Source organism: Hevea brasiliensis, chromosome 2 (assembly GCF_030052815.1).
Source record: "Hevea brasiliensis isolate MT/VB/25A 57/8 chromosome 2, ASM3005281v1, whole genome shotgun sequence".
NCBI lineage: Eukaryota > Viridiplantae > Streptophyta > Magnoliopsida > Malpighiales > Euphorbiaceae > Hevea > Hevea brasiliensis.
In genome coordinates this window covers 10,080,916-10,153,004 of record NC_079494.1, presented here as the reverse complement: position 1 = coordinate 10,153,004, position 72,089 = coordinate 10,080,916, and the positions used below count along the sequence as shown (strand labels likewise).

Below are 72,089 nucleotides of genomic sequence, written 5' to 3'. Positions count from 1 at the left end.
CGCAAATGTGTTTGTATGTAAGCTTCAGGCTTCAATACCTTGTTTGGATGTGTTGATGTGTTGTCCTATTTTAATTTGAAATAAAAATTTTGTGTTAAATATATGACTTAAGCCAATTTTCTTCTCTTAAACTAATTTTTAGAGTAGAGTTAAACCCGATCAAATTTATCTGCAAAGTTAATTTAGATCATCTAAAATTAAATTGGTGAATTTCAATTTACTTTTAATTCAAATAAAAAAAAGTAAAAAATATAATTTCAATTTAATTTAAATTTAATTCTAAATTTATATTAGATATTCTCAATCCAAACGGGACATTAGTCAATTGCACATATTTTATCGGAAAGGAAAAAAAAAATATGCATTGCTTGGTTTGGACATTAACTTTGTGCCTTTCATTTTAAGTATGATTAATATATATATATATATATATTCTTATTTTCTTCTTTAACTAAGAAAAGCAGCTCTCTCGCTCTTATAGTTTTCTATTTTAAGTTTAAGCCTACTCAAGTTTTTAATATTGAAATGTTTTCTGTGAGACTATTTAATTATTTTGTTAATATACATTTCATATAAGCTCAAATTATGTAAAAATAACAATTTTAAAATCAAATGTTTATAATGAAATTCAAACAATTTTAAAAAAGATGGTACATAATTAAAAAAAATAAACGTATAAATTTTAATACAAATATTTAATTTAAATATTATAAAATATAAATTTGAGCTTATAATAACTGTAACCTTATGTTTACTTTAAAAAAATAGCTTGGTTGACAAGCAGTTTAAATATAAATGTACCATATACTAAACATATCAAATATGAGGTTGTGCTTTCTAATTTTTAAATTAAATAATTATGAAAACTGATTATACTGAACGTAATTTTATTTTTAAATACAATATAATAAAAAATAATTGAAATTAAAAAATAATATTATATTGATATCCGAAGAAAATTAAAAACTTAAAAATTAAAATACAACGATTTAAAAATTAAAGATTACTTTTAATTAAAATTGTCAATAAATGTAAAGAAAGATTAAGTGCTGGAATCTTATATGATTGGACTGCTGAAGTCTTTAAATTGTCGTTGATTCATTGATTGGTTTGACTAGTTGGTTGTTGTTGTTGGCTGATATTGGTAACTCTTCATGCATGTGCCTGAATTATTTGAAAATTGGAAGTATCTGAAAGCTATCGCTAAAGCACGTTTAACGTTACGAGGGAAGTTATTGCTTACTACTCTAACTCCTCTGAACTCCCCACTTCACAGATAACTTCTTCATATCCTTCTTTTAACTGCTGTCCTAAACATCCATATCTGTTAACTCATCTTGATATTTATCTTCAGCCATCTCTATCTATTAATCTATCTCAGGCATTTAACAGATTAAACCAATGAAATAAAATTAATTAATTAAATTAATCTTATAAAAAATTTATTTAATTAATCTTAAGCTAAAAAATAAGTAATAAATAAAATTAATTATTTTAGTGCAGATACCTTAATTTTATATTTCTAATATATTGTTAATTATATTATAAGTTTAAATTTTATTAAGATAATTACGGTAAACAATATTGAAGTGAAATTTAGAATTTAAGAATTAAAGCATATCTATCTATATAATGTATAAATGTGTGAGGGAGGAGGGAGGGACATTAGTTTTGCCCAAAATATCCTTCATTATTTATAGTATTTATAATTATATTTTTTTATTATTTAATTTAATTTTAGAGTTTATATAAATTTAAAATTTTTAGGACTTATAAATTCAATTTTAATTAGAACTACTTACTCTCTCTCTCTCTCTCTCTCTCTCTCTCTCTCTCTCTCTCTCTCTCTCTCTCTCTCTCTCTATATATATATATATATATATAGAGGATATGGGAAATTAAAATAATAAATTTAAATTTTTTAAGTGGATATTAAAATAATAAGTTCAAATTTGATTAATGGATATTAAACGCTTATTGAAATAACTATTAAATTTGAATATAGTGCTGGTCAAGTTACATATTAATTCATTTTAATCTAGACTTATATAAGTGATTAAGCTGCTTTACATATTATCACTCACTCCTCTATCTCAAAAAAAAAAAAAAAAAGTCACTCCTCAACATGGGCCCAACAGCAAATGATTGTCACTTGACAATCAATTAATATTTAACACAATACAAGTCTAATTATAAAGTTTTATAGATGGTTGAAATCTGCAACTTAAATCGAGCTCTAATACCACATTAAATTTGAAGATAATTTTGGAAGAATTATAGATTAATTCATTTTAATTTAGCTTATATAAGTGATTGAATTGTTTTAATAGCAAAATGACTAGCCAAATTAATGGATATTAAACGCTTATTGAAATAACTATTAAATTTGAATATAGTGCTGGTCAAGTTACATATTAATTCATTTTAATCTAGACTTATATAAGTGATTAAGCTGCTTTACATATCAGCACTCACTCCTCTATCTCAAAAAAAAAAAAAAGCCACTCCTCAACATGGGCCCAACAGCAAATGATTGTCACTTGACAATCAATTAATATTTAACACAATACAAGTCTAATCATAAAGTTTTATAGATGGTTGAAATCTGCAACTTAAATCGAACTCTGATACCACATTAAATTTGAAGATAATTTTGAAAGAATTATAGATTAATTCATTTGAATTTAGCTTATATAAGTGATTGAATTGTTTTAATAGCAAAATGACTAGCCAAATTATTGTTATAATGCATCAACTAATATTCATCATTTAATTTTTCTATTTTCCTTGATATGCAAATTTATGCCCTTTTTTGTAAAACCCCTAATTTTAAATTTATTATTTTGTGGGAAAATATTAATATTTTATTTTATTTAAATTTTAAAAAATTATTTAAAATTTTTTGGATTTTAGAAATCGGGTTCGATTTTTTCGAAAATATAAAATTTTGATGATTTTTTGTAACACCCCCATTTGTATAACCTGGTATATTTCACTGTTCCGGTGACCGGAGTCGGTCCGGACAATTAAGGAGCCTAAGATAACTAGAGAAGCCATAAACACAAATAATTAGTAATGTCCAATTAGTTAAGTATAAACAAGAAAAACAGAACAGAATAAGTTAAACGAGCCGAGAGTCACAGTGATGGGTGACCTTCTCGGGAACGACTACGAAGTCATTTTAAACTCAAATTTCGAACCGTAAAATGTGACGCTGTGGTCCTTAGGACCATTACGAACACAGTGGAAAAGAGAAAATCACGAAAAAGAATTGTTAAGTCAGTCAAATAATTAGGTCAGGGAGCCGGAAGAAATATGAAATTAATTGCAAACCGGGATAAACCGGCGAGGGGCAATTTAGTCAATTGACCCCGAGAGCTGACTCCTGACCTAACTGTCAAATAAAATCGAAGAAAAAAAAATTCGGAATCGAGAATTAAATTAAAGAACTAATAGAAAAAATATATAAAAAAAAAGAAGAAAATGAAAAATGGAAAAGTCAAAAGGTGATGACATCATGCATGACCTCATGCATGATGCCATAAAGAATTAATTAATTTATTTATTTATTTATATTTTTGGTCTTCCATAAGACTTAAAAATTTATAAAAAAAGAAATAAAATCATTTCTTCTTCTTCAAAAAACATCTTCATCTCTCTCTCACTTTTCTCTTCCAAGGTTCCTCTATAAACAAGCTTTTAAAGCTTGAAAAACTTAGTTCTTCCCCACAAATTTCAACCCTAAACCCTAAAAAGCTTCTAAGTTACCCTAGAAAAGAAGATTAAAAAAGAATAGGAGGGAAGAAAGTGGAAGAATTGAAGCTTTGGGAATACTTCCTTAAAGGTTAGTCAAGAATCCTCTCAATTCTTCTTATATTCATGAAGCACTTGAAATGAACTAGTATTGATGAAAATAAAATAAAAATAACATATTTAGGAATATAGTGAAATTCAGCCAGCTTAGAGGTAACTTGAAATTGATGGATTTTGATACAATTAAAAAGGTAGGCAAGCTTGATTGAAGGTGTAGTTGAGGTTTATATAGTTTAATTGCATGAAATGAGCTAAACATGGAAGTTAGGGTTTTGGACCTAGGGTTTGGGAGATAAAATTTGGAGAAATGGTGAAATGGTGTTTTAGACCTAATGTGAAGTGAGAAATGGTCATTTGTGACCTAATTAAGTGTGTTAGAAGTGTTTGAATCAAAGCCAAATTCGGATTGGGTATGCAGCATGACGAAAAGTCAACTTTGAGGCACCAAAAATAAAATTTTACAAGTCCAATTGGTATGGGACTAATTGGGACTGAAAATAGGCACTTAATGACACAATTTTCATTTAGGAAGTATGCCCAAAAAGTGACTAAAACCTAGTGAACAAATTGACCAAAGTTGGAAAATTGCAGGCTGCCCTGCACAAACTGACCAAGTGAATAGTGTTTGTTCATTTAGTCATAACTCGAGCTAGGCAGGTCAAATGTCCTGAAATTTTATCAGTGGTTAGATGAGATATAGACCTAAAACTTTCATGAGGAACACAAAATCAAATTATGCCATTAACCCAATCAAATTACTGAACAAAGTTGAGTCACTGAATCTGCAGAAGTGCAGATTTGCCATATGAATAGTAAAGTTTCAATGACTATAACTCTCTCTAGAAAACTCCGATTCAGGTGATTCTTGAACCGATGGAAACCTAAGACATAGTACAACATTTCATATGAAGAAAATTAGACCAAATTATGAACTTAACTTGATCAAATTGCTGAACGAAGTTGGAGTAATAAATCTACAGAACTAAATTTTACAGCATGAACAGTAAGTGTATTTTGGCTATAACTTGAGCTACAAAACTCTAATTGGGGTGATTCAAAAAGGAGAATAAACTTAAGACAATAGGGAACATTTTCTATGAAGAAAGTTTTGCCAAATTCCAACAGTAAAAGGACCAATGAAACAGTGCAACTTAGGACTCCAAAACTGAAAATTGGTAATTTTGCCTAAAAGACTTAAGTTTTGAGAAAATGACCAAAACCAACAAATTTAGTGATCAAAATGTGGTTTGTGGGTGAAGTTGGAGTTCCCATACCTATTAAGCTTTAGAAAGTCAACAATTTGACTTGAATAGTATAGTGAATAGTAACCCGAAACACAAAATTTCAAGAACGTCAAGTTAAGCGCGTTAAAGCTAGGTAAAAGTGAAGCTAAATTTATTTTGGATTTATTTTAAGTTCTAGTATTGAAACATTGTAAAATTGTGTGTTTCAGTTGGAAAGAATACCAGGAAAGAACCCGAGGAACCGAATCGAGGCCAAGAGGCGACTTGCTTGAGGTTTGTGCACAATGTGTAATTTTTGTAAATTATTTGCTGCATATTATTTTGAATGATTTGAAAAAGTGAATTGAGACATTTTTTATGATGCTTTAATCGAAATTGTTGAAAGTTATTGTGTATATTTGAAATAACAATGTTTAGCAAACTGTTAAGATAAGTTTTGAAACCACAGTATCATGACCATATATTTGAACACCTCACTAGCACGACTAGTGGGGGTAATTTATTTCGAATTTTGATTCCTTCTCTGGAGAAGTATTGAGGTGTGCCAGTAGAAGAGGATGTGAATGGATATCCATATATTTGAGCTAGCTAGCCTTGTGATGTGATTTCTCTTTAGCCTCTGGCTATTGAGATTCTATTTGTTTCGAATGGCATGAACTAACTGTGAGTTTTATGAAATGTGATTTGATACTTCAAAATGAAATTGTTTGGGATTAAAATCTCATAATGCATGATTTGTACTTAATTCTCATGTTCAGCCAAATTTTTGAATAAATGTGATTTAAGTTTTACATAAAGATTAATTTAGTATGTTGTGCACCACTGAGTCCTAGTACTCAACGATAGCTTCTATTGCTATCGTAGATACAGAGACTAGAAGAGCAGCAGACTGAGTTGCTAAGGATTAAAGATCATTCAGCTTGAAGTTATTGGGTATAATTTATACCCTAATTGTAAATATTTCTTTTGATGTATGTATTGCATATAAATATATGGACATGTAAAAGGGTCTTGAGCAGCTTGTACAAAATTCGTATGAAGTCTATAATAAAGTTTAGTTTGTAATTCTTTTGAAGTAAATTTTGTAAGGATGTATATAAATTGTTTTATCTCTAATGAAATATGAGTAAAATGTATTGCTAGTATTTTGAGGGTTATTAAATTTTGAACTTGAGAAATTGATTGAAATGATTGTGGAGTTGTTGAAATGGATTGAGTTTGATTGTGAAATTGAAGTAGTTGTTAAGAAAAATTTTTAAAAGTGCTTTTTATAGGTATTTGAAGAACTGGTTTCTCAAAATACAGATAGAACTCTGTCAAAATTTTTATAAAATTTGCAGAAAACTAAAATGAACCAAAATATTAACTAGTTTTAATTTTAACTAAATGTTTTAAATACCTATTAGAAAATGCTCACCACTTGTCAAAAGTAAGAAAATTGTTTAAAATTCCTTGTAGGGTACTTAATGAGTTATCGGTAGGTGAAGTTTGGTAGTTCATTAGGTATTCTACGGGATCATGTTATGCCTTACTGAGGGGTAAGGTGTGACATGTTTTAGTGGTATCAGAGCAAAATTTTTAAAGTATATTTTAACTTGAGAATTTGTGTCTTTCTTGTTAAGTACAACTGCTCAATGTCCATAATTGTTACATACAGTGCATTACATCATGAATATGAATTAACGGAGGGAAATCTCCTTGTGTTACTTGTTCAGGAGATACCCTAACTTCATATTGAAATGGAAGAAGGGGATCGCTTAGTTGAGCAGTCTGTTGAAGCTGAGGCACAAGGGGAAGCCCCAGCTTTACTGAATGTCAGTGGATCAGTAGCACCAGCCCCGCAAATGCTGTAGTTTCCTGCACAGTTCGCACAGCAGATGGCTACGATATTTTAACAAATGGCTGGGGGTATGCCTGCTTAAGCTCCACCCCAGACACCTGTGGCACAACCACTGCCTCCAGCCAGACAGTATGATAAATTACTGAAGTATGGGGCTGCAGAATTTAAGGGTACAGTGGACCCTTTAGAGGCAGAGCAATGGCTTGAAAGAATGGACAGAGTATTTAAGAAGCTGCAATGCCAAGATGAACTAAAGTTTGAGTATTCCGTGTCGCTACTGCAAGGGGATGCGTATGATTGGTGGAAGACCATCCCCCACAGCTTAGCTGAACCACCAGTGCTGACCTGGGATGACTTCATCAGAGAATTCAGATAGAAATACATCCCAGATGCATATGTTGATCAGAAACTGTAAGAATTTTTAAGTTTGAAACAAGGGAACCGATCAGTGGCGGAGTATGAGAGGGAGTTCTCCCGCTTAAGTCACTATGCTGGGAGTCTCCTTACTACCAGCAAGGCAAGATGCATGAGATTTGAGAGTGGTTTGAAGCCCAGTATAAGGATGCAATTTGTGGGATTCAGACACAGCAATTTTTCAGAACTTATGTCTCAAGCACTTGAGCTGGAGAGAATTGAATCAGAAGCAACCCCAGTGAAAGAAAAATTAGAGAAAGCTGAGAAATCAAAAAAAGATAAGGGGGAAAAGTCAGTAGAGCCGAGTTCTGGTGGTACCTCTGGAAAGAAAAAGAAGTTTAGTGGACCCAGTAGGGGTCAAGGTGGAAGATTTGGTAGGGGCAGATTTTCCGGACAGAGACCCCCTAGGTCTGGTTAGCAGTCGAGCAGGGGTTCACATTCTGCTTGCCCCTGTGAGACTTGTGGCAAGATTCATGGGGGGGAATGCTATTGGGCCACTAGAGCCTGCTTTAACTGCGGAGGCAAGGGTCATTTAGCAAGAAACTGCACTAGTGCTTCGTCTTCGAGATATGGTCCAGCTCCTACTACTGCCGAGAGATCTATTCAGAGTCCTGCTCCCAGAGGTTCACAGTCAGTTGGCAGAGGAAGAGGCAGAGGTAGAGGCACTGATTCAGGCAGTTAGGGTACAGTTGGTCAATCAGCACAAGGAAGTGCTTCAGCCAGAGTCTACACGATGAGACAGCGAGAAGAGGCTGAAACTTCTGATGTGGTAGCTGGTACATTCTCTATCTCCGATCAAGAAGTATTTGTATTGTTTGATCCAGGTTCAACCCATTCATATGTTAGTGCTAGCATAGTCTGTTCACTTGCTGTTCTATGTATGCAAATGGGTTTTGAAGTGCTAGTAACTAGTCCGTTAGGACAAGAGGTTCGGGTCAACAGAATCTATAGAGACTATCCTTTGGTGATCCATGGACATGTTTTCCTGTCAGACTTGATTGAAATTGTAATACCCTCCCTGTATCAATTCCGTACATTCTACTGTTCCGGTGACCAGTGTCGGTCCGGACAGCTAGAACTTCCGGAAAAATATTTAAACTAAAGTGAGGAACCATAATTAACTCAAATATTAATAAGAAAAATTTAGAAATAATTTTAGAAATAAAATACAACCAAGTCAAATGAGCCAGTAACCAAGCGATGGGTAAACCAGAGGGAAGTTACGGTTCTCGCAACTAGGAGCCCTAGACCCAGGGAAAAATTCATAAAATAATTTTTGGGACTCCAGAGAAGGGTCATTGAGGTTTCTATGGCATTAGAATGCCAAGAAAATATTTAGAAAAATTTTTCAATCGTACAGACAATTTTGACCCATTAAGCTAAACGGAGGGCATTTTGGTCATTTCGCCTTCAGAGACGATTTTTGGCCGACTTGTCCAGTTGAGTAAATAATTATTATGACATAAAATATGAATTAATGTTGATGAAAAATTAATCTAAAGTTAGTAGAAAAGAAAAGGAAAGAAAAATCAAAATAATGCAAATTATGACATCATGATGATGTCATTTAAAGGTTCCCACCAATCATAATTAAAAAACCATTTAAATTAACTAATAAAAGAGACAATTGGGACTAAATAAATTAAAAACCTATCAGCCTTCTTCTTCCCCAAAACCAGCCGAAATTTATACCCTATGCCAAACCTCCATTAACACTCCATTCAAGCTCCATTTCTCACTTTGTTCCACCATAAAATCCCTTCCTCTCTTCATTAAAACTTGTCCACTCATCTTGGGAAAGTGTTTGGCAGCCTAGAAAAGGAAGGAAAGTGAAGTTTGAGCTTGGAAAATTCTGCCCTACAAGAGGTTAGTGCCTATTTATAATTATATCACTTTTATTCCATGTTAGATAATTAAAATGAGTAAGAATTTGTGAATCAAATGAATGAAATTTATGTATATGTACTCTATGAATTTCGGCTGCCCTAAGGAAGGAATAGGATTGAGTGTTTTTTATGGACTTGGAGTGATCTAGAAATCATGTTTAAAGTATATAAACATAAGGATATTGAATTAGTTAGTTAACTAGGGTAGTTTGTACAAAACCATGAATTTGAGCTAGGGTTTAGGAGTGAAAATTTGACTTTGCTTATGAAATTGTTAAAGAACATTCTAATGGTCAATTAGTGACCATTTGGGTTAAGTTGACCATAATTTGAAGTGAACTAGAGTGTTACAAACTGAAATGGTAGGCTGCCTAGTGAGGGCAGCAGAGGAGGCTGTGAGTCCAGCCCACTTGGACTGCCATATCTTTGGCTGTGTAGGTTCAATTGGTGTTTGGCCAATTGGACATAAAACTAGACTTATAATGGCACAATTTTGCTGAAGAAACCATCCCCAAAAGACCAAAGCAAGTGGACCAAAAGTTGGCCCCAATCCGGATACCCTGCAAGCAAATTCTGCAGAATGACCAAATGAACAGTAACTGACTGTTCATTTGGCCATAACTCACTGTAGAATGGTCCATTTGACCTGAAATTTTTACAGCAACAAGATAAGACATAGAAAAACAACTTTCATGAAGAAACCTATCCCAAATTATGGCCAGAACCTATCCAACAAGGCACTCTCAGTCACTGTTCAGTTTACTATAGATATGGTCAATTCTGCAGTTTTGCAATCCGGCCAGCTGTGGTTTTTGGACTATATCTAGAGCTAAAAAACTCCAAATGGAGTGATTCAAAAAAAGAAATTCAACTAGACAAAATAAGGAACAACTTTCATGTTTACCATTTCCTCAAATTTCCACTGTAACAGTCCCTAATGGAACAGTAAACTTATGGTACAAAAACTGAAAATTCTGCCCCTTAGTGCTAAGCTTGGAAATGGATTTGGTGATTAATTCCCACAAGTTTTAAATGCAAAATCTGGTACATTGGGGGTGTTAAAACCAATGCACCTATTTTCTATCCAAAAGTCAACATTTTTGTTGACTAATGAAGTGAATAGTAACACCAAAACTTGAAATTCAAAAATTGTGAAACTTAAAAGTGCAAAATGCCCTAGTAGGCCTAATGTGATTGGTTTGGATAGGTTGGCATGCCAATAGGGTTTTGATAGCAGTACTGCGTATGATGTATGGCTTCATTGCCATTCTGTGATGTGATAGCCTATGGCTATATTGATTATGATGTTTTATTTGGCTTTATGCCTTATTGCTTTTATGGCTTACTAGCCATTCTGTTTGCACACCGGGAGACACATTGTGACCGATGGTGTGACGGCCCGAGGTACCTGGTACCCAGTGCTAGTTTACCCGTTTATCCAGTCCGGTCAATTTGTATAGGTTACTTGGGCATGAAAAAGTACAACTGTAATTGAATTGATTATTAAAGAAAATAAAAAAAAAATTAAAGATCAGGAATGATTACAATAAAATACAAAGAAGCTCAAGATCATGAAGAATTGATATCATAAAACATAATTAGCCCTCGACTAAACAATAAGTTAGTAATTATTCATTTTTTTTTTTTATGAACACAATAGCTAGGAAATTATTATTTTTATTTGCATATTATATTTTCTTGTATTATTGGCACCACTAAGCTTTATGCTTAGCGCGTCGCTTTTGCAACGCGTAGGTACTGAAGATTTGGACAGAGGGCCCAGTAGAGCACAGAATGGGTAAGGCCGTTCACAGTTCTGCATAGTGTCCGTGTCACCTCACCATCTTCAGTGCATTGGTAGGACACTAGGTTTCATTTGGTATTTTGTAACCAATTTCTATTTTCTCATATGTATTTGAACTTATGTAATGTATTTTGATGTTCATGTAAATAATGAAAATTGTGTTTGTGAATGGAAAATGTGAATATCTATCTGTGAATTGTACTTGATTATCACATGAGAAATGAAATTGAAAAATGTTGAGATTTTGATATTGGATTTTGAGAGTGATGGGATATGAATATTGGAAGTGTTTTTCACAGGTTCCGAAGAACGGTTTTCTCCATTTATAGCCGGTACTCTGCCGGATTTTCTATAAAATTTTCGGAACCCTTAATAAATAATAATTTTCGATAAATGCCTTAAATAAATTATATTTCATAAATTATATTCAAAACTATGACAAAAATTGATTAAGGTAAAATAGAGTGTGCCGATACACCGTGTGACATTGCTTACTCGGATATACAGTACATGGGTAAGGGGTGTCACAGAAATGCCCTTAAGAGATTATGATATTATCTTGGGCATCGATTGGTTAGCCAGGCATCACACCATGATTGACTGTAGACTGAAGACAGTCACTTTTGGTCTCCCTCTGTACGGTGATGTGGTAATACATGGGGAGAGGCATTTACTGCCATCAAACATCATTTCGGCTGCAGTAGCTAGAAGAATGATCAGAAAGGGGTGTGAAACATACTTGGCACATGTGATAGACACCCAAGTGGGGAGTCCAGCACTGAGGGACATCCCTACTGTATGTGACTTTCCGGATGTGTTTCCTGATGAATTGCCAAGATTACCTCCAGAAAGAGAGGTGCAGTTTGAAATTGATGTTATGCCTGGTGTGGACCCAATCTCCATAACACCATAGAATGGCAACTGCAGAATTGAAAGAGTTGAAAGTGCAATTGCAAGAATTGTTTGATAAGGGCTTTATCCGCCCTAGTGTATCACCTTGGGGAGCGCCAGTGTTTTTTGTAAAGAAGAAGGATGGCACTCTCCGCTTGTGTATTGATTATCGGCAGTTGAATAAGGTGACAATAAAGAATAGATATCCATTGCCCCGCATTGATGACTTGTTTGATCAGTTGAGGGGTGCAGCTGTGTTCTCCAAAATTGACCTGAGATTAGGTTATTATCAGCTGAAAGTACAAGAGCAAAGTATTCCTAAAACTGCCTTCAGAACCCGCTATGGCCATTATGAGTTCTTGGTCATGCCATTTGGGTTGACTAATGCTTCGGCTGCTTTTATGGATATGATGAACACTATCTTCAGACCATACCTCGACCAGTTTGTTGTGGTATTCATAGATGATATATTGGTTTATTCGAGGAATGCAGAAGAGCATGATAGACATCTGCGGATTTTATTGCAAACTTTGAGGGAGAAATAGCTATATGCCAAATTATCGAAGTGTGAATTTTGGCTGAAGGAAATATCTTTCTTGGGACATGTAGTATCAGAAGAGGGCATTAAGGTAGATCCAAGTAAGATTGAAGTTGTCCTTAATTGGAGGCCACCCAGAAATGTTACAGAGATTCGCAGTTTTCTGGGTTTAGCTGGATACTACCGTAGATTTGTGAAGGGATTCTCCATGTTGGCATCTCCATTGACCAAGCTGCTTAGAAAAGATGTGAAATTTCAGTGGACGGATAAATGCCAATAGAGTTTTGATAAATTGAAGAGATGTTTGACTGAAGCTCCAGTCCTTACTTTACCTACACTGGGTAAAGAATATACAGTTTATAGTGATGCTTCTCACAATGGGTTAGGCTGTGTATTGATGTATGATCGAAATGTCATTGCCTATACATCACGCCAGCTAAAACCGCATGAGAGGAATTATCTGACACATGACTTAGAGCTTGCAGCCATTATGTTTGCTTTTAAGATCTAGAGACATTATTTGTATGGGGAGAAGTGCTACATCTATATAGATCATAAAAGTTTGAAGTATTTGGGCACCCAGAAAGAGCTGAATTTGAGACAGAGGAGATGGTTAGAGTTGATAAAAGACTATGATTGTCTGATAGACTATCAGCCAGGGAAAGCTAATGTTGTGGCTGACGCCTTAAGTTGTAAGACTATGGCAAGTCTATGGGTTACTCCTTTGTCTATGGTACGTGAGTTAAGATCATTGCATGCCAGCTTAGAGATTAATGATGATGGGCAGACAGCAGTTGCATGGCATGTACAGCCAGTATTGATTGATCAGATTAGAATGGTCGCCGTAATGATGAAAGGTATCGGTCGTTGGAAGAAGTCCGGTAGGGCAAAAAACCAGAATTCTCAATTAGAGATGATGGTTTACTGCTACACCAGGGCAGAATGTGTGTTCCTAATAATGTTGATTTAAGGCAGATCATTTTGAAAGAAGCACATGAGTCTCCTTTTGCCATGCACCCTGGTGGTACAAAAATGTATAGAGGGCTAAAGGAGCATTACTGGTGGATGGGTATGAAAAGAGATGTGGCGGAGTATGTTTCCAAATGCCTAACTTGTCAGCAAGTAAAGGCGGAACATCAAGTACCCGCTGGGTTGTTACATGCACTACCAATACCAGAATAGAAATGGGAGAGAATAACGATGGATTTTGTAATGGGACTTCCGAGGACACAGAAGAGTCATGATGCAGTATAGGTCATTGTTGACAGATTAACCAAGTCTGCTCATTTCTGCCAGTTCGGATGGACTACAGTTTAGAAAGATTGGCTAGGTTGTACATCGATGAGATTGTGAGACTGCATGGGGTGCCAGTATCCATCGTATCAGACAGAGACCCTAGGTTCACTTCTAGATTCTGGGGTAATCTTCAGAGAGCCCTAGGAACTAGATTGAACTTCAGTACTACATTCCACCCACAGACAGATGGCCAGTCTGAGAGGGTAATCCAGATCTTAGAGGACATGCTACGGGTTTGTGTGATTGAATTTGAGGGCAGTTGGGACACACACTTGCCTTTGATTGAGTTTGCTTACAACAACAGCTATCAATCAAGCATTGGGATGCCTCCATATGAAGCTTTGTATGGCAGAAAATGTAGAACCCCGTTGTGTTGGGATGACGTGGGTGAAAGAAAGATGATTGGACCCGAAATTGTTCAGCAGATTGAAGAGAAAATCAGGGTGATCAGAGATCGACTTAAGACTGTATCAGACCGTCAGAAGTCCTACATTGATTTGAAAAGAAGAGATATTGAGTATGTGGTGGGTGAGAAAGTTTTCCTCAAAGTTTCTCCTTGAAAGAGAATTATGAGATTAGGCAGAAAGGGGAAACTGAGTCCTCGCTTCATCGGGCCATATGAGGTTCTGGAAATAGTGGGTCCTTTCGCATATCGTTTGGCACTACCTCTAGAGTTGAAGAAGATATATAATGTCTTCCATGTGTCTATGTTGAGGAGGTATCGATCAGACCCATCTCATGTACTACTAGTGGAAGAAATTGAAGTGAATCCAGACCTCACATATGAGGAAGAACCCATAGTGATTCTGGCTTATAAGGTGAAACAACTACGGAACAAGCAGATACTGTTAGTAAAAGTGTTGTGAAACCATCATTCGGGCCAGGAGGCTACTTGGGAACGAGAGGAGGACATGAGGAGACAGCACCCACAACTGTTCAGAGATTAATACCAGGTAAAATTTCGAGACAAAATTTATTTTAAGGGAGAGAGAATTGTAACACCTCCATTTGTATAGCCTGGTATATTTCACTGTTCCAGTGACCGGAGTCGATTCGGATAATTAAGGAGATTACAACCCCACTTAAGACAACTAGAGAAGCCATAAAAACAAATAATTAGTAATGTCTAATTAGTTAAGTATAAATAAGAAAAACAGAACAGAAGAAGTTAAACGAGCCGAGAGTCACAGCGATAAGTGACCTTCTCGGGAACGACTGCGAAGTCGTTTTAAACTCAAATTTCGAACCATAAAATGTGACGCTGCGGTCTTTAGGACCATTACGAACACAGTGGAAAAGAGAAAATCACAAAAAAGAACTGTTAAGTCAGTCAAATAATTAGGTCAGGGAGCCGGAAGAAATATGAAATTAATTGCAAACCAGGATGAACCGGTGAGGGGCAATTTGGTCAATTGACCCCGAGAGCTGACTCCTGACCTAACTGTCAAATAAAATCAGAGAAAAAAAATTTCGGAATCGAGAATTAAATTAAAGAACTAATTGAAAAAATAGAAAAAAAAGAAGAAAATGGAAAATGAAAAAGTCAAAAGGTGATGACATCATGCATGACCTCATGCATGATGCCATAAAGAATATAATTTATTTATTTATTTATTTACATTTTTGGTCTTCCATAAGACTTAAAAATTCATAAAAAAAGAAATAAAATCATTTCTTCTTCTTCAAAAAACGTCCTCATCTCTCTCTCACTTTTCTCTCCTAAGGTTCCTCCATTAATAAGCTTTTAAAGCTTGAAAAACTTAGTTCTTCCCCACAAATTTCAACCCTAAACCCTAAAACGTTTCTAAGTTACCCTAGAAAAGAAGATTAAAGAAGAATAGGAGGGAAGAAAGTTAAGGAACGAAAGCGTGAAAAACACAAGTTTATACCATTGAATTCAAAAATTTTTACCTAGGGTCACATGCATCATGCAAGATTTATTTTTATCTATTTGATTTCAATGATAAACAACATATTAAAACTCTTTTAATATGTTTTTGGATCTGTATTTGCCATTTAAGATTTTAAAATTAATCAGATTAATTTTAGAACCCTAGATTAAATTAAGAACGATTACACTAACCTCTTGATGCATTGCAGCGTGTCTGCGCCTTTGAGATTTGTCTTCAGGACACCAGATGTTGTCCCTCTAGTTTGTCCACACCAAGAACACCTATGGCAGCCCTTGAACAGCTTCTAAAGCTTTTTCTATTAATTAGAAATTCAAGTTCTGCCTTTTAAGAGATTAGAGATGTAAACAGGACACTAGAAACAATTTCTAGTGTTCTTAATTCAAGAGATTGATGGCTAATCTCTTTGAATTGATGAGAGATGAAGAAAAATAGATGGAGAGCCTCAAAATGGCGTGACAAAGGAGAGGAGTGGCTGCTGGTTATTTTTCTTTTCATAACAACACTTATATAGCTAGGTTAACACATTAAACCCTTGCCATATGTCACCCTTTGATTAGCTCTAGGTTTAAGTGACCCAATCACATTGTGCCAAGTGTCAAACCTATATTTAATCTTGATTTTAATCATCTTACATGATTAAAAACATTTGGCAAGCTTATGTGTAATCCTATGTATCACCATCTCATGGTGCCACGTGTCACACTGTGAAATGACCAAAATACCCCTGTGTCTTAATTTTGAGTTCTTAACCCAAAATAATTATTTTTCTTCTTCTAATTTATATCAAATATAAATTTATTAATTAATCTCTATTAATTAATTTCTCATTAATTAAATTCATATTTAAACACTTTAAATATAAATTTAACTTATACTATACATCCAATAATCTAGATTTGGTTTCAAGTCATGCTAGGGACTTTGCAATTTAATTGCAAACCAAACCTATTTAATTAATCAATTAAACTCTTTAATTAATTGATTAAATCATATTTAAATAGGTGATAACTTGTGTATGTGTGTGACTTACTAGGCTCATCACTAATTGGCAATGAGACATGATATCAACTCTTAATATCATCAGAAATCTTTCTTACCATAAATGATTTCTCTAAATCATTTTATGAACCTCATAGACCATGGTTAACACCTAGCATAGCATGCCATAGCCACCCAATTAGTAATAAGGTTTACCTTAAATGAACCTATAATCATATGTTACCATGCACTAGAATCTCTCTGTTACAAAATCCCAACTCAAGCTGGAGTCATGGTTTATGTCAAACTCCATTTACTATGAATATTATGTTCTCTTTTAATTCCAGTTCTTGATTAAAAAGATTTTCTCATCGAAACTCTTTCAATAAATCTATCTGTCTGCCAGGAACTTGAAACATCAAGAACAATAAAATGAACATAGGATTTTATCTCTATTTACTTAGAGGAACAGATTCCATCTTGATCAACACCTACCTCCATATATAACTAGTAGGAGCCAACAGATAACCATATACCCATACACAGTGCAAGTATGAAAGCAGTATCAAACTCAAACTACCTATATACAAGATAACTGTGCTATCTCAGGTCTAAAGATTATATGCACTGATATGATTTATGATAAAACATTGACAAGAGTAAGCTCCATGTGCTTGTCATAAGTGTCACTGGTTCAGCCTACTTATCATTTATAAGTGCCTATCATGTTTGTTATATGGCATGAGACTCACCATTCCATCTTATTTATATCTCATATAAATAACTTGGGAACAAATATGAATACAATCTTTCTGGATAAGTCATGTCCTTATTATGAAGTATCCTCGATTGTGAACCTATTTATGATACTTTGTGCTAGAAATATTGTCACTCATATTTTTAACAACTTAAGAATAATATTTCTAACAAAATATCAATGGACCTTTTCTATTACACATAAATATATTATGTAAACGAAAAAGTGGAATTGCCTTTTATTAATAAAAATATATACAAGATACATACTAAATGATATGCTCTAGGGCATACTACTAACAGAGAGTGGAAGAATTGAAGCTTTGGGAATACTTCCTTAAAGGTTAGTCAAGAATCCTCTCAATTCTCCTTATATTCATGAATTTGCACTTGAAGTGAACTAGTATTGATGAAAATAAAATAAAAACAACATATTTAGGAATATAATGAAATTCAGCCAGCTTAGAGGTAACTTGAAATTGATGGATTTTGATACAATTAAAAAGGTAGGCAAGCTTGATTGAAGGTGTAGTTGAGGTTTATATAGTTTAATTGCATGAAATGAGCTAAACATGGAAGTTAGGGTTTTGGACCTAGGGTTTGGGAGATAAAATTTGGAGAAATGGTGTTTTTGACCTAATGTGAAGTGAGAAATGGTCATTTGTGACCTAATTAAGTGTGTTAGAAGTGTTTGAATCAAAGCCAAATTCGGATTGGGTATGCAACATGACCAAAAGTCAACTTTGAGGGACCAAAAATGAAATTTTACAAGTCCAATTGGTATGAGACTAATTGGGACTGAAAATAGGCACTAAATGACACAATTTTCATTTAGGAAGCATGCCCAAAAAGTGACTAAAACCTAGTGAACAAATTGACCAAAGTTGGAAAATTACAGGTTGCCCTGCACAAACTGACCAAATGAACAGTGTTTGTTCATTTAGTCATAACTCGAGCTAGACAGGTCAAAATGACCTGAAATTTTACCAGTGGTTAGATGAGATATAGACCTAAAACTTTCATGAGGGACACAAAACCAAATTATGCCATTAACCCAATCAAATTACTGAACAAATTTGAGTCACTGAATCTGCAGAACTGCAGATTTGCCATATGAATAGTAAAGTTTCAATGGCTATAACTCTCTCTAGAAAACTTCGATTTAGGTGATTTTTGAACCGATGGAAACCTAAGACATAGTACAACATTTCATATGAAGAAAATTAGACCAAATTATGGACTTAACTTGATCAAATTACTGAACGAAGTTGGAGCAATAAATCTGTAGAACTAAATTCTGCAGCATGAACAATAACTGTATTTTGGCTATAACTTGAGCTACAAAACTCCAACTGGGGTGATTCAAAAAGCAGAATAAACTTAAGATAATAGGGAACATTTTCTATGAAGAAAGTTTTTCCAAATTCCAACAATAAAAGGACTAATGAAATAGTGCAACTTAGGACTCCAAAATTGAAAATTGGCAATTTTGCCTAAAAGACCTAAGTTTTGAGAAAATGACCAAAACCAACAAATTTAGTGATCAAAATGTGGTATGTGGGTGAAGTTGGAGTTCCCATACCTATTAAGCCTTAGAAAGTCAACAATTTGACTTGAATAGTGTAGTGAATAGTAACCCGAAACACAAAATTTCAAGAACATCGAGTTAAGCGCGTTAGAGCTAGGTAAAAGTGAAGCTAAATTTATTTTAGATTTATTTTAAGTTCTAGTACTAAACATTATAAAATTGTGTGTTTTAGTTGGAAAGAATACCGGGAAAGAACCCGAGGAACCGAGTCGAAGCCAAGAGGCGACTCGCTTGAGGTTTGTGCACAACGTGTAATTTTTGTAAATTATTTGCTGCATATTGTTTTAAATGATTTGAAAAAGTGAATTGAGACATTATTTATGATTCTTTAATCAAAATTGTTAAAAGTTATTGTGTATATTTGAAATGACAATGTTTAGCAAACTGTTAAGATAAGTTTTGAAACCATAGTATCATGACCATATATTTGAACACCTCACTAGCACGACTAGTGGGGATAATTAGTTTCGAATTTTGATTCCTTCTCTGGAGAAGTGTTGAGGTGTGCCAGTAGAAGAGGATGTGAATGGATATCCATATATTTGAGCTAGCTAGCCTTGTGATGTGATTTCTCCTTAGCCTCTGGCTATTGAGATTTTATTTGTTTCGAATGGCATGAACTAACTGTGAGTTTTATGAAATATGATTTGATACTTCAAAACAAAATTGTTTGGGATTAAAATCTCATAATGGATGATTTGTACTTAATTCTCATGTTCAGCTAAATTTTTGAATAAATGTGATTTAAGTTTTGCATAAAGATTAATTTAGTATATTGTGCACCATTGAGTCCTAGTACTCAGCGATAGCTTCTATTGCTTTCGCAGATATAGAGACTAGAAGAGCAGCAGACTGAGCTGCTAAGGATTAAAGATCATTCAGCTTGAAGTTTCGGGTATAATTTATACCCTAATTATAAATATTTCTTTTGATGTATGTATTACATATAAATGTATGGACATGTAAAAGGGTCTTGAGCAGCTTGTACAAAATTCGTATGAAGTCTGTAATAAAGTTTAGTTTGTAATTCTTTTGATGTAAATTTTGTAAGGATGTATATAAATTATTTTGTCTCTAATGAAATATGAGTGAAATATATTGCTAGTATTTTGAGGATTATTAAATTTTGAACTTGAGAAATTGATTGAAATGATTGTGAAGTTGTTGAAATGGATTGAGTTTGATTGTGAAATTGAAGTAGTTGTTGAGAAAAATTTTTAGAAGTGCTTTTTACAGGTATTTGAAGAACTGGTTTCTCAAAATACAGACAGAACTCTGTCAAAATTTTTATAAAATTTGCGGAAAACTAAAATGGACCAAAAATATTAACTAGTTTTAATTTTAACTAAATGTTTTAAATACCTATTAGAAAATGCTCACCACTTGTCAAATGTAAGAAAATTGTTTAAAATCCCTTGTAGGGTACTTAATGAGTTATCGGTAGGTAAAGTTCGGTAGTTCATTAGGTATTCGACGGGATCATGTTATGCCTTACTGAAGGGTAAGGTGTGACATTTTTAAAAATTAATTTAAAGACTATGTGGAAAAACTAAAAATATATTTGGACTCTATAAATTTTTTTGAGTTTTCTAAAATTTTTTCGAAATTTTTGGGCCTCGTTTTCGGTCTCAAGGCAAAGTAAAAATTCAAAATTTTATATCTTGAATCGGACCGACCGAATCGAATCAGACTGGATCGGACCGACCTTCTTCTTCTTTTTCTTCCCTTCCCTGCGCGTTCCTGTCTCTTTGTGTCTCTCTCGCTTTCTCTCTCCTCCCTCCTCCCCACGCTGCGCCGCCGCCACCGAGCGCTGCCCACCTCGCCGGCGCGCCGCCCCAGTGCCTCCCCATGGCCCGCTGACGTCCCAAGCATCCGGAATATGCGTACGAAAACCCACCTGCGTGCGCGCGCCGTTTCGGCTTCCCGGCTAAAATCTGGCCGATCCAGCCATCGTTTGGGCCAGGTCTTATGTCTAAACTCATCTACACCTCGAGAGCTTTCTGTAGACACCAAGAACACCAAAATCCATCGAGCAGTTTGTCCAATTTTTGTCCGGGAAGTTTTAGCCAATTTCGACTTTTGGGCTAGATTTCTCGCAAACCATGAACCCCACGAGAAAACTGAGAGTACCAGAGCGCTCCACTCGTCGAAAGCTTCCCGGCAATATAAATTTCGAAATTTTTCGATACCGTTTTTCAGTGGGTCCCATGAAACTTCGTAGTGTTTTTCTGAGTACTAAATGAGCTTAGAAAATTTCGTAAAAATTATGTACTAACCCCTGTGTTGTGGGCTTAATGTAGATACCTTCAATTCGGGGAAATTCGATGGTTGCCCAGGTCTGTGAATTTCCGGCCAGACAGACAGGCTACCGAAAAAGTCTTGGAATTGGGTCGAGATTTTAGCTACCCCACATCCCCACCGTTGTCAAATGTCCCGAGCGCGTCCCTAGAGTCAGAATCAACATAGGTAAATCCAAACCTTACTTTTTCTTAATTGTTTAGTGCTTGAATTGGATTAGAAATCCGTAAAATATTCATGATAGCTCAGAAAATTATGATCCCTTTTGCATTAGCTTAGTAATATTGCTAAAGACCGCGGGCCAAAGTTTTAGAATTTTTAGAGCTCATTTGGGTAGGTTTTGCAAAAGGGTCAATTATAAGGACTAAACTATAATTTTACATGTTGTAATTGATGATTGTTTGGATGGGCCCAGGAGGGGCTGTGTAATGTGATTGAGTTGTGGGTATATAGTTTGTGGATATAAAAGTGCATTTTAAGTCCTTTTGCAGGTTGGGTAGGTCTTAGGTATAGGAGAGACTCTGCTGGATTTTCGGCACGACTTAGGACATCTTTGATTTTTTCTTAGCTTGTATTGAGTCAAATGTACTAAATAATTGTAATAAAATTGTTAGGTGAGTCGGGACAGCCTTCCTCCTCCGCCCAGCCGTCACAGTGACTTCGGTTGAGTATGTGAGTAAAATATTAATTTTAATTATAATTTTGATATTATTATATGTTCCAGCATGCCCATGCATCACTTATATGTATGTATCTATGTAGTTAAACACTAGGCACGTTTTACAATGCATTTATAAATGTTGAAGTGCCATGGATGTTGTTTGTGGTAATTTGGAGCAGTGTGTGTGCGTTGGCATGTGTGTGGTATAGATTGGATATGGACAGGATGGGTAGACACGGCTTGAGATCTTCGATGGGACCCTGTCCTTCGGGGTAGACATGGCTTGAGTTCTTCGCTGGGACCCTGCATTGGTTTATTAAGCGAAAGTTCGGCTTGAGATCTTCGCTGGCAGAGGTTGGATTAAGAGGGCTGTATAGGAGATCAACTCCCATACATGTATTGTTTGACAGTGTTGGGTGTGTGAGTGCTCCAAATTGCCTTTTTGATGTGATTTATATGAAATTTATGATGGTGTTGCATTTCACTTCACAGGGTGCATTAGTTTTAGATAGCTATAGAGATTATAGTTAAAATTGATATTTTACTCTCTGAGTCAAATGCTCACTCCTGTTCATTATTTTTTCAGGCTACAGGAGGATTATTGTTGTGGTTAACCTACTTTTCTTCTTCGTAGGCTGTTTATTAATGTCTGTAATATTTGTATAATTCTGTTAACTCCTAGAATTTTCATATGTGCTAGAAATATTTATTTAATTTGGGTCTGTAATATAATTTGCCATGTTGGACCTGTAAACTTATTATATGCATATATGTTGGACTGGATGAGGGAGCTGACCTCCCATTTGACGTTATGTTATTATGAGTATGTGGAGGGTGAACTGAGCTCCCCAATTGATTATATATTATGTTTATAGGTCGGGTGAGTAAAAAACTCCCCGTTAAAAGGTCCATTTTATGGCTGGACTCTGTCAGGTTGAATTTTTGAAATTGGGCCCAAATGGGCCTTAGAGTTGGGTTAAGAATAGTTAGGCTTACTACAGGCCTCGGGGCTTTAGGCTGGCCCAGGTCCTAGTGCCGGTCCAGCCCATAGGTTGGGTCGTGACAAATGTGGTATCAAAGCTTAGGCTCCAGATTCATAGGGAAAAATTGTCTGAAGTGTTAGGAAGAGTCTAATAGGAGTTACATGCGAAAAATAGGGTCTGCATTCGTCTTGCATTGTCATCTTTGCTTACAGTTTCTACCTTACATAATTATGCGTAAATATGAGTCTATAGAGTTGTGTAACATGCCATTTTGAAATTTTGTAGGCTAATGCTATTGAATTTCAGGAAAATGTGTAGAGTAGGAGAGCTGCCACTGCACCAGAATCAGATGTGCCTGACGAGGTGTCGGCAAAGATGAGGCACCTGCCCCGAGGAGGCGGGGTAAGAGGCCTAGAGCTGCTCAAGTAGAAGAGCAGCTGCCACCAGTTCAGGATCAGTCTTTTATGGCACAGGGTCCCATGAACCCAATGGCAGCTACTCTAGCTGGTTTGTAGAGAACCATCGATATGATGGCACAGTATATGGTCCACCATCCCCAACAGCAGCAGTCCACCGCACCAAGAGAGGAACCTTATAAACAAATAATTAATTTCAAGAAGTTGGTGCCTAGTACATATGATGTGTCAGATAATGCCTATCGATTTTTGAATTCCTGCAAACAGGCAGGGATGGAGTTGCAGTTGACTGACAGGAGGCTCATAGAGTGTGTGCAGCATGTCATGGGGCCTATACCTATACAATGGATGAATGACTATATATTACCTCGGATGGAAGGTTTGTTATGGACCTAGTTTGTGAAACTATTTATCAATCGATTTGTACCAAAAAGTTTCAGAGATCAAAAGCAGTGGGCCTTTAAGGCCTTAAGGCAGAATGGCAGGTCTGTAGATGAATATGCTACAAAATTTCTGGAATTGAGCATATATGCCCCTACAGCAGTGGCTACAGAAAGTATGAAGGTGAAAAGGTTCCTAAAGGGGCTGGACAGGAGGTATGCAAACCTGACCATGATGTCTGATCAGTCTTTTGATGTGGTAGTTGATTAAGCCCGACAGATTGATATTAGCTACACTGGAGATGACAGTGGAAGGGCAAAGAAAAATAGAGCAGAGGGTTCTTCAGGTGTTCCCCACATGGGTACTACGGATAGCGAAGGCCAAAGTCATTACAGAGGAAGAAGTAGGAACAAGAAGAGTGGTTTTAGATACAAATCTCGAGGATTCAGACCAGGGTATGGATCCAGCAGTGGTCATAGTTTGGGGTACAGCAGTTCTGGGTCTGGTTCAGGATCCTCCTTTGCACCTCGTGCACAGTGTGGAAGAGGACATTCAGGACCCTGTATGATGGGTTCAGGAGTATGCTTCAAGTGTGGCCAACCAGGTCACTTTGCTAGGGAATGCCCCGTGTTCAGTGAGCCACAGATGGGGTCACAAGGTTCTGTTGCAAATGTTCCTCGACAGTTGTATCACAGTGCTTCGGCATGGCGGTGATCGATTCGATGGCCAACAGGGCCGAGGACAAGGAGGACATGGATTTGGAGACAGATCAGGAGGTAAAAGTCAGTATCAGGGTTCTACAACGCAGGGTATGGGTCAAGCTCAAGTTTTCACCCTGACCCACCAGGATGCTCAGGCTTCCAATGCAGTTGTGGCAGGTATTCTTCTAGTCTGTTCCTATGAGGCTCGTGTTTTGATAGATCTGGGTGCTACGCACTCATTTGTCTCCCCAGTGTTTGCCATGAGATTGGGTAGGAACCCTACAACTTTAGAATGCCCTTTGTCTGTAGCTACCCCGCTTAGTGACAACATAGATATAGATATGGTTTTTCCGAGTAGTCCAGTAATAGTGGATGGAAGAATCCTCCCAGCAGACTTGGTTCCTCTACCAGTAATGGATTTCGATGTAGTTTTGGGAATGGATTGGTTAGCAACTCATTATGCCACTTTAGACTGCAAAAATAAAAAGGTGTATTTCCACATACCTGGTATGGAAGAGTTTAGCTTTGATGGTGACAAGAGCGTGGCTCCATATAATTTGGTGTCACCAATTAGTGCTAGAAAAATATTGAGGCATGGATGTCAAGGGTATTTGGCATTAGTGAGAGATATATCTGTAAAAGGTATTAACATGGAAAATGTTCCTGTTGTTAGAGAATTCATGGATGTCTTCCCTAAGGAGCTTCCAGGGTTGCCACTAGAAAGGGAAATAGAGTTCTGTATTGATGTTGTTCCGGGTACAAACCCCATATCAATGCCGCTTTACAGGATGACACCAGCAGAATTGACAGAGCTGAAGGAGCAGCTACAGGAGCTTTTGGACAAGGGTTTCATATGTCCGAGCACTTTACCCTGGGGCACTCCTGTTCTATTCGTGAGAAAGAAAGATGAATCCTTGAGGTTGTGTATTGATTATAGACAGCTGAACAAGGTGACTGTGAAGAACAAGTATCCACTTCCTCGGATCGATGATTTGTTTGATCAGCTCCAAGGGGCTAGATTCTTTTCCAAAATAGACCTACGATCAGGCTACCATCAGTTGAGAATCAAGAATGAGGATGTGTCCAAGACAGCATTTAGGATAAGATATGGTCATTATGAGTTCTTGGTGATGTCTTTTGGACTCACTAATGCACCAGCAGCCTTCATGGACTTGATAAACAGGGTATTCAAGCCATTCCTAGACTTTTTTGTCATCGTATTCATAGATGATATTTTGGTATACTCTCGGACCGAGGAAGAACACGTGTAGCATTTGAGGATAGTGTTGCAGACTTTGAGGGAGCACCAGCTATATGCCAAATTTTCAAAATGTGAATTTTAGCTAGAAAGCATCTCATTCTTGGGACACGTGGTTTCTAGTGAAGGCATTCAAGTGGGTCCCAAGAAAATTGAGGCTGTAACTAACTGGCTTAGGCCTATAACAGTCACTGAGGTGCGAAGTTTTTTGGGCCTAGCTGGCTACTATAGGCATTTTGTGCAGGATTTTTCCAGGATAGTAGCTCCCCTAACTAAGTTAACTCGGAAGAATGTTCCATTCATTTGGATAGATGACTGTGAAGAAAGTTTTCAGAAGCTTAAGGAGTGTCTAACTCCTGCCCCTGTGTTGACACTACCGACGAGTGGTGAAGGATATACCGTGTACTGTGATGCCTCCAGAATTAGCTTAGGGTGTGTTTTGATGCAGAATGGAAAAGTAGTGGCTTATGCTTCAAGGCAGCTGAAGAGGCATGAGCAGAACTACCCCACCCATGATTTGGAAATGGCGGCTATAGTCTTTGCACTAAAAATTTGGAGACACTACCTGGATGGTGAAGTGTGCGAGATATACACCGACCATAAGAGTTTGAAGTACATCTTCCAACAGAGGGATTTAAACTTGAGATAGAGGAGATGGATGGAGCTTCTGAAGGACTATGATTATACCATTCAGTACCATCCTGGGAAGGCCAATGTAGTAGCAGAGGTGTTGAGCAGAAAATCTTCTGGCATCTTAGCGCACATATCAGTAGAGAAGAGACCGTTGATTCAGAAAGTATATGAGTTGATGGATCAAGGTTTGATCTTAGATCTTTAAGATGAGGGGGTATTGTTGGCTCATTTTTCAGTGAGACTAGACTTGCGAGACAGAGTCAGAGTTTCCCAGCATAAAGACCAACAACTGATGAAGATCATAGAAATAGTACAGCAGTGTGAAGGTGGTGAGTTTAGATTTGCTAGTGATGGCACCCTTATGCAAGGTTCCAGGATATGTGTGCCCAATGTAGACAATCTTAGAAATGAAATCATACGAGAGGCACACTATACACTGTACAATGTCCACCCAGGCTCCACCAAGATGTACCATGATGTGAAGGATAGCTATTAGTGGAATGACATGAAGAGAGACATAGCAGACTTTGTGTCCAAGTGCTTGACTTATCAGAAGGTGAAGTTTGAATACCAGAGGCCGTCAGGGAAGCTGTAAGAGCTCCCTATCCCAGAATGGAGGTGGGAAATAATTACTATAGATTTTATGACTGGGTTGCCTCGTACCACGTGGGAATATGATTCGATATGGGTAATTGTAGACCGTCTGACTAAATCAGCTCATTTCTTGCCTGTGAAGACCACATATTCTGTTGCACAGTACGCTCGGCTCTATATTCTAGAAATAGTTAGATTGCATAGAGTTTCTGCTTCCATAATATCTGATAGAGGGCCCCAGTTTACTTCTCGATTTTGGAGAAAGTTGCAGGAGGCACTTGGCACGCAGTTGAACTTTAGTACCGCTTTCCACCCTCAGACAGACAGACAGTCCGAAAGGATAATCCAAACACTGAAAGACATGCTTTGCACGAGTGTTTTGGATTTTGGAGGTCAATGGGATGATCAGCTATCTTTGGTAGAGTTTGCCTACAACAACAGTTATTACTCCAGTATAGGGATGGCACCCTATGAGGCACTATATGGCAGAAAGTGTAGTTCTCCTCTGTGTTAGACAGAAATGGGAGAAGCGAAGGTGCATGATGTAGACCTAGTGTAGTACACTTCAGAGATAGTTCCTTTAATCAGGGGACGATTGAAAACAGCTTTCAGTAGGCAGAAGAGTTATGCAGACCCCAGACAGAGGGATGTAGAGTTTGCAGTAGGCGACTATGTATTCCTGAAGTTTTCTCCGATGAAGGAAGTCATGAGATTTGGAAAGAAGGGCAAGTTGGCACCTCGGTATATTGGACCTTTTGAGGTTACTAATAGAGTTAGAGCAGTTGCCTACAGGTTGGAGTTACCTCCTAACCTTTCTCATGTTCATCCTGTATTTCACATCTCCATGCTCAGGAAATACATACCTGATCCTTCTCATGTGCTACAGCCGGATGTAGTAGAATTGAAAGAAAACCTGATGTTTGAAGAGCAACTTGTAGCCATAGTGGATTACCAAGTGAGGCAGCTAAGATCAAAATAGATCCCTACAGTTAAGGTTTTGTGGAGGAGTCAGTCAATGGAAAAGTGCACCTGGGAATCAGAGTGGACATGCGTAGTAAATACCCTTATATATTCAATGTGTAATTCTGTACCTTATTCTGCCTTGTGTAAAATTCGAGGACGAATTTTTTGTATGGGGGGAAGAATGTAATACCCCTAATTTTTAAATTTATTATTTTGTGGGAAAATATTAATATTTTATTTTATTTAAATTTTAGAAAATTATTTGAAATTTTTCGAATTTTAGAAATCAGGTTCGATTTTCTGAAAATATAAAACTTTAATGATTTTTAAAAATTAATTTAAAGACTACGTGACAAAAATAAAAATATATTTAGACTCTACAAATTTTTTTGAGTTTTCTAGAATTTTTTCAGAATTTTTGGGCCTCGTTTTCGGTCCCAAGGCAGAGTAAAAATTCAAAATTTTGTATCTTGAATCGGACTGACCGAATCAAACCGATTGAATCTAACCAGACCGGATCAGACCGATTGAATCTAACCGGACTGGTTCGAATTGGCCTTCTTCTTCTTTTCTTCCCTTCCCCGCGCATTCCCGTCTCTTTCTCTCTCTCCCGTTTTCTCTCTCCTCCTTCCTCCCCGCGCCGCACCGTCGCCACTTAGCCCTCCCCACCTTGCCGGCGTGCCACCCCAGTGCCTTCCCTCGGCCGGCCGACGTCCCAGGCTGTCGGAACACGCGCGAAAACCCACCTATGTGCGCGGGCTGTTTTGGCTTCCTAGCCAAAATCCAGCCGATCCGGCAACCGTTTGGGCCGGGTCTTGTGTCTAAACTTATCTACATCTCGAGAGCTTTCCATAGACACCAAGAACACCAAAATCCATTGAGCGATTTGCTCAATTTTTGTCCGGGAAGTTTTAGTCCATTTCGATTTTTGGGCTAGATTTCTTGCAAACCGTGAACTCCACGAGAAAACCGAGAGTACCAGCGCGCTCCACTCGTTGAGAGCTTCGCGGCAATATAAATTTCAAAATTTTTTGACACCGTTTTTTCAGTGGGTCCCACGAAACTTCGAAGTATTTTTTCTGAGTACTAAATGAGCTTAGAAAATTCTGTAAAATTATGTACTAACCCTTGTGTTGTGGGCTTCGTGTAAGTACCTTCAATTCACAAAAATTCGACGGTTGCCCAGGTCTGTGAATTTCCGGCCAGACAGACAGGCTATCGAAAAAGTCTTGGAATTGGGTCGAGATTTTGGCTAGCCTACCATTGTCAGACGTCCCAAGCGCGTCCCCGAAGTCGGAATTGGCATAGGTAAATCCGAACCTTACTTTTTCTTAATTGTTTAGTGCTTGAATTGGATTAGAAATCCGTAAAATATTCATGGTAGCTTAGAAAATTATGATCCCTTTTACATTAGCTTAGTAATATTGCTAAAGACCGCGAGACAAAGTTTTAGAATTTTTAGAGCTCATTTGGGTAGTTTTTGCAAAAGGGTCAATTATAAGGACTAAACTGTAATTTTACATGTTATGATTGATGACTGTTTGAATGGGCCCAAGAGGGGCTGTGTGATGTGATTGAGTTGTGGGTGTATATTTTGTGGATATAGAAGTGCGTTTTAAGTCCTTTTATAGGTTAGGTAGGTCCTAGGTATAGGGGAGACTCTGCCAGATTTTCGGCACGACTTAGGACATCTTTGGTCTTTTCTTAGCTTGTATTGAGTCAAATATACTAAATAATTGTAATAAAATTATCAAGTGAGTCGGGACAGCCTTCCTCCTCCGCCCAGCTGCCACAGTGACTTCGATTGAGTCTGTGAGTAAAATATTAATTTTAATTGTAATTTCGATATTATTATATATTCTAGCATGCCCATGCATCACTTATATGTATGTATCTATGTAGTTAAACACTAGGCACGTTTTACATTGCATTTATAAATGTTGAAGTGCCATGGATGTTGTTTGTGGTAATTTGGAGTAGTGTGTGTGCGTTGGCGTGCGTGTGGTATAATGTTGGATATGGACAGGACGGGTAGAAATGGCTTGAGTTCTTTGCTGGGACCCCATATTGGTTTATTAAGCGAAAGTCTGGCTTGAGATCTTCGCTGGCAGAGGTTGGATTAAGAGGGTTGTATAGGGGATCAGCTTCCATATATGTATTGTTTGACAGTGTTGGGTGTGTGAGTGCTCAAAATTGCCTTTTTGATGTGATTTGTATGAAATTTATGACGGTGTTGCATTTCACTTCACATGGTGTATTAGTTTTAGATAGTTATAGAGATTATGGTTAAAATTGATATTTTACTCTCTGAGTCGAACGCTCACTCCTATTCATTATTTTTCTAAGCTACAGGAGGATTATTGTTGTGGTTAACCTGCTTTTCTTCTTCGCAGGTCGTCTATTAATGTCTGTAATATTTGTATAATTCTGTTAACTCCTAGAATTTTCGCATGTGTTAGAAATATTTATTTGATTTCGGTCTGTAATATAATTTGTCATATTGGACCTATAAACTTATTATATGCATGTATGTTGGACTGGATGAGGGAGCTGAACTCCCATTTGACGTTATGTTATTATGAGTATGTGGAGGGTGAGCTGAGCTCCCAAATTGATTATATATTGTGTTTACAGGTCGGGTGAGTCAAAAACTCCCCAATAAAAGGTCTATTTTATGGCCGGACTCTGTCCGGTTGAATTTTTGAAATTGGGCCCAAATGGGCCTTAGAGTTGGGTTGAGGAATAGTTAGGCTTACTACAGGCCTCGGGGGCTTTAGGCTGGCCCAGGTCCTAGTGCCGGTCCGGCCCATAGGTTGGGTCGTGACATTTTTGAAGTGGATATTAAATTCAATTCACTTTTTTTTTTTTCAAAAATCTTGCATATTAAAAAATTTGGAAAAAAAATATTTACAATATTGTAAAATATAAATAAACTAAAAAATTTAAGGAAAAAACGTTAAAAGAATAAGAAATGAGAACCAAATAAATAGCAGTCATTTCCTAATAAAATTCTACCTTAACTTAATAAATAATATTGATATATTTTAAACAGAAAATTATTATATAAGAGAAAAAAAATATTATATAACTTTTTAATAAGCACATCAAATTAAAAAAAAAAAAACTACTTTAGAGATATTTTTCTTTTGTTCTTTAATAATTTTTTCAATATATTTTAAAATAATTCTATAAATATATTTATTTTTTAAATTATTTACAATATTATCAAAATACAAATAAACTAAAAAAATTAAAAAAAATTAAAAGAATAAGAAAAAACAAATTAAATATAATTCATTTTCCAAAAGAATTACACCTTGACTTAATAAACAATTTAAATATATTTTAAAACAGAAAATTATTAATATAAGAGAAAAAAAATATTATATAACATTTTAAAAAACACGTTAAATTATAAAAATAGACTTCTTTGAAAATATTTTTTTTTCTTTTGATCTTTCATAATTTTTAATATATATTAAACAAGATTGAATTTTATCAATATACATGAAAACATAAAAATATTAAATTAATATATTAAAAACAAATATAATCATTAAAATTTAAAATTAGTTGGTGCATTGGTTTTTTCATTTTAAAATTATAAAAATAAATTAATAGAATGTTTAGATTTTAATTTTTTAATTTATATTGTATTTGGACAATTTCGGTAAGGGTAGTAGAATTATATTTAGAATTTTAATTTCTTATATTTTGATGACTTATAATGATAAATTTAATAATTAATTAATTTAATACGTACTTCAAAAATTGAAATTCATCTAATTATTTTAAATTAATTAAATATCATATAGAAGACAGTATATCTTAAAGCTTTTGATGAAACGTGTTTAGTACGAGGGGCCTAAAAATAAACATATTGATAAACTAATTGGAAATACGTTTTTTAAGATAAAAAAGAGATTATATTCTATTAAATTTTAATAATTTTATCATAATTTTAAAAATTTATATTAAATATGTCAATCTGATACATTTAAACTTAATTCAACAAAATAAAAGTTAAAAAAATATTTTTGCAATAACAATTTTATTAATTTTTTTAGCAAAATAGTATTTAAAAGTGAAAAAAAAATTAAGGTGAAGCTGAAGAGATATGAGAGGGGAAATAATTCATGAAAGGGAAAAGAAAGAAAAAAAAAAGATGAGAGTGAGAAATTCTTTTATTATTTAAATTAATGAAATAATAGAACATTATTATAATTTGATTATTTGATTAAGTTAAAAAAATTGATATAAATTTTAAAATATTAGATTAAAAATATCAAAGGTAAAAAAATAAAAATAATTACATATAAATTTTAATTTTAAATTATGAATAAGTATAATAAGTATAATAACGAATAACGTACATTGAAAGAACTAATTACTATAAAGACTTGTATAATCATTCCATATATTTGTATTGCGCTATATGAGCTCAGCTATTTAATATAACATAATGACACCTTAAATCATGAAAGAAAATCAGTGAAAATGTATTAATAAGCTTTAGTGAGTTTGAAACTAAATGAATCAAAATAATAAGTGAAAATGAATCATAAAATTTGTGATTCTTCAAAAGAATTTTGCTTTTTTCAACAACTTTAAGTCTTCATTCATGGGCTAGGTAAAGCCCAGTACATAAGCAAAATGAACCTAACCCAGTCTACTAAGACAGGTGTCTAAGAACTGGGAGTCCCTTTCCTCGAAGGGATATAGAAATCGAACCAAGCCCATATATTATATAACTCTTCACATTCAATAGCAAAAGTTCAATCTCATCATGATCTAACTAAAGAACTCAAAAATCCATTCAACTCCAAAAAAAAAAAAAAATTAATTAATTAAAAATCATAAATTTTTTTTGGACAAGAAATCAAAGCAAAAGACAAACTCAAACTGAAATTGTTCATATTCTGCAGGAGTAAGCTCTGAATAGAAGAATTGACATTGAAATCTGTTGAATGGGTGAAGTTAACGGTGTGACAATAAGTGTGAGACGGAGAAAGAAGGAAAAATGGAGTATGGGAGGAGGTTGTGACCCGTGGTTGAGAGTTCAACAGGCGAGACTGCAACAACGAACAAAATCGATGATGTGGTAAAGGTTTTAGGCCGTGAGTGGCTCTGTGAATTTCAGCTAGTTGAGTACTGACTTCGACAAGTATAATGGATATTTCATCAAGGGTAACAATTCAACAAGGTAGTTAGAATTCAAAACATCCTAAGTTAATTATGTTGGTCAAGATAAGAACCAGCCAATTATATATATATATATATACACACACACTAATGTGGCTCGGTCAAATAGTAAATTGGTTCAGTAAAATAGTCAAAGGGGTAGATGGTTTATATTTGATGACTCGGATACTCGGTTTGGCACTATGTGACTCGGGAGCTTAGTGGGATGCGCGGATATAGTTCAATTGCTTGGATCATTCGAATTATTAGATATGAGACCCAATCATGGCTCAAATGATAGTCTAGATAAAGACCGCACTTGACATGAGATAACCCCACCGAGAATTTTAGGATCACACAGTTGTATCTTGCATTTTTGCAGATGTTTAGCAACCGCTTACAATCTTCACCTAGCTCAATATATATATATCAAAGCAACTCCAAACCTCCGGTATGTTACTCTACTCAATTCTCTACGAACATTCTCTTCATACCAAGCTCTCTTACCAGTAATAGTCTTAGAGTGCCGCAATGATTGCCTAAGAGCCACCAACCTCACTTTATGCCTTCTTATAGGTCCCACATCACATCCAAATTGGTCAAAAGAGCTCAAGGCAACATCAATTACATATATGGGAGTGGGAAGAGTTGAACTTGGGTCTCTCAAATTAATATATATATGCAATTACCACTAAGTTTTGCAAATACTAATATGAGTTCAACTTTTATGAATATATTACATATTAAACGATTAATTGCCTCCTTGACACTAACTTGTTAGAATATATGTGATATGATGTAAAGTTTATTTATTCTAAAAATGACACATTCGAAATTATCTAATTCTCCTTTCACAAGCCACGATGGTGGTATTCCATCCTTGATTAGACAGCATTATACATGTTCTCTTTTTATATTGCTTTTAAAATTTAGATACTCTACGTAATAACTCAAACAATAAATTAGCAAAATTTATAAACAATCGATCCATTTGAAAACCTAAATTATTAACATTAAATTATGCTAACCACAGCAAATCAAGTTTCATTTTCCCATAAAACTGTATCATCACTTGCAATTTATTCCCACATAAGAGATCGCCGGCCACAGGATTAGTTGAATTAATAAAAATAATTCTGTTATGAATATTATAGAAATAATAATATTAAATGAACCTATTTCAAATTAAGGAGTTGACGTCTAATTAAAATTACCTGAGAAAGAAACTTAATCTTTAGTGTGTTTAAGCTAACCACCGTAGTATAAAAATGGACGTCTTTAACATCGTTTGAGAAGTGATTTTTTTTTTTTTTTGTTAATTACTAATAGGTGAGAAGTATTTTGGTTTTATTATTAAAAAAATGCAATTCACAAGATAAAAATAGGATTTATGAATTAGAAGAGTAAAAGGGTATCTTATTCGATCTTATACCACTATAGGAATTTTAGCAAAGTAAAAATTATGTTCTATAGAAACGTAGTGAGGTCAGTTATGTTATATTTGAGTAAATGTTAGGCATATAAGATACGACATATTCACAAGATGAGTTGAGTAAAATTCAAATGTTAAGACAAATGTTTAGTATTATGATAAAAGATAAAACTAGAAACAATCACATTTGCCAAAAAGTACATGTAATACACATTGGGGATGAAATGAGAGAGTGTCGATTAAAATGATTTAGTCAAGTCTAAGATAGAGAATAAATACTTTAATATAAAAATGTGATAAATTAGAAATATTAAACTCATACAAAAAAGGGTAGCAATAATTCATTGATGGCAAATCTCCACAAGTCGAAGTAAGTTTATTTATTAATTCATTTTAAGTTTATTTATTAATTCATTTTATCACACTATTTTTCAGTGATTTTGAAATAGAATTAGAAAAATAAACAAAATTATTGTTTGTCACACTATTTTCTAAAAACACAGAGAAAATATAAATAGATTAAAAAAAATTCCCACAATAAGCAGAGCGATGATAATATTAAAAAATAAGAACCAATTCATCGAATATAAATAGATATATAGAGATGGAAAAGGAGCCATTGAGCAAATGAGTCAAGAACCGAAGAAGCAGAGAGAATAAATGAAGGATGAACAGGTTGAGGGAATAAGAAGCTATCAATAAAAAGGTTACGGGAAGAATTGAACGAGGAAGAATATGGTTGAGGGAAATGAGATTGAGCAAGGTTGAGGGAAAAATGAAGGATGAGGAAGGTTTGGAGGGGGAGAGGGCTGCAGCTGGATAAATGCTCGAGGTTTAGGGCTAGTTGCTTAATTCTAAAACGGTGTAGTTTTTTGTTTTTTAATATTTCTTAAGACCAACTAGTGAGGTTTTCTTAAATCGTCACTTAGCGCATATATATTGGTGACGCAACTTTTTCGTCCCAAAATGATTTTCAATTTTCTCTGGCAGCTATTAAAAAAAAGTAGCGGGATAAATGATATCTTTAGAGACATATTTACAAATTGCCTTTAAATGAAAATCAATTAGAGATTCTTTGTTAGCCATAGTTAACTAAAAATTTTATAAAACGTACCAAACTCATCTCTTAATATATACTTTTGTCTCAAAATTTCTAGTGAAAAAGAGAAGAAAGTTCTCTTTTTAAGGGATGATTTAAAAAAAATATATCCCAAAAAATTAATATTTAGAAACCTACATTTGATGTGGATCAATGTATTGAAGTATCTGACGGTGTTAATAAGGGAAGAGTGTGTAGTTTTGAGTCTTCTAAGATTCCAAAATCCAACTTTGCCAGAACATTTAGCTCCCAGTCATACACATTTGCTCATCTAGTTCATCTTTACAGCCTATCATCACACATGAAGAAATTGAGCAGTTGGTAGAAGAACGTACAAATAGAATGAGAGCAAAGATATTTAAACAGGTTCGCAAGGAGTTCATGGCCACTATTGGGACTCAGTTTACCGCATCTTCAAAGCCACCCATTTCAAATTCTGCATTTCACAGGAGGATAAATATAAGTGATTGTATTATTTTATATTCACAATTTGTTTAACTTTTGCACTTTATAATGTGCAAAATACTAGTGGTACCTTTTAGTTAATTTTAATGTAAATTTAGTTATTACTTTTTTTAATAAGCTAAAATTTTATTTATTTTAATTCAGGAAAAACTTAACATAGTAAGTTATAATTTATTCATTACTTAATATAAACATAAGATACTTTATATGGAGTATTTAATTGTATTTGGTATGTTGTCTTTAATTATGAGTTGTGATACAATATAAAAAAAATAACCCAAAGAATATATCTCTAGTTAATGAATATTCTCTCACTTATAAAATATGTTAAAAAATATGCTCCTATTTATAAAATATACCTTAATATATAATAGGGCCGAGTAAAAAATAAGGAGTTTCTTTTTTTATTTCTCTTTACACTTTTTCTATCTCTATACTTTTACCTGCAAAACTAAGAATTTTAACTTGAGTGTCGAACGATTCGCACTGGAAATATTTTGAATAGACCTCTGACCAAATTTCTTTCATTTTGTAGGTATCCTACCTAAGATGAAAATAATAAATTTTTTACTAAATGAACACGGATTAAGAGACAAAATAAATTAGTGACAGATTTCTTCTATCCTAAATGAGCAATGGAATTAAGCAACAGCTGTATGCCAAACTGATTAACGACGACTTTTTCTATTACTAAAATTAGTGACAGACTCACTTCCCTTCGTAAAAAAATTACCAATGAGGATTTTACCGACAGAACTTTTTACCATCACAATAATTTTAGCGACAGAGTTTAGACTTGCAACGACGGATTTATTTTGTCACTGAAAGAGCTTTTATTTTTATAGTGTTAAACTTTAATACTTAACCCTCTATGATTATCACTACAATAATCGGATGGAATTTGAAAACTTTGTAAAAAATATTAAATTAAAAAATAATTAAGCTAAAAAATAAAAAAGCGGTAGACATCAAAACAAAAATTGTCGATAGTTGCATGCTGGTGTCAATCTGCCTAACCCAGCCCAAAACAACCATGATTTCTTTGAAATTTTGCACAAAGACAATCAAACTTTTAACTTTACACCAATGACTCGCGTGTCTAACTATATGATTCAATATAGCTAGTGTTGAAAAATAATTTAAGCATTAATAACAACATCAATTCTAGACGTTGAAACATTCAAAAAAAAAAATCAATGATTTTGAATTTGAAATTTGTCACATGTAAGAACTAAGCTAGGATTATATTTCTTAGACGTTAATGGAACGTTGGTTTTTTGGGTAATTTATAATTAAGTCTTTGAGGTATACTAAAATTCATATATTAGTTTTTATATATTTTTTAGCATCATTTTGATCATCAAATTTAAATTCTGTTTATAAATTAGTCAATACGTTTTAAATTAATCGTTAAGTACTTTTTAATTTAAAATAATTTAATTTTTAAAATTTTATATTATTAACAAAATTGTCCGTATATGTAAATTTTATATTTCAGTAATTATTTATTTTATATTTAAATAATTATATAAAATAATTTAAATAATTTTATTTAATTATCTAAAAGTAAAATAAATAATTAATTAAATATAAAATTTAGATATAGAAAATATTTTGATAATAAAATAAAATTTCAGAGATTAATTATTTTAAATTGAAAGCAATTAATGATCTGAACTAATTTATTAATAGAATTAAAATTTAAAAATTAAATCATTACTTAAAAAAAATTAATATGTAAGTTTTACTTATATTTTAAAGACTTAATTATAAGTTGCCCTTATTATTATTATTATTATTATTATTATTATTATTATTATTATTATTATTATTATTATTATTATTGTTTTTTTTTTTGGTTACTATGATCAAGTGGTCCTCTCCACAATATTTGCTTGTGAGGTGCGCGGAGAATAAAATTTCAGAAATTAGTAATATTCCCTAATTTCATTCTCCAACTTAATTGTAAAATCAACATGATGGTCCAAATCCCAACTTCTATAAGGCTAAACAGAAGGCCAAAACCTAAAGTACCCACCACAAGCCTTGCCATGGCCACAATAACCAGATTTTTCCGCCTTCTTGGCCGCCTCCCCAGCTTTCTTTTGCTCACCTCTTTTCCCACGAGCGGCTCTTCCATTATGGTTGACAGACCTGAAAAAAGCTCCAAGAGCAGAACTCATCAACACCTTAGCATGCCATATTTGAGAGTTTTTTTAATAAAAAAGAAAGAGCATTAAATTTGAAATAATAGCAGAAAAAATTATGTACTATGGGCAGATATATATGGGATTTTAACTTATACTTACCAGAGATATGAAACCTTTTTTCTTCATCCTAATTTTCATTATTTCCTCATATTTCTGCAAGTCATGATCACCATCCAATTCTTGTACTGCTTGATCCACTTGACTTATTGATGCCCTTGACTTGGCACCCGCAAATAGCCACGTTGCTTCCGTCTGTTTGCTGATCATACGTGCTGCAAAGTATGGGATTTTCAAGTGTTTGCTTGTTTCAGTTCTGATGCAGCCATTGATAAACATTATACAGTCCATCAAGCTCTCTTTAGCTAACCCTTTCATGTCATACGCCTGTGATCTCCTCCAAAGGCTTTTGCTATGAGAGTTTGCTGGGTTGGATAGGCAAAGAGCTCGAGTTGAGTCACTAATGGCTGCATCTGGGTCTCTTAGCAGCAAGTGACACTGAGCTCTATTACTATGAAGGACCATTCTTTCCTTTCTCAACCTTAGCGGGCACATAGCTAGTGCTTCAGTATACTTCACTAATGCTTCTTCTATATTTCCTAACCAAAACATGTGGTTTCCTTGTTGCTTTATTAATCCCACCAAAACTCTCCTTTCCTCAGCCTTTTCTTCTGACAGCATTAATTTCTCTCTTCTTCTCCTCTCTACTTTCAAATTCCACATTTCTTGTAACACATTTAGAACATTTTTGTTCTTTACCTTCAACTTGATTTGTTTATAGTCTAAAAGAAGTGCTTTTGTTATTGCTTCACCCACATTTAATCTATCGCCAAGGCTTTTAAGTTCAACCAAATCTACAAGAAACAAGGTGGTAATTTCTATGACTTTATACCTGGTATCTTGATCTTTGAGAAGTAACAGAAGACAATCGATGCCCATGTACTGCCAATCATCTGAAGATCTCGAGAGATTGCATATATTGTTTATAACTTCTTTTGATTCAGCAATGCTCTTTCTGCCATTTTTACTGTAGCACAATATTCTAATGAGTCCAACTCCTGCAGGTGATGAATGATTCACCAATCCACCACACATTCCACACAAATATTTTAAAAATTCTTGCCTGCAAATGAGATCTAAACACCTCTCTTTGCAAGCAAAGCAATTTAAAAGATAAAGAGACCAGCATTGAATTTGGCTGGCCCACTCCTCCGCCTTTCTGTTCTCCATGTCTAGCCCTCCAACTCCTCTTGTAAGCAAGTTACTATGATACTTCAACCTCTTCTCTACATCCTTCACCCCAACAAAATTAGCAAACACCGCATCAAGACAAGTAGAAGCTAGCTTTATGGTTAATTGCACTACCTCTCGTTCGTACGCTGCTACTGCTGCAAAGGTTCTTTCATAGCTTGCCAGATGACCAAGTGCTCTAACCGCTACTCTTTGCTCCACCCAACTAATCTTTCCTCGTAAAAGCTCCATTAATGGTGGTATGACACCTGATTCAACAGCTTTCTCTGCAAACTCAACTTTGTTCATAGTGTAAGAGCCGATTACATGAGCTGCATAATAAGGGACATATATGTTTTCATCCCTAAGAAGCCAACTTCTATCATTAATACCTTTTTGGATCAACCTTGCCATGCAATCGAAGATGCCGAGGGATGGGAACTCTGGATCATCTGGCTGTGTCATAGCAATGTTCCATAGACCACTAAGCACCAGAACGTGTTCTTGACTGTCTTTGACTGGCATTTCCTTGAAACAACTGCCTATTCCAGCTCGCCTCAGTGACAAGTTTTGCTCTTTCATGGAGCAAAAGAAGCAACCAGGATTGGTGCAACTCTGCTTCTTATTCATATTAGCAGTATTAGAGTTGGCAGTGTTAGAGGTAGAGGTTAACCTCTCCTTCTTCAGAGAACCCATAGTTTAGTCTTTAGTCTGGTTTTTTCTGATATTGATAGGCTTAGGGTTACCAAAGATGAAATGGCAATTAAAGTGGGTGACCCAAAGTGGTGGAGTGGTACCCTGCGGCGCATGAAAAATATGTATATGATAATCCACAAGTTTAGATTCTTATACAAGTGTTTACCGTGTTTGAAATGTGTACCTTTTTCTTGGAGAAAGGTTTAGACTCCATATCCACAGTTTCTGACAGAGATTGTACTTCATTACATATGTTTGCGAGCTTATGAATTGAAGAATCTAACTGTACAACTCAACTCAACTATATCTTATTTCAAGAATTTGAGGTCGGTTATATGGATTTTTTTTCTCCATTCTAAACGATTTTGAGTTAAATCCTCAAATGTCCCAGGTTATATTGTATTACTCTCCTCCAAGTCAGTTTAGGTCTACAATCAGCGTAAAAATTTCATCATACCTCATAATACAGATTCAAATGATATAAACCTAGTATATACTAAACTAATAATTTCGTTATATACGTCTACTAATATTTTTTGAGCATATCCCCCAAAAAGTTCTATAAAATAAGTGTTTTTTTTTCTTAATTTGAATTAACTTTAGGCACTTTTTCATTCAAATATTCATGGGATAAAATCCATAAAATACATTATTTTGCTCTTACATCTATACTCATCAACAAAACTTGAAGATGAACAGAGATACCCTTGCAAAGATTTGAAAAATTATCTCTCTCTAGTTTGATAGAGAGAGAAAATCCTCTCAACTCTCTTGGTCATATTTTATGTCCTCTCGGGTTAGCCTAGCTTATTTTCTGGTTGGCTTCCCTTGTCTCGAAGATGGTGTATCCGGCTTGTTGGTGGCTTCCCTCTCACCTCAGGTTGGTTGTATAGTTCTGGTTTTGTTTTGTTGATAGCAGAAGTTGGATCTTCATGAAGAGGGTGATTTGTTGATGTTCTGCAGGTAAGAAGATGAGTTTGCAGCATGTGTTGGTTTTATCTTGGGTCTAGTTATTGTGCTCTGCTTGAAGGGAGGGATAATCATAGGTGGACGTTTGCAACTCCGGGGATTTATGCTTCTTCTTCTCTTATGGAAGCTCACCCTTATGGCTATATGAGATTGAGAGGCCAGTGAGCTCTGCTGCATCACCTTCCTGGAGAGATTGAGCTGTGCTTTCAATGTTGGGTGGTGGAGCCTTGGAGATCTGATGCTGTTTAAGCTTCTGTGTCTTTCTGGGTGGCCTTTGGCTATTCAAATGCTTCATCAGAGCTTTGGTTGGGGATGAAGAAATGTTTCTCTTCCCATTTTCCAAATCGACAATCAAGCTTGTTGTGGCAGATGGACAGCTTGGTTCTGTTCCCTTTTCTGTTTGTTTAGGGTTCTTAGATTGGTGGTGGGCTACCATGGTTTGGACTTGTTCTATTGTAGGGCTTGATTTGTGGGTCTCTAATTTCTCTTCTACTGTGTTGTAATTGGACTCAGTTTGTAAGTTAGCCTTATATGCCTTGAAATGTAATAGTCAATATTTGCAGTTCAAAAAAAAAAAAAAAAAAAGAAAGAAAAATAAGAATAGAAAAGAAAATATATTTTTTTATCTACCTTTGCATATGTAGATGCTGCTGTAGACGGGTGAAAATTGCGTTCATATTCAAGTAAATCGGTCCAAAAAGTTCTCTACCATGCACAAACTAGTGACATCACAAAAGTTCACATTGATGTTCATGACTAATTGAAAATTATCTTTTCTATCAAATTGGTCGAGGCATAAATCTTTAAAAACTTATAGAAATAATTCTTCTTCTAAGCTGAAAAATTCACCTAAGAAGACAGTAACAAAAGCTATACCAGACCAAAATCTCAACTAAAGAGAGCAAAATATAATTAAATCCTTAAAAAAAATCATAAATATAAAAGAACTACCTTATTTATTAAAAAAAAATTAAGAAACTAAAAAAAAAAAGAGAGAGAGAGAGAGTTATTGTCAGCTAAAGAAAGGCCAATAGTAACCTTTGAGAACTAAAAATGCCCAGAGCTTATGAAGAGAAAAAAGAGAGTAGGACAGTCAATTATTGAATTGCCTTTGTTTCGAAAAATATGTGAAGGTATATATTCCACAAACAAATAATGTTAATAATTGAGTTTTTCTTCGACACAAACAAAATGTCTAAGAGGGCATCAATTTCTTCATAATATGCTATCCAGGTGCTTCCCATAAGTGGTCTTTATCAGTCTTTGTTAGGGTTTAGGCCACCGTATCACAACACCTAGCTTTTCATACACTTGCTTACTTTTTTAGCTTTCTAAATCCTTTTTTGTACAAAGGTCTTTTGTCTTATGCGCGCAGGGAAGGATCACGAAAGCGAGAATACAAATTTTCTAAATATCCTTGATGACACTACACGAGAATTAAGTTCATGTTACAACAAAATTTCCTGATTTTCTATGCACATTCTTCATCATGTTGTCTAGAATCTTGATTTTCGTTCAAGTCCCTTTGTCAACTTCTCTAATGCTATTCTAACTTCTCACTAGTGTTCTAGCCCCCACTTTATTCAAAAGGAACATATAAAAACTCTGCGAGGAAAGAAAATCTTAGCACTATCTATATGGGAGTGGAATTAAAAGGGCAAATGTAAATGTAAGAGTTTATTCTCAGAGTGGAAGGAAGGAGGGGGATGGATCTAGAAATTTTTATTAGTGGGGCAATATATACATGTAAATTTAGGATTTTTTTTTATTTAAATCTGTCAATAATAGAATAAAACACAAGATATATGATAGTATTTATATATTTTGCATGTAAATTGCACATATTCATATTTTTGTCACCATAGGTGGCCTTAAAAAAAATTAGATATAGGAGAAATATATCAGTAAATCTATATCATTTTTCGTTTTTGTATTTTTCATCTCTGTGTATATTTATATGAAATGATTTGACATAGAATATTTAAATTTAATTTTAATGCAATTTTTTTACAAGCAAAGAAATTTTATTAGAAAAATAAAATTTGAATATAATTTATTTTAATGAAAATTGACTTATTATTTATGCAGAATATATATTTATGAATAAATATTAATTCATAAATGTATTAGATAACTCATTTAAAAAGGTTTGCTGTATTAGATAACCATTTTCATAATAACTCATTTGGAAACACTTTATAAATGTAATAGATAAAATATTAAATCTAGCTAGCTACTTTCTATGATCTTTCTTCCATCAACACCTAATGCTGAGTTATTATACTAGGGCTTGGTCTTTTTTTAGTTTGGTGTGGTCATCCACTCAATCTTTGTCCTGAAGAGCCCTCTGGTTCTGCCACTTCAATTTTACTATGAAAATTGTTAATGTATTGTGCCATCAAATGGGCTACAAAAAGGAGCGGGGGACCACAGCTTGAATAAGGACCGTTGTCTCTGCAAAACCAGGAGCACATTGTGGTCCCCTCACAACTCTCAACTAACAGCTTCAAATAAATATTAAAACCATAACTAGCAAAGCTCAGAACAGAAGTTTGGAAATGAATTAAAAACAGTTTAAAGTACAAAAGTTTAAGGTCTCAAGAATGTGTGGCTAGTATATAAACATCCCACATGAAGATGTAAAGCTTGCATAAAGACCTTAATCTATCCCCAGTAATGGTGATTAGCTTAAAAAAATCTGCTTAATTATAAATTATACTTGAACATTTTATGTAAAGTTCAGTTTCAAACTAGCAAGACTCTAATGGGATGCACATTGTTTTCGTTTTCTTTATTGCTAATTTGTACAGTAGGCGTGGAAAGTAAGTATGCTGGTTTCTAAGCTCATGATGACGAAGACTAGATACACACAATCTAGCTAGTCACGTTTAACTATGAAGTGAAACTGTGAAATTATAGATTTGCTTCTGTAATTTTTTCATGTTGAAAGTATGAACAAATTTCTATAATATAATATTTAGAGTATCTAAGTAAAGAAGCTTCGATTAATTTACTCTTTCAATAAAAAGCATGAATAGAGAGGTAGTTTAGATTCTCGAGTATGGTGAACCCTCAATGGATTCTAGGCGTAGGCTGTAGCTAGGAGACAATTAGATATGTTTAAATCTTACATTATGCATACAGCTTAATTACTACAAATGCCATGAATTAATATAAGCAAATGAACAAATGGTTGGATAAATATATATTCATAAAAAAATGCTGTAAAGAATATGTAAAGTGTGGTTGAGTTGTTACCTTCAGGTAAAATGGAGAGCACATGACAGCATGAGAAGGCTCATGAACTTAGACGATTTGGTTTCAAGCTCCTTGGAGAAAATTGCATCACTGCCAATTATATCGTCATATTACTAGCTAATGTTTCATGCATTTCCACTAAAAAAAAAAAAAAAGTTTCATGCAATGAGTTTCAATTTTCAGCCTGTTGATTGCTTGGGTTTTTATTTATTTATCTTGTGGTTTTGTTGGGGAGCTTGGCTTGGGATGCAGCAGTGAAAATGTTCTGCCTACGGTAAGAAACATAAATCGACATCACTTATCGCATCCATGGTCCGTCTTGACAACTTGCCAATACAAAGGCCTAACTTCGTTGGATTTTGCACGATAATAGATAACCTCAGGAGGCCCAGCCCATACATCATTCATAATAAATTTTTGGTCCAGCTAGTCTCTTCCATGTTTAGTAAGTACTTGGCATCTTAATTTTAAGCATACTAATTAATTGGTATCTTATTTGTCAAAAAAAAAAATTTAATTGGTATCTTTATTTTGGACATTACATTAATCAATCTTTCTAATTTGATTCCATTAATAATTTTATCCCTCCATCTAAAAAGTCCCTATTTTATTGTTAAAATGAAAGAAAAAGACTATACCCCCCACCTCTCCCTATCACATTCACCCTCTTTCTTTTTCTACTTACGTTGTCTCTATGTGCGTGAGAGTTTGAGCACTTTGGACGTGACCAAACCTACCCCAACAAGTTCCAAATTCTTTATTCGTAGCTGACTTTTTTGTAGGAAAGATGAAGTTGGAGAGGTGTCTCAACATAAGCAAAGAAAGGGAACATCTGATTTTTCTCTCGTCTGGTTTTTCTCTCGAAGATTTCTCTTGGAATTGCTGAGCTTCTAATTTCCCCAAGGCTTCCCCTGCCCTCCTTCACTTTTGTTGAGCTCAAATAGTGGTTTTGGTGATGGTTTTGCAGGTATGGGTGATGTTAGCATGATTATAGGAAAATCTATCTTTACATTATTATAGGAGATTTGTTTAGCATAATTACAGCAATTAGCATGATTATAGGAGATTAGTTTAGCATAAATACAGTAATTATTATTCTTGCCAAAATTAGCTCATATTCTCATGTATAAATAGATGTAGTATCTTTATAAATAAGACAGCATATATATACATAATCTTTTCGAGCATCACTTGTGTTCTTTCTGCTAATATAGTATCAGAGCCTTAAGGCTTTTATTCCTAGTTTACGGGGTCTCTCTTCTCTCTCTACAACCTGTTCTGGTTCATTCTTTCATTCCTGTTATTATATCACTTTTTCTCTTTATCTTGTTATCAATCTACACTCTGCTACGGACCAGAAAACCAATGGAGAAATCTGATATTTCAAAACCTATTGCAATGTTTCTGACTAGTTTCAATTATAATATTTGGGTTCAAGGAATGAAAAGTTTTTTGATAGGTCGCAAGCTTTGGCATATTGTTACAAGAGATATCACTATGCCAATAAAAAAGAACAATGAAACTAATGCAAAATTTGCTAACCATCTTGAGGATTGGGATAGTAAAAATCATCAGATCATCACATAGTTTTGCAATACCTCTGTCCCGTTCATTCACATCCAATTTGCTAATTATGACTCTGCAAAAGAAATTTGAGATTTTTTAGCTAATCGATATCAGACTACTGGACTTTGCCCACTATTATCAGTTGTGGACTACTCTTCATAATCTGAAATAAGAAGCAAGTCAATCTGTGAATGATTTTCTTGCCCAGGTCCAACCCATTTGGAATCAAATATCTCAAGCCAAAATCAGCGAAGATCATCTTCATCTCATTCAAGTTCTAATGGCTCTTCGACCAGAATATGAGGTTGTTCGAGCGTTCCTGCTACATCGAAATCCCCTCCCATCATTGGATACTACTATTCAAGAGATTATTTTTGAAGAGACTCATCTCAGTTTGGATAAAACTTCTCAATTTGAAATAGCTCTTGCAATTACTCAATCCTTACATCAGAGATCTGGCAATCAACTCTGTAAGAATTGTAATCAAATTGATCATGCTTTTGCTTATTGTCCTATTATAGAATGCAAATATTGTCATGGTTACGGTTATATTCTTGAACATTGTCCCACATGCCCTCCAAGACCAAAAGGAGGGCATTCTAAATTCAAGAATGTCTCAAAGCCTGGATCTTCCTCTGTCACTACTGTTGTTGCTACTGAGGGTTCTACTGCCATCACCATGAGTGACCTTGAGGCACTATTCAAATATGTTATCTCTTCTAATTCCCCTGCTATCATGTCTGCCACTCCGGGTAATTCTAATTGGCTTTTTGACTCTGCATGTTGTAATCATATGACCACTAATCTTAAATTCTTATCTTCTGCAAAACCTGTATCTTCCTTACCACCAATTCATACTGCAAATGGTACTAAAATGAACATCACACATACTGGTCATGTGTCTACCTCAAATCTTCATCTCCATGACACTATTATATCCCTAATTTGGCACTCAATCTTATTTCTGTTGGTCAGTTGTGTGAAAAAGGACTAAATATTATTTTTTCTCCCCATGGTGTCCAAGTACAGGATCCACAAACGGGACAGGTTCTTGGGATGGGTCGCAGGGTGGGTCGATTATTTGAGCTTGCATCTTTACATCTTCCTTAGAGACTTGTGTCTGCAGCTACAATCCCCAATTCCTCCATTCACCAATGGCATCTTCATCTTGGTCATGCCTCTATCAGTAAAATCCAACCTTTAATTTCTTGTGGATTATTAGGATCTACTAAGTTTGAGTCATTTAATTGTTTAAATTGTCAGCTTGCAAAACAACCTGCATTGTCTTTTTCTCATAATAATGTTACTTCAGACACTCCTTTTGGCTTAATTCATTTTGACATTTGGGGTCCTTCTCCTATTTCTTCAATAAATGGTTTTCATTATTTTGTGATACTTATTGACGATTATTCTCGGTTTACTTGGATATATTTCTTGAAATATCGATTTGAGTTATCACAAATTTACATCACATTTGCAAAAATGATTAAAACTCAGTTCTCTTGTGACATTAAAAATCCTCCAAACAAATAATGCCATGGAATATTGGGATTCTTCTTTACTTCAGTTTCTTAGTCAACAAGGCACCGTTGTTCAACGTTCTTGTCCTCACACCTCTCAACAGAATAGGCGAGCCAAACGCAAGTATTGCCATATTCTTGATTATGTCCATACTCTTCTTCCTTCTGCCTCTTGTCCAGAAAAATTTTGGGGAGAAGCAGCTCTTCAGGCTGTTTATATTATTAATCATCTTCCTACCTTGGTTCTTCATAATTTATCTCCTTTTGAAAAGTTGTTTGGACAACCTCCTGACTATTCCATCCTTAAACCTTTTGGATATGTTTCTTTTATTCTTTTACAACCTCATAAACATACCAAATTAGAATCCCATGCTCTTCTATGTTGTTTTCTTGGTTATGGCATTGAACACAAAGGGTATCGTTGTTGGGATCCTGTTTCTAATAAGTTACACATCTCTCGTCATGTTACCTTTTAGGATAATACTATGTTCTCTTCTCTTTTCAAATTTCATCACTCTGTCAATACTGACTCTCTATTTTTCACAGACTCATCCAAAGAGCTGTTTCTTCTAAGTCCTGATCCAGGTGATTTTGATGTGCTTAATACTAGCCCAACTCCACCTGCCCCTGTTGAACCTGCACCAGTTGTTGATCCAGTACCTGCACCTGCATTTCCTCCTAATAGTACTCTTTGTTGTTCTATCCGTTTAAGAGAAACTCCTTGTTATCTTTCTGATTTTCACTGTTACTTTACTATTGCAATCCTTCATGAGCCTAGTTCTTATTGTGAGACAAGTACTGACCCTCTTTGGCAGCAAGCTATGACTGAAGAACTTCAGGCTTTAGAGAAAACTCATACTTGAGATTTAGTTGATCTTCCACCAAACAATACCCCTATTGGTTGCAAATGGATTTACAAAATTAAGACCCATTCTGAAGGAACTATTGAACACAACAAAGCTTGCTTAGTAGCCAAAGGGTACACTCAAGAGTATGGTATCGACTATGAAGAAACTTTTGCTATAGTGGCCCGATTAACATTTGTTCGCAGTCTCTTAGCTATTGCTGCAGTTCGTAAATGGAAACTTTTCCAGATGGATGTCAAAAATGCTTTTCTTCATGGTGATTTAACAGAAGAGGTTTATATGCATCCTCCTCTTGGTTATCATTCTCCTCATAAGGTTTGCAAACTTCAGCGAGCCTTATATGGATTAAAACAATATTCTAGGGCCTGATTTGCCAAATTTAGTTCCACTCTTGCTCAACTTGGTTTTCTCTCTAGTCCACATGATTTTGCATTATTCACTCGCCGAACTGACAGTGGTATTATTGTTCTATTGCTTTATGTTGATGATATGATAATAACAGGAGATGATTCATATGGTATTTCAGAGTTATAACATTATCTCAATCAACATTTTGAAATGAAAGACCTGGGTTCTCTCAGCTATTTTTTGGGTCTTGAAGTTTCTCAAAATTCTGATGGCTATTATCTCTCTCAAGCCAAGTATGCATCTGACTTACTTTCTCGAGCAGGCATCACTGATAGCACAACAGTATCAACCCCAATGGAGCTCAATTGCAAACTTACACCTTTTGATGGCACTCCTCTTGATGATCCTACTTTATATCGATAGCTTGTCAGGAGTCTTGTTTATCTCATAGTTACTAGACCTGATATTTCATATGCTGTTCATCTAGTCAGTCAGTTTATGATCCTTCATTATATCAAAGGCACTCTTTTTCATGATTTGCACTTTTCTTCTACCTCCTCCCTAGTATTATCTGGCTACTCTGATGCTGATTGGGTTGGTGATTTGACAGACCGTCGCTCTACAACTAGTTATTGTTTCTTCTTAGGTGATTCTTTTATCTCTTGGCGTAGCAAAAAGCAAACTATTATTGCACGTTCTAGCATAGAATCTGAATATTCTGCTCTTGTTGATGCTACATCTAAATTACTTTGGTTACGGTGGCTATTAACTGATTTGGGTGTCATTCATTCTTCTGCCACAATGCTTCATTGCGATAATAGAAGTGTCGTACAGATTTCTCATAATGATGTATTTCATGAGCGTACCAAACACATCAAAATTGATTGTCATTTTGTATGTCATCATGTTGCTCATGGCATCATATATTTGATTCCTGTCTCCTCTGTCAACCAAATCGCTGATATATTCACCAAAATGCATCCTCCCGCTCGATTTCAGGATCTCTTAAGCAAACTGAAGTTGGCACCCGTGCTACCACCTTGAGTTTGAGAGGGGGGGGGGGGGGGGGAGGTGTTAGCATGATTATAGGAAAATATGTCTTTACATTATTATAGGAGATTTATTTAGCATAATTACAGCAATTATTATTCTTGTCAAAATTAGCTCATATTCTCATGTATAAATAGATATAGTATCTCTGCAAATAAGACAGCGTATATATACACAATCTTTTCCATCATCACTTATATTATTTCTACTAATAGGTGATATGGAGAGAGTTAGGTTGGAGACGAATTGCATTGTGACTATGGGTTTTTTGAGTTCTTTAATTTATTGGAGAGGTCTCTCAACAAAAGCCAAAAAGGGGAACATCTAGTTTTTCTCTTGTTTGATTTTCTAGATCGATTTGGTTGGTTGAAATTGGAAGAGTGTCGATCGACGCTTGATTTGGGTATGGTGGATCTGCTCTATGCAGTATGAGGAATCTCTTGCATCTGGCTTCTAGCACCTTCAGGATTTGCGTATGGTGAACCCTAAATAGATTCTAGGGCTAGGCTCTACCTCGAAGACACCCAGATATGTTTAAATCTTATAGTACATGCTAGGCTTGGTTCGGTGGCTTTTGGCCGTTTTGCTCGGAACCGGTCTGGATTTTTCCAGTTCGAAATGATTTCTGTCTAATTCCAATTCATTTTCAATTCAAACTTTGGCATTATCAAACTATACTAAAGTTTTAGATACATTACTTATTTTCTAATTTAAAAAATTGAAAGAAAACAAATATAAATGCAATATAATTAAAAAAAAAAAAATTAAATCGGGCCAATTTTAGTTCAAAATCACCAATTTGAATTGGTATATTCTTATTCTGATTCATTAGAGGAAACCATAACAAGTCCTCTATCCCTAAGTCAAAGACCAAAACTATTAAATAGTACAATTCCAATTTGATTCATAAATTGAACCGACCTGTGGTCAAGTCTAATACACACAGCTTATAGCTTGTTTGGCATTGAGTTCTATAGGTTGAAACTATTTTTCTGAATAAAAGTACTATTTTAAATGCTATTGAAAAAAATAGTTTAAAAAAGTTGTTTGGTTATTTTAGTGTTCTTATGACTAAAACTTATCAAATTTAATTTTTAATTATTTTTTAATATACTCTAACTAGCATATTTAAAAAATTAATTTTTTTCAATAACAATACTAAACAGGCCATATTTAGCACCAATGCCATGAATTAATATAAGCAAAAGTAAATGAAAAAATGATTGGATAAATATATATGAATATGTGAATATGATCATTAATTATTAGAAAAGACAACTAAAATTAAAATGTTATGAAAGTGAAAAACTTATTTTAATCTATTTCATCGTAACTTAAAATATAAATATATAAATTATTTTTCACATATTTAATACGTGAGTTTTACTGTACATGATAAATAATAAATTGAGTTTAAATAAAAAATTTTTCTTGTAATTAAGAGTAGGCAAGAATTTTTCGCTGTGGTAAATAATGACATTAATAGTAGTAGCCCAATATTAGGGATTTGCCCTACCTTAAGAATTTCCAATACCCATTAAAAAAATGCTATAAAAATATGTAAAGAGTGGTTCAATTGTTACCTTCAGAGAAAATAGAGAGCACATGACAGCATGAGAAGGCGTATGAACTTGGAAAGATGATTTGAGACTTCAAGCTCCTCGAAGAAAACTGCATCACTGTTAATTGCATCGTCATATTACCGAATACCTAATGTGTCATGCAATGAGTTTCAATTTTCAGCCTGTTGATTGCTTGGGTTTTTATTTATTTATCTTGTAGTTGTAGTGGGAAGCTTCGCTTGGGATGAAGCAGTGAAAATGCTCTGAATACGTTGACGTCACTCATCGCATCCTTGGTCTGTCTTGACAACTTGCCTATACAAAGCCCTAACTTGTTGAATTTTGCACGATTTAAGATAACCTCAGGAGGTCCGGCCCATACATAATTCATAATAAATTTTTTGTGTAGTTGTATATAATTTATTTATCTTAACTCGTAAACTTGTCCGATCAATCTGTAAGCTCTAAAAATAAATTTACTTATTTATTTATAAATAGATTAATTTTTTATTTTTATACTAATAAATTAATTTAATAAAATATTTTATATAATATCCTTATTTAATTTTTAAAATTTTATTATAAATTTTATATAATATTCTATTTAGTTATTTTAATAATAAATATTCTTATAAACTATTTTTTATTAAATATATCATCTGTTTATCAATAGCTTATAAATACTTTAATTAAATACATAATTAATTAAAATTTTAAATACTTATAAGTTTAAATTAACTTATAAGTGTAAGCTGATTTTAAGAATAAAGTCAAGCACCTTTGCAGTCTCTTCATGTTTAATAAATATTTAATCTCCTAATTTTAAGCATACTAATTAATTGATATTTTTATTTTGCAAATTATATCAATTAATCTTTCCAATTTGATTTTATTAATAATTTTAACCCTCCATCTAGGGGTGAGCATTCGGTTTAAACCGAACCCAATCGAACTGAATTAAATTATAAAAATTGAATTACATATTTTAGAAATCAAAACGAATCCAAATAGATGAAAAATTAAATCGAACCGAACTACTCTATTTTGATTCGATTTAGTTTAAATCGATCGGTTTTGATTTTAATTGATTTTTTAATTTAAATTTGATTTTCAAGTTATTTTGTCAAATTTTAACTTTAGTTTGAACCTAATAACTATTAATCAATGAAATTAAACAATTTATATATATATAATTAAATATAATTCATAAATTCTCTATAAAAATAAATCAATTCAAAAATTGATTCCTTTTGATTTGGTTCAATTTGAATATATAAAATTACTATTCAGTTCGGTTCGGTTTAATTAATTTTTTTTCTCTTCAAAACCGAACCGAATCGAAATAATTGAAATTTTTATAATATAAAATCGAACTGATTGAATTTTAAAATCGAACCGATTAAACCAAATTGATTCGATTCAATTTGATTTTTCGGTTTAAATCGAAATCTGCTCGCCCCTACCTCCATCTAAAAAGTTCCTATTTTATTGTTAAAATGAGAGGAAAAGATTCTATCCTTACCTCTTTATCATATTTATCCTTTTATCTTCTCCTCTTGCTATCTCTGCGTGCGTGAGAGAGAATTTAAACAAATTATTGAATCAATTATATAATACACTGAGAGCACTATAAAATAGTGTTTTCTTAGTCATAAATAAACAATAATTTCTCAAAAATTTGAGCACTTTAGACGTGAACAAACCTGCACCTGCAAATTCCCAATTCTTTATTAGTAACTGACTTTTTTTGTAGGAAAGATGAAGCAGGAGAGGTCTCTCAGCAGAAGCGAAGAAGGAATTGGGCAATTAATAAGGGGTGGGGATTGAAGGTAATTTTGCAATTATATCTGTTAAGATGTTATTTACGGTATTTCACAAGTTTGAGCACTTTGACTAACAGAAAATTTTATAATGGAACTTAAGTAAACGAAATTAAAAAATATGGATGGCAAAATATTTAATTTGACTTCTGCACTTACTGAAAATTAAATTATTTTAAATTTTTTATTTAAATTAATTTAAAATTTTCAATAAATTCATCTTAATTTAAATTTAAAATATTTTAATTAAAATTTTCAATTATTGATTTACATTAAAATTAAAAAAGTTCAATTTTTTTATTAATTTTTTATTTTTGAACTAAATTTCTTGACTTCATCCAAAATTCAAGAAATTCATTTTTTCTTAATTTTCTTGATAGGCCCAAATAAAAAAATAGACCAAATTTTAAAAAATAAGTGTTAAGGCCATGTAATAAACACATCGTCTCTATTTCAAACCAACATGAGATATTAACCATCTCAACTCTGAAATTTTTACCATTCTATATCGGGTTAAAATCGCACAAGAAAGAGAGAGAGAGAGAGAGAGAGAGAGAGAGAGAGAGAGAGAGGACTAGAAAAACAGCAGCGCCACTGCGAATACATTGTCGGGTAGCCATTCAGAATTTGCATACGCATGGGTCCTCCCCACAATGTGTTTCACATCTTGTACAAGCGAAAATGACCGCAATAAATAAAGCACTCATGGTATGCCTAAACTTTAGACCTTTCTCTCTCCGCAATTTTTGCAACAAACATGCTTCCATGCCCAAGAAGCTTCTGGTATCAAGTGAAACTCCCTGTGAGAAACTCTATTAACTTTTTCTTGAAATAAAGTAACAACTCTATCTGATTGTTTTCAAATTGCCTTTACAATTTACACTTCAACAAGATGCCAAGTGATTTACTACACTTGAATTGCTTCATTGATGATAAAACCATACAACAAAGAAGAACTTTAGATTTCACTAACGAAGACATCTACGCAACTGGGTAAATGGAGAAACAAACCTCCGTCAGCTCTATCACCCACTATAAACCCAAGCTCTGAGTCCATATTGGAATTCTTCCTTGGAGAATACTAATTATTTAATCAGAACCTGAGAAAATATGCAAAATGACTCTGCTCTATTTACAAATTCAAAGAGACATTGATTCAATGCCAAAACTTTGCAAACGACTACCTACTATTGCCATTACCAGTTCGCCTCCTAGTTGATTGGTCCAGTAAACTAGACACCTACCCTTTGCTGTGCACCAGCATGCCAAAAGCTCTTTCCATTTCCTAAATATATGTTTTCCACACGTTATTGTTAGCAATGTTATCACGGGATCCGTCCAATGCAGCAACTTTGGTACGATATGCTGCAGCAGGTACTGCAGGTTTTACCCTCTGACTCTGAGGAAGCTCACAGGTTTCACTCATAGAAGCAAATCTTAATTCAGCAGGAGGAATAAAACAATCCATTGACAGGCCTGGGACATTGAATGCTACTTCCTCAATTGCCCATGCTTCTTCCATTCTGGTCCTGGTGTGGCTCATTGCTGTATCTCCAAACCGGAAAAGGGTTACTACAGAACGCCCTGAATGAGCAATCATAACACCATCCACAGGCCTATAATCATCAAGGAAGGAATTGATTGTAGTCTCCCAGTACACAGCATCACCTCCATTGTTTTGAATGCGTGTCAAATGGGAGTCCTCTATGTGAACAAGGAGCCCAGTTTTCTGGCTGAAGTAGCCAAACAAAACATGCCTTATGATCTCTGCTGGTCCTTCACTCCTAGCCTTTAGAGTTGCAGGATCTGCACATATCTTGAGAATAAAGCAGTCATCTCCATTGATCTTCTTCTCCCCAATGCATCTTGCATTGGTAAACATACTTGCAGTTGTTCTTGGGTCAAGACCCTATGAAAAAATTGGTGATGATTAAGTAAAAGGTTTTACGCATTGTAAGAAGTAAATTGAACAAACTAGAAAAGGTGGCTTCACCTGAAGTGCACGACGCAATGGTCTAACAGGACCTTTTGCAGCATGTGCTCCAAGCCAGGGTGTGTGCCTCCACACAAGCTTCCCATTGCAGCCAGCATGAACCTTGCTGCCACCAAGAGCAAGCTCAACATACCACATGTCTGGATTCATTTTCCAGAGGACAAACCCACCAGACTCAGCAGCTTTGGAGGAATTCCGATTCCTAGTGACCTTGTTTGCTGTTTCAAACTCAGAAGCTATCATCCTCACCTTTCCCATTGCATAAGCATTGAGGATGGAATTTTGAGCTCTTTGCCCTCCTGAAGCTGCTGTGTACTGCTGTAATATGTACTGAGCAGATGAAGTTTCCTGCAATCACACCTCAGACAATCAACTTAAAGGATGCATATGATTAGAATATAGAAATCTGCCATTTGAGACAGCTCAAATTCCCTATATTCATTTGGTAGTCCTTAAGCAAAAAGCATTAAATGTAATGACTATGCAACGAAGAGCATTTCGAAAATTGTAAATAATGAATGTATCTACATTTCAATGTTGTACATACAAAACCATTACAACAGTCATTTTTCTTTCTTCTTTCCTCTTTATGCCAGTGAGTACCAACCATGTTCTACGATTCACCTAATCCTAAATTATTTCTTGGGGGAACAAATTCCAAGCACATCCCACCCACAAAAACAAAATATAAAACAAATCCCTTTTTTGATTTACAATTACAAGCAACGAATTGTGGACTCATTATATTGCGTATATTGCTAGAAAGTCAGGAATATAAAGTCCCAACAATATAGATACAGTACATGAACAGGGTAAACCATGAGTTCTCTATTCAAGAAACATTTTTTTTCAAAAAAAAAAAAAAAAAAAAAGAAAGAGAAGAAGTTCTTCTCGTAAACAACTTGAAGACAAAGCAACCCACTTTTATTTTTTTTCACATGTCCTCAATGAAAAAACATGCACAAGAACAGAGCAACTTCAGTGAAGCATTGCAATACCATACCAATATTTGCTAATAACCTTTCTAAGCTTTTCTTTTAGAATTAGCAAATTTTCTTATCTTATAATCTAACAAATAATAAAAATAAATTAAACGAAAGAATGAAACCTGAGCAAAAAAATAGAACTAATCAATGTGTATCTGAATGACCAAAGCCTTCAAATTCAGCATCGCATTTAACTAAAATAACCCGTAAAATGCAGCATTATAAAGAGATAAAGAAAAGGACTAACAATTGGAGTATCTTTTATACTAAGATGAGGCAAAGGTTCGGCGCAGCTGACGTGCACCGGAGCAAGCGGCGCACCAAGTACACCCAGCAGCAACCTCAGATCGGACCGCTTGCACACATTAGACGACGAAACGGACGGTGTTCTGGACAGTTGTCCCTTCATCCAGTGGCCCCAACTCCCTTCCATCCTCGAATCTCCATCAACATCTTGATCCGGCCCCTCCTTCAACGGCGATAAAGCCTCCACCGGCCTCAAGGTCCCCGATCTTGCTATAATCAATGGCTCCGGCTGCGCCATGTGGTGTCTACGTCCCTTTCTCCTCCGTAACAAACTCGACATTGGGGATGCACTCCTTACCGGACTCTTGGCTCTGGACCTACGCGGCGACAAGCCTCTAACCACCTCCTCCTTTAACGCCGAAAAGAACCCCTGCTTCCTCTCCATTTTAACACTCTGCCACTTACCCTCAAATGCAAGTGTTCACAGAGATACCAGGGCAGACCTAACCGAGAACCAATACAGATCAGAGGGAGAACAAGAAAGACAGGAATGGCGTTTAATAAATGATAATGATAAAAATACTTATAATAATGTCGCCGCGAGACACGAAAACTGTAAGCTTACAGTGAGGATTAAGGCTTTGTTTACTAAAATTCTGTCTTTCTTTCCTTCTTTTTTTATTTTTTATTATTTCTTTGTTTGGTTTTGTCGTAGCTTTCTGTAGGACTGCTACGAAGGGACAAGCCATACTGGACCTGGTGGCGGGTATTTTGTTTTCTCTTTGACGGAAAATGGAACGACGACTTTTCCATGAAAACATTTGCATGACTGGGAAAATTAGCGCCGTTAGCAACGGTCAATTGTGATTAGGTACGGTCAGAAAAACAATGAAAGAAAATAAATCTTTTTAAATAAGCATCGGCTGTGATGATCAGTAACTAGCAGCAAATGTTATTGCTATTGGTATTTGCTAAATGGTAAGCACACGACGCGGGCAAGCGACGACTTCTTTTTCATGAAAAAATAATGAAAAAAAATTAAATAAAATTAAAAAAGTAATATTTTATTAATTAATAAATTATTTAATTTTAATTAAAAATATATGATTTTATTTTATTTTAAATCTAATTTTAAAATTATTTGATTTTTTTTTTTAAATAATAACTTGTATTGTGATTTAAACTTGATATATACATGATTGGCTTAAATGAGAAAAATTATTATTTAATCTATTTATTTTAATAAAAATAATTATTTGATCTTTTTAATTTAAAAAATATATTATTTAGATTTTATATTTTATTCTACTTATTTTTTTAGTCACTTTGTTTAATTTAAATTAAAATTTTTATTAATCAATATATTTCTCAAATATCACAAAACAGAATATAATATGATGAGATAGAATGTAATTAAAAGAAAGACACAGGATCAAGTTACCTACACTTAATGGTTAAAACGAACCCTTTTATTTTTCATTCTGAATTCTTTAATTCGAAATGAACAAATCTATCCAAGTAGGATTCAAACGTACGACCAGTCAGTTAATAGTCAACCGCTCTACCACTGAGCTACTGAAGAACAACGGGAGATTAGATCTCATAGAGTTCAATTCCCGTTCTTAGAGACAGGACTTGTCAGTCAATGTATTCAAAAAAGAGAAAAATTATCTTTACAATGATTAAATAGTTCATAATTTAGAAAATAAATGGACTATATTTTTACTTTTTACAAATTATAAGGACTAAATATAAAATTTAAATTAACACTTAAAATAATTGAAAGGATTAAAGAATAAATTGAGTAAAAATGTAAAGATTAACTAATATATTTTTCATTATATAATAATAAGTAATTAGTATTATTAAAATAAAGGGATTAAATAGTAATTTTTACTTAATTAATTTAATTTAAATTTTTTTTAAAGATTTGATGTAATTTTTAATTTAAAAAATTGATTTGTTAAATTTAGTGTAATTCTCTAAAAAATTGGTAAAAACAAATGGGATGGTTTATCTTTTATTAATTGTTAATAAATTTAAAATTAAGTTAGAAATCATTTGAAAATATGCTTAAGATGATGTCTCAATCAATAAATCAAATCAATTTAATTTAATTCGATTCAATATTTTTTTCTAACTTGATTCTTCTTTTTTTTTTTTTCTCTTTTTCGAAAACTAAAAGGAATGTCCATTAGTATAGATCAAAAGCAAGAATCTTGACAAGGAAAGTGGGAGGAATAGAGAAGCACTCTTGGAGACCAGAATTATAATCTATTGCCTTTGCCATAACATGCGCAACAGTATTTGCTGATCTCTTAACATGAACAATTGAGCAATTGCTAAGCTTAGAGAGAAGAAAATGACAATCCCTAATAACGATCTCGAAATAATCTCCATTTAATAAGAATCTCTCTCTCTCTCTCTACTTTTAGAAAGATAATATTTCTCTCAAAGTTTTTATCTTTGTCGTTTCTCTTAAGTCGCTTAGCTTTTCATTTGTTGAAGCCTTCCCTTGCCCTTCAGGGCAAGGGAAAATGTTATTTTCTTACCTAATTGTGATTTTTCCTCCTATAATTGGATTGAGAATAAATAGTCTTTTGGGTCATTGTTTATTGTAGATCTAAGAGTCTTCATGGTGAAAGCGATAAGAAGCAGATATGTGTAGAGGTTGCGATGACAAAATCAGAGAATCAGTGGCCTTTCATGTTTGGGGATAAAATCTGATGGGGATTAAAAAAGCTATTGGTGGTAGATCCTTATGTCATCCAGCATCCCCTTTTGACGTCAGATCTGTTGTCCTCGACGGGTGGCTTAGCAAGGGAAGCTCAAATTGTTAAAGCACTCATTGTCTTCTCAAGCAAGAGAGAATGATTTGGCTACTAGAATGCTCTCGCCGTTTCTAGGTATCTCTGTGTTGATAATCTTTGTTTTGGGTTTGGCTGGGTTTTAGTTGTGCTGTGCAGTACGATCTATGGATATAGGTGTGCTTATGGGTGCTCTTTCAATCTACTGACGGTGCCGTGCAGCAGAGCTCTGGTGAAGGGTTCTGGTTCATCTTCCCTAGCATGTTCTAGAGATTTTCTCTCTGGTTCCCTTTGATTTGTTATGGACTAGCTCAAACTTCTAGGTTGATGGGTTTTAGGTTGTTTTTTTCTAGTTTGGGCTTAGACCTTAACCCCCTAGTATTTCGTTCTATTTTAATGGAATTCTAATTTCATGTTAAAAAAAAAAGAAATAAAAATAACAATCTCAAAATAAGAAAAATAATGATCCGGCTCTTTAGACAAGTCTTAATCAATTAGAAGATAATCAGTTCCAATAATGACATTTGATATGTTTCGATCCTTTAGCTAACTAAGAGCTTCTCTAACACCAAGAGCCTCGTCAAGAAGCGAATTAACAAGGCAACCTAGTGGGCAAATTATAGCATGAATGAGTTCACCTTCACTATTTTGAAGAACCAAACCATAACCACCCTTGCACACTATTAATAAATATTGATCGCACAATAAATTGAGCAAAAAATTAAATCCCAAAATCAACTTTAATTAATTTATGAAATAGTGATAATTAAAGTTAATTATCAAGCAAATTACCCCAATTAACTTTCAAAATTTATTAACCACCAAATAGGGTTGTAGTAAACTACCAACCGTCCAAATGTCAGACCGCCAATAGTATCTACGCATACTAATTGTAAAGAAATTCTCTAAGACTCTCTTAGAGAAAAGGGAAATTTGAGTGCTAGCTCAAGTGAAAAAGAAAGCTTCTCTTGTTGGGAAAAGGAAGGCAAGGCTCCTTTTAGATGAGCCAAAAATTATAATTAATAATTTAACCCATTAAATTGATCAATTATAAATTGACCCCTATAGGAATTAAAAGTCACATAATTAAGTCATACAATAATTGAAACTTTAAATTAAGTCTACACTTAATTATTATATTTTGTTTTAATCAAGTCCAACTTGATAATCCAATTTAATTCTTCACTTACAATCTATATGTGTGTGACCCATTAGATTCCTAGCATATGTTGGCAACAAAATATAATTAAATAAAATTAATATGTTAATCTTATTATCAATTCATAATTGATTAATTATATTTGTAGATCATTATTGACATTTAGTAATGTGTAATGACCACCCAAATATTATAACTTGTCAAAATAGTTTGACTAACTTTTTTGTGATTAGTCTGGCAGTGTAATTAATATCCCCTTATCATAATATTTTGATTTATACACTGATGCATGTAATGTGTCTACTATGTATAAATAATTTCTGTTCTTCCAGTGTAATTGATTAATTAAATAAGATTCTCAAACTTGTTTTACCTTGCACAAGATTTAACAATTCACACTAGCTAAGAACAATTAAAATATTTTCCTTAATTACATAAGGTGATGAATTCTCTCTTGATAGTTAAATATCTCCATATAATTCATACTATATCTAATAATTGCCACATTTGTTATCCTTATATAGAATGACATGTGAGCAGTATCAAAATATAGTAATTCCTATATATGATAATATAGGGTCTCAAGTCTAAGGATCACTTACATGACTGTTACATGAGTCTTTCTATAAACACAGGTAAACTTCTATAGAGAATCCTCATGCGGGTCAGTTCAGTGAACTCGTCACCATAAGTACCTACACGTTGGTTTTAAGTATTCTATATATCTCAACTTAATGAGATTTACTGCTTCCTTTCATAAAGGAAAAAAAAATGCAATGTGTACTGATTTAAACAGTTATATCAATGTCCAATCTCAATATAACATTGACTAGGAATATTTTTGGAATAATGTTATAATGCAGTCGGAGTCTCATAATTATAACCACAGTATAATTTTCACTAGTACACATATAAATCCCATGGATTCTATCTTTATTAGTTGATATCATTAAAATTAAGATAAACATTAAAGATAAAACAACCTTTATTAATTACAATACACACACACACACACACACACACACACACACACACACACATATAATTAAGTGATCACACTTGCAACTAACACATTAGCTACAGTGCACATACACTAACACCTAGTTATGAGATTGAGGCATCAATAGTTACATTTAACACAACCCTCAGGTGGATAGCTCCATTATAGAGGGTTAGTTTGCTCTCCTAGCTTAGGAGCAAGAGTTTGCAACTTGTTTGGGGATAGATGAGCTTGCTTCCACTGTTCCATAAAAGTGACAAGAACTCTTATGACAGAACCTATATCAACATCCACATTATTCCACATGTTCTCATGTCTTGCCCTCCATAGAGACTAGATAATCAAACAATTTTTTGGATATCCTCCATTAAGAATCTATTGAAAATTGCAATAAACAATCCCCAACCTACTCACAGTTTGGAACACGTAAATCAATACCACAATTGGTGTAAGAAGATGCTGCTTTAACACAATCTTTAGTAACATGGAAAATGGACTCCTCATTCACATTACATATAGGCAAATAGGAGTAACATCAACTTGCCTTTGAATCAGCAAGTTTTGTGATACTGTAACATCCTGTAAGTTCATGAAGAGAGTGATTATTTACTCCAAATTGACTAGGGAAAGATGAGCCTGCTTCCACTGATTCATAAAAATAACAATAACTCTTATGACAGAAACTGAATCAACATCCATATTATTCCACACCTTCTGATTTATCACCCTCCACAAAGACCAAATAACCAAGCAAATTTTATGGACATCTTTCATTGAGAATTTATTGAAAATTGCAGCAAACCAGTCCCAAAACCACTCATAATTTGGAACTCACAAATCAATATCACAATTGGTCCAACAAGATGCTGCTTTAACACAATTCTTAATAACATGACTCCTCATTCTCATTACATACAAGGCAAATAGGATTATCATCAACTTGCCTTCAAATCAGCAAGTGCACTATAGGGACACTTTCACGACACTATAACATCCTATAAGTTCATGGGAGAGTGATTCTTTGCTCCAAGATCGAAGGAAGGCGGGAGGAATGAATTGAATTCCTACATCAAAAAGTGAGGAGAAAGTTAATGTACTTATAAGAGAGGAGACCACTTTACTGGCTAGCATTCTTTTAGACCTCAAAGAAAGGGTCCAAATGGCAAATCCATAAGGCTAGGTGAGCCAAAGCGGATAATACTATCCAGTTTGAACGTGTTGTCACAATTAGTATCAAAGCCAGACCTCCCCCAATACAATGTAGTTTGGGGAAGAACTAGGACAAAAGTTGGTAGGCTTGTAACTTTCCATAAGTTCATGAGAAAAGTGATTCTTCACTTTAAGACCAAAAGAGGGGGCAAGAATTAATTGAATTCTATTGAAAAAAGAGGAGAAAGTTAAGGTACTTATAAGAGGAGAGATGAATTCACTGGATAATGTGCTTTTGGGCCTAAAAAAGGGGTCTAAGGGATAAATCCATAAGGCCAGATGGGCCAAAGTGGATAATATTATCCAAATGAATTGGGTTTTCACAGACACTCTCCATATAAGGTTTTTAACCTTAGGAGGGATCTAAAAACTCCAAACCTTATACCACCCTAGATTTCTTGAGCCATGTGCAACTCAGTTCTATCCTACTAACATCTTATAGGCACTCTTAATAGTATAAATCCCCTTCCTATTCATTATCCATATCCAAATGTCCTTCATACCATCCCTCCTAGCTGGAATTAGAGAATCTAATCTCTATCCCTTTCATTAAATAAAGCATTAATAGAGCTCCAATTCCAAGCATTATTCTTAAGTTGCATTAAATCAGTCAACCTTAATCCCTTCAACTCAGGAGACAATGGGGAAGACACAAAATGATCATTAGGATCTAAAAGAAATGGCTCTCCCCACACATATCCACTCCATTACCCACTCTCCAATGGCAAGCCTACTTTAACAAATCTTAAGTTGCCCATAAATTCTGCTATACATAACTTGGGTTCTGACTAAGAGAGGCACACAGAAAAGTCGAATGGGCATAATAACAAGCTTTGAAGAGTCTAGCAAGGAGAACAAGGGACTGTTGATTTGTGAGGAGACTCCATGCTTGGTTACTTAGCATTGCCATATTAAATTCATGAAGTCCCCTAAAATTTAGACCACCCTCTGATTTGTTGCTACACATATAGGACCAACACAACCATCTAACACCCGCACCAGCTCTCTCCCATTGCCCTACCAAAAAGAGTAAAGCATCCTTTCAATCGCTTCGCACAGCAACAAAGGTAGGAGGAAAACCCCTATAACATAGTTAGGAATAGACTGTGCTATGGTCTTCAATGAAACTTCCTTACTAGCTCTTGATAGCTACTTTTTACGCCAACTCTAAATTTAATTTAATTAGATTTATTATAGATTTTTATTTATTTAATTTTTTTAATTTTTCAAATCAAACTAAATCAAAAAAATACCCCAATTTAAACATTGAACCCAATAATCTGAAGTGAATTTGTTTTTATATTATTTATATTACTTTAAGAAATTAATTCATGACTATAAAGTTTTTTATAATCCATTATGTTTAATACATATTGAATGTTTATAATTATATTGAAATTTTTTAAAATTAGTTCCAACGTTATTTATCAAATAAATATTGTTTGCATATAACAAAGACACAATAAACTTTATAAAAATGAATATGCATATGAATTTTTACCCTCTTTTTTTAAGGTGAGCAGTGAGCTCTTTAAGCATAAGGGTCATGTCTAAGGGATGGCCACCTTCCTTCAAATTGAAACCGAACTAAAATTAATTTATTTAAATTTAAAATTTAGTTCCATCGATAATTTATAATTTTATATTAGTTTAATAATATTTTTTCAAATAATTTTTATCATTCAATCTGTTTGAAATTGAAATTGTCATTGTCAATTAAATTTATTTCAAACTAAGAAAATAATAAATTAAAATTTTGAAAAACATAAAAGAATTCTATATGTATGAATTTTTTTATTAATTATAATAGTAATATAAATAAAATTTTAACCAAACTATTTAAGAAAAATATTCTTAATTAATTATAATTATAATATAATTTGTGAAATTTGATAAAAAAAATTAAAGAAAAATATTATATGATTATAATATAATTAAAGAAATTTGATTAATATTTGAATAAATAAAATTTAAAATTATAATCTATTTATATAAAGTAGGCATATATTTTCAAAATGCTGACACGTAGCATAGTTTTTTAAGGTATCACCGCATGGCATTTTCCATAAAAAATTAACTTTAGTAATTATTATTTTTTTATACTAAATTTAATTCTCTTTTATTTTTCTTTAAAGTATTATTATTATTATTATTATTATTATTATTATTATTATTATAAACTCAAGGTTGTTATTAAATTTTTTATTTACAAATTACTATATTATTTTTTTAATGAAAGATAAGATATATAGCATGCTCCTGATGCTGCCATATAAGATTATGAAATTATGCCAAGTGATAATTTATTTATAAAATATAATTTATTTAATTTCATTAATTTTTTTTCTATTTTCCACTAATTATTTATATTTTTTTAGATAAAAATTTGATAGTTTATTAATAAGAATAACATTATGAGTACAGCATAATATTTTTATAAGAGAAAATAATACTAATATAGATAATTAAAATATTTTATTCAGAGATGATCTAGATAAAGTAGAATAATCTTCCATGTAGTAACTAGTCCATTTTTATTTTGGACAAATAAAGAAATCTTGTGTAATACAGCCATTTTGGTTCTTGTTACCTTTTTGTGGCCCACATAAGATGTTAAACCACTAAACGTCAATAGAGAAATAGACCACACAACTAGGCTTTATTGATAGAAGATCATCACCTATATTTGACTCTCTCTCCATGCTATATTTTGAATTGCCAAAAAACCTATTCAAATACTAAAAAAAAAAAGTCCAATAATGGGGAGAAACAGGACTCCAATACTAGAGAAAGAACCTCAAATCTATTCTTAAAGGACACAAGTATGAGGAGAGAAACTCAGATATGCTTCAAATGGATACAGATCTAAGAGTTTATTAGAAAAAAAATAACAAAAACCAAAAAAGGAAAAGGAGAAATGATCTAAGGGTAGCCACTTATGAGAAACTCATTTGTGGACACCCAAAAAAAAAATCTAGAAGAGAAAAGAAGAAAGAGAGAAGAGAGAGGAGAGGAGGAGAGGAGAGAAGTTGTTCATTTTACATTATATTTGTGCTTTTTTAGATCATTAATATTAGTTTTAATAATAATATTAATATTAGTAAATAAGGATAATAATTGAATATAATGTATTGCTTTAATATATTAAGAAGTTACAACAAAAATTTTGAAATTTAAAATGATGAAAATAATCATACAATTGAACCAATTTCAAATAATTTAAGAAGTTAAAACAAAAATTTTGAAATTTAAAATGATGAAAATAATCATATAATTAAACCAACTTCAAATAATTCTATATCTTTAATCAATATTTCTATTTAATAAAAAGTTGAAGACATTATTTTATGTTACATATTAAAAATAAAAGAAAAATATATAAATTAAAATTATTTATACATTAGAATTTTTAGTTGATCTATACATTAGCACGGACAATTTCCTAATTTAAAATAATTAGAGAAGAAAATTTAGTATGAATATAATAATGAAAATAGGCTCAATTTGTCCCCGTACTTTTTGAGAATGTCTAATTTAGTCTATTTTTAACTTTTGGTCCAATTTTTCCCTTTTAGTTTTAGTTTGTAACAACCCAATTTTTTTAATAAATATATTTTTATTTTTCTTTTATTAAGCTGATAATCTATTAATATTTTATTCACGGATTTAAATTAATATTTTCCCAATGATAACTTTTGTTAAATGGGTATCATTTTTTATGTATTATTATTATTATTATTATTATTATTATTATTATTATTATTATTATTATTATTATTATTATTATTATTATTATCATTGTTGTTTTAATTGAAAACTAAAATTTCAAAGAATTAAAAATTTGGACCTAAGTGAATAACTTATGAAACTTTAGGGACTAGCTATGTAATTAAAAAAAAAAACCCAAAAATCAAAACGCAGCAGCCCCTCTCCCCCCCCCCCTCTATTATTATTATTATTATTATTATTATTATTATTATTATTATTATTATTATTATTATTATTATTATCATTATCATCATTGTTGTTTTAATTGAAAACTAAAATTTCAAAGAATTAAAAATTTGGACCTAAGTGAATAACTTATGAAATTTTAGGGACTAGCTATGTAATTAAAAAAAAAAAACCCAAAAATCAAAACGCAGCAGCCCCTCTCCCCCCCCCCCCTCTCTCTCTCTCCTCTCCCGCGTCACTCCCTCCTCCCCCTTACTTTCTCCCTCTCGTTTTCCTGTCAGTTGGCCAGCACCAATGCCGGCAAGGCACCGGTGGGACTCCTCCCCCTCAGGATGACGTCCAGCAGCAGTAGCCCATGGTAGCAGGCGGCAAGGAGGAAGAGAGAGAGAAAAAAGAGAGAGAAGGAAAAGAATAGAGAGGGAGAGAGATTCAGGCCGTTTTCTGGCCACCAACATTGGAGATCCAAGCTACCCTCAACTCCCCACAAACCCAGCTCCATTTTTTGACCAGCCATGCCCGGAATGATGAAGTTTCTGACGAGAAACGAAGAGAGAGAAAGAGGAGAGAGAATGTGATGGCAGTGGCTTTTCAGCCATTTTTTCGGCAATCCGACCGTCGGATAAAAAATTCGAGACTACCAATGGACTTGGAAAGGCAAAATCTTTGAGATAGGACCAGTCCCGCTCCGATCAAACACCGTTTGAAAAAGGCGATCATCGAACGGTCAAAATTGCTTGGTGAGAATTTCGAGCTTTTTCAACTCAGAAAAATTTAGAAATAATTTTATGATAGTTATTGAAAATTTTTGGGCATCATGTAGGTGTGAACGGATCGATAATAGCTCACTGACACCCAGGACTGAGTTTTCGGGCAGACTCAGCCGCCAGACAGCTCCTTCTTGAACCTAGTCAATATTACAATTGATTCTAGTATTTTCAAACATTCTGGATGTGTTCCAGGTGTCAGATTTGGCATAGGTAAACTCTAACTCCAAGTTATTTATTTATTTTTTTGCTTCATACAAGGTTGAGGACAAATTCATAAAATATTCGTGGGAAATTAGAAAATTGTAATTTCTTTTACAATAGCTTTATAATATTGTTAAGGACCAAGGGACAAGTTTATAGAATTTTTAAAATTAGTTTGAATGGTTTTTTTTTTTTGGAAAATATCAGTTTTAAGCCTTATAAATGAATTGTCTGATTGCATGAGTTGGACTAGATTGGTGGGCCCAGGAGGGGCCATATAATATTGTTGAGATGTGGTTTTGAGATTTGGAATATTAGAAGTGTTATCTGAGCTACTTTGTAGGTTGGGTAGGTCCTAGGTGTAGGGAGGACTCCGCCGGATTTTCGATATGACTTAGGGTATTTTTAGTTCTTTTTAAACTTGTATTGAGTCAATTATATTAAATAATTGTAATGTAATTGTCAGGTGAGCCAGGATAGCCTTCATCCTTCTCTTAGCCACCACAGTGACCTCGGTTTACGTTTGTGAGTAAAATATTGATTTTAATTATAATTTCAATATTATTATATATTCAGGCATGCCCATGCATCACTTATAAATATATATATTTATGTAGTTAAATAATAAGCACGTTTTATATTGCATCTTTATTTGATGAAAGGTTATAAATGTTTTATGGTAATTTGGAGCAGTTGATGTTAGCTGTGAAATAGCTTCCATAAGTGCATGGGTCACAATAGTATAGTTTTAAAAATATCATTTCCATAGGGAATTGTGCTTAAATTGGAAATAAAAGAATAAGCTAATTAGAATGCTAAAATTTGAAGATATTAGTAATGAAATTTACAATTAAAATTGGTATTTGAGGAATTTAAGCCAAATCAAACAACCAATTAAACTAATTAAACTAGATGACTAAAATTTGAATTAAAATTACTAATTATCAAATTCGGAGGAATTAAATCTAGCTTCAATAAAAATTAAAGTGATTCTAGAGTTAGGGTTTTCAATATTATTTGTATGTGGTTTATCCCCAATTTAGCCAAACACATGAGAATTACAATTTTGAGGGAAATCAATTCTTAGTTCTTTGAAGCCTTTTTCAAGCATTTCAAAGTTGGTATTCATCAAATTAAACTCTGTTTTCACAATATTTCAAACCTGACAAAAACCCAATTAAAGCTCTAATTGATTTTGAAAGTCCCCTTAATCCTCTTAGCTTATCTCTAACACCAAGAAAACTAAGTTTATTGCAATATTATCTATCCTAATCATTCACTTTTTAGTCCATCTATCAATGATTAAAACTTAACTTAATGAGGACCCATTCATCAAGCAAGGCAATAAGCTCACAAGCAATAAATCAAAATGCAGCAAATCTCATTTAAATGACTAGATCAGCTCAAAAACCACAATACAAAGAAATATTTACAGACCCATCTCTAGAATCTCAAAGATCTACTCACAAATCATGGTTTCAAGATAAACCCAAGTAGAGAAATGAAGAAATAATGAAAATCTAAGCTAAGGGAAAGAAAAACCCAGTAAAATGATGAAGAAACTGTTGCTGGAACGTTGTAGATGGCGTTCTCTGCTACTGCAGAACTTGATCTCACATACTCCTCTTCCTTTCTCTCTCTCTTGCAAAATCTCCTTATTTTTCTCCTTTTCGAAAGAAAGAGAAAAATGTGTTTATATATGGTGTAGAGGTCTGCCCTAGAATGGGTTAAAAAGACAGAAAATTCTAGAGAAAATGATGTATTAAATTAGAAGGACAAAAGTGCCACGTCAGCAATTTTTATTAAAATGTCACAACCTGAGTCGGTTGTGTTGCTCCTTGTGTTGCAAGTTGTGTAACTTTCTGCCTGAGAAAAACCTCATATCTGACAATGACACAACCTATGACACAAGCTGTATCATAGGTTATGCAACTTCCTGTTTCTTTAACTCAACTTCAAAATTTTGCAATTCAACTCTAATTTCTTCCAAATGGTTGCTCTGATCAAAATACACCGAAATTCTCCAAATTTAACCTACAAAATAAATAAATTCCAAAAAATTAAACTAAGAAGTGTAAAAAGGCAAAATTGACTAAATATATGCTAATATCTATAGTAACAGCTATAAACAAGGGTAAATTATGTGCAAAAATTATACCTAAATGATGATATAAAATGCATACATCAAATTCCCCCATACTCAAACTCTTGCTTGTCCCTAAGCAAAATTTTATTAAAACTCATTTGGAAGGGAATAGAATCAGTCTTTGAAAATACAAAAATCACTAATCCAAACCACCGACTTATCTCTAGCCACCAACATTCCAAATTTCGACCAACAAAGCATAAAGAATGAAGCAATCACTCTCAACAATTACAGAATAGCTAAGAATTAACCAATTAACCCAAGCAACAAATACCAACTAGCTATAAGAGTCAATTGTGCCTAAACAAACCTAAAGAAATAGATAGCCAATGTGTCTCAAATAGATGATGAGTAATGTATGGAGGATTGTATTGCCAAACCCATATGCGAGCATAAAAGATCTAACTTCACTAATGTAACAAACATTTTTCAAATAATCATTAGGTCTTTTTAAGGGTTGTAATGGGGTCAAATAGGGTAAAATTGTGGTTAACAAAGAAAGGGAATAAGGAAAACAAAATATGAGAATAATACTAATCATGAAACTCAAAGTGCATCCAATATTTATTTTTATTTCCATTTTTAATTTTTTTTAATTTTTTTCAATAATATATATATATATATATATATATATATATATATATATATATATATATATATATATATATATATATATATATATATATTAACTCAAGAGGAAAGAAATTTACAATGAATCTCAAGTGATATCACAATGATTATATGAAGGGACTACTTTTTATACTCATTTGATTTGGTACTTGTCCCTATTTCATGTCACACTCAAAATTACCTTTGAGATATTTTGGTGACCTTTTTTTTTTATCATCTTCAATTTTTTTTTATGTACACTTAATTGCTAAAATATTATTCTCATAAATGGGTGGTAGTGCTTAGGTTTATGGCTAGGTAAATGATTTGGGTTCCAAAGAAATTAGGAAATTAAGGTTCAAGGGGATTTGCAAGGGTTGAAATGAAATTAAGATAGGTTAAGGCTAAATATGAGGTTTAAAATATGAAGGAATGCCTAAATCATATTCGTATCAAATGCAAGTTAAAAATTTCACTTTGAAAGATCTAAGATGCTTGTTTTAGGAATGGTAAGACAACAATGACCATTTTCTTCCTTAAAGGCTTATTCAGACACTCAAGAACTCAAGATAACTAGTCAGAATCTGCATACCTAGATGAATATATTAATTTTCAGCTATTAAGTAAGAGAAAGAATAATACTTAAGACTTTGTAACTAGCTGGAAACTTTCATTCCACTAACCATTTAGAGGTAAGTTAGATTGCTTGAATAAGCAACTTCTAGAATTCAAAGACAGGTTTAAATCCAAATTTTTTTTTCTTAAATGAATAAATGAAATTCATGAATGTATGAATGTATAATGAACCTATATGCACTAAGTATGTATAACTAAGTATATGAAACTATATTCAGTGTATATGTATAAATATGTACTAGTATGAATTAATGAATGAGTATATCACTATATGCAAATGAAAAGGAAAAATAATTTTTTTTTTGCAAAAAATTTACCCTCTCCCCCATACTCAGAATGGACATTGTCCTCAATGTTAAAAGTGTAACACCCCTATTTGCATAGCCTGGTATATTTTACTGTTCCGGTAACCAGTGTCGGTCCGGACAACTGAGGGGATTAGAACCACACTTAAGACAACTAGATAAGCCCTGAATGTAAATAATTAATAATTTCCAATTAGTTAAGTATAAATAAGAAAAACAGAATGTAACACCCCTATTTGCATAGCCTGGTATATTTCACTATTCCGGTGACCGGTGTCGGTCCAGATAATTTAGGGGATTAGAACCATACTTAAGATAACTAGATAAGCCCTGAACACAAATAATTGGTAATTTCCAATTAGTTAAGTATAAATAAGAAAAACAGAACATAAGAAGTTAAATGAGCCAAGAGTCACAGCGATGGGTGACTTTCTCGGGAAGGATTGTGAAGTCGATTTAAACTCAAATTTTGAACCGTAAAATGTGACGCTGCAGTCCTTAGGACTATTGCGAACACATTGGAAAAGAGAAAATCACGAAAAAGAATTGTTAAGCCAGTCAAATAATTAGGTAAGAGAGCCGGAAGAAATATTGAATTATTTACAAATCGGGTTGAATCGGCGATGGGCAATTTGGTCAATTGACCCCGAGAGCTGACTCTGACGTAATTGTCAAATAAAATCAGAGAAATAAAAATTTATGAATCGAAGATTAGATTAAAGAACTAATGAAAAATTAAAGAAAATTAAAAAAGAAAAGAAAAAGGTTTATTGCATCATGTGGATGACATCATTGTGATGTCAAAAATCAATTTTAATTTCCCAACTTTTTTTGACCAAGTCAAATACTAAAATTACACTTAAAATACCTAAAAAATTAAAAGGAAAAATCATTTCTTCTTCCCTACAAATTTCAGCCGGCTCCCATCCTTTTCTCTCTCTTTTTCTTTTCAA

General features: G+C 33.8%; 2 protein-coding genes, 1 long non-coding RNA gene and 1 pseudogene across 4 annotated transcripts; 2 read left to right on the top strand and 2 right to left on the bottom strand.

Moving 5' to 3' along the window:
• Positions 1-37,916: 37,916 nt before the first annotated feature.
• On the bottom strand, positions 37,917-40,433 carry LOC110650496 (uncharacterized). Of its 2 annotated transcripts, none has more exons than XM_058133945.1 (3): positions 40,344-40,433; positions 38,336-40,261; positions 37,917-38,180 (listed from the first exon to the last, which is right to left on the bottom strand). In XM_058133945.1, the coding sequence occupies exons 2-3, from the start codon at positions 40,157-40,159 to the stop codon at positions 38,166-38,168; spliced, it is 1,839 nt and encodes a 612-aa protein (XP_057989928.1). In that variant the 5' UTR covers positions 40,160-40,261; positions 40,344-40,433; the 3' UTR covers positions 37,917-38,165. The 2 variants fall into 2 exon arrangements, with proteins under 2 accessions (XP_057989928.1, XP_057989935.1); XM_058133952.1 differs by lacking the exon at positions 40,344-40,433 and having other exon boundaries at positions 38,336-39,750; positions 39,856-40,304.
• A 170-nt stretch (positions 40,434-40,603) lies between these two features.
• LOC110651668 (uncharacterized) lies at positions 40,604-41,753 on the top strand. Its single transcript, XR_002494228.2, has 2 exons — positions 40,604-41,039; positions 41,123-41,753. It is a non-coding gene; the product is annotated as an uncharacterized LOC110651668 (long non-coding RNA).
• Positions 41,754-46,688: 4,935 nt separating this feature from the next.
• On the top strand, positions 46,689-49,556 carry LOC110651666 (uncharacterized mitochondrial protein AtMg00810-like; annotated as a pseudogene).
• A 4,465-nt stretch (positions 49,557-54,021) lies between these two features.
• On the bottom strand, positions 54,022-57,052 carry LOC110650497 (uncharacterized). The gene is made up of 3 exons (XM_021805478.2): positions 56,345-57,052; positions 55,112-55,459; positions 54,022-55,027 (listed from the first exon to the last, which is right to left on the bottom strand). Exons 1-3 carry the CDS (start codon positions 56,786-56,788, stop codon positions 54,404-54,406), a joined length of 1,416 nt encoding a protein of 471 aa, XP_021661170.2. The 5' UTR covers positions 56,789-57,052; the 3' UTR covers positions 54,022-54,403.
• Positions 57,053-72,089: the final 15,037 nt, after the last annotated feature.

Excerpts from the sequence above, each read along its gene's own strand:
- LOC110650496 (XM_058133945.1), bottom strand. The coding sequence starts at position 40,159 with ATGGGTTCTCTGAAGAAGGAGAGGTTAACCTCTACCTCTAACACTGCC.
- LOC110650497 (XM_021805478.2), bottom strand. The coding sequence starts at position 56,788 with ATGGAGAGGAAGCAGGGGTTCTTTTCGGCGTTAAAGGAGGAGGTGGTT. Across the intron at positions 55,460-56,344 it reads GTATAAAAGATACTCCAATT|GAAACTTCATCTGCTCAGTA; the intron begins GTTAGTCCTTTT and ends GTGTGATTGCAG. Across the intron at positions 55,028-55,111 it reads CATTGCGTCGTGCACTTCAG|GGTCTTGACCCAAGAACAAC; the intron begins GTGAAGCCACCT and ends ATTTTTTCATAG.